Source organism: Bombina bombina, chromosome 6 (assembly GCF_027579735.1).
Source record: "Bombina bombina isolate aBomBom1 chromosome 6, aBomBom1.pri, whole genome shotgun sequence".
Taxonomy (NCBI): Eukaryota; Metazoa; Chordata; class Amphibia; order Anura; family Bombinatoridae; genus Bombina; species Bombina bombina.
This window is the reverse complement of record NC_069504.1, coordinates 495,038,314-495,110,402: the sequence shown is the minus strand read 5'-3', so window position 1 is coordinate 495,110,402 and position 72,089 is coordinate 495,038,314.

Sequence of the window (72,089 nt, the reverse complement as noted above, 5' to 3'; positions counted from 1 at the left end):
ATTAGTTTACACTGCCTACCTATTGTACTTGTGGGATTTACAGGAGTATACTACCATTCCTACCATCATATATTAAAACACTTAGAGACTTGTTACTTAACCAGTGTCCCATCTAAAACACTCTCCACAGTTTAACCCTTGCCAACACCTCATTTGGCTGATACTTCAACTTCTTCCAAGGCTATAACAGGAGCTGTCTATTACTCCTGTAACCAAGAAACAAGCTCAAACCCAAGAGTATACAACATTACACTCTCTACAGATAGTCTGCAGTTGAGATCCTTCTACTATATATTTCGGATTAAGTAGCTCCTGACATATTAATCGGCCCAAAAAAAAAACATGGATCCAGCAGACCTACCCACGGTTGTCTATAACCTGTCACAGAGGGTTGAACAACTCTCACAAGGGTTGAGAGAGCTACAGATTCAAAACGATAGCCTCAGAGCTGCAGTTAGGGAGAACACACCTGAACCACAGGTATGTCTGCCTGAAAGATTCACAGGAGACAGAAAGCTCTTCAGGCAGTTCAAAAACGCCTGTTATTTGCTGTTTCAGATGAAACCTAGGACGTACAGTACTGAAAGACTAAAGGTCATGACGGTTATCTCCTTCCTCACTGGAGAACCCAGAGTCTGGGCTGATACTTTCCTAGAGAATGAAGACCCTATACTAGGATCACTTACTGATTTCTTCACTGAAATGAGTTCTCTCTATGAGGATACACAGAAACAATTGACAGCAGAGGTAAAGATGCGCTCACTCAGACAAGGGAGACGTCCTGTTGAGGAGTATCTTTCTGAGTTTAAACTCTATACTAAAGATTCGGAGTGGAGCGAGATTGCCTTACGTAATCAATACCGGCTAGGACTCTCTGACAGTCTTAAGGACGAATTAACATGAATCGAACTTCCAAGATCCCTAGAAAATCTCATGGCATTAAGTATCCAGATAGACAGGAGACTCCGCGAAAGAAGATCCGAAAGACAGCAGACAGAGGGTAATCTAAAGTACTACCCTGCACCTCATTCCAAGGATACATCCACTCCTATAGAGATTGTCTTCACTAAAGGACCTCTCACCCTCGAAGAGAGACACAGAAGGCAACAGAAGAATCTGTGCATGTATTGTGCATCCCCTACGCATCTTGTAAAAGATTGCCCTCTGCTACAGCGCCAGAAAAAAAGTAAGCCAACACATGTATATAACTGCTTGACGAATAAGATCATGAATGCAGCTTATTGTACCATGTCTCTCTTTTTACAGTGGGATCAGCAAGTGCTGCAAACTGAAGCAATCGTAGACTCAGGAGCCTATTCGAATTTCCTTGATTTAACGATTGTAAAAAAGAATAAAATACCACTAATTCTGAAAGCAAATCCTGTCTCCATTCGTGTCATTGATGGTACATATGTTACTTCTGGTCCTGTAACTCACCACACCATTCCTATTAAGGTCACTATGGAGAAGGGTCATATCGAATACATCACTTTCGATGTCATTCCGTCTCCATTGTATCCCGTGGTCTTGGGTCTCTCCTGGTTGCAAAAACACCATCCCACTATATCCTGGAAAACACTACAGGTTGATCTTAACTCAACGTACTGCCTTAATACCTGCTACCCTCACCAACAACTCCTTCACACAACTCATGGGATCATACCCCAAGAATACCATGAATATATGGATGTTTTCGATAAGAAACAAGCTGAACACTTACCGCCCCACCGTATATACGACTGCCCAATCGATCTCTTACCTGGTTCCACTATTCCCTATGGGCACATATACCCTCTCTCGCAGCCTGAACTGGAACATCTCAAGGAATATCTTGACGAGAACTTAAAAAAGGGGTTCATCAGACCCTCCACCTCTCCAGCTGGAGCTGGCATATTTTTTGTGAGGAATAAGGATAAGTCCCTACGCCCCATAATTGACTATAGGGAATTGAACAAGAGGACCAAGAAGAATAGATATCCCCTTCCTCTCATACCCGAACTGGTAGAACGTTTGAGTAAGGCAACTGTCTATACGAAGCTGGATCTCAGGGGTGCCTACAATCTCGTCAGGATCAGGGAGGGCGATGAGTGGCTCACCGCATTTTGGAACCGCTACGGACTTTATGAGTATATGGTGATGCCGTTTGGGCTTTGCAACGCCCCTGCCACGTTCCAATTCTTCATTAATGATATTTTCAGGGACTTATTGGACGTGTGCCTTGTCATTTATCTCAATGACATCCTTATCTACTCAGATAACCTACAAGAACCCATCGATTGTACGCTAAGCCTGAAAAATGTACCTTCCATACCTATGAGATTACATTCCTTGGTTACAAAATATCCTCATCCGGAGTACAAATGGAAGAAGGAAAAATTGATGCTATACAAAACTGGCCTACGCCCACTTCCGGAAAGGATGTCCAAAGGTTTCTCGGATTCGCCAACTTTTATAGAAAGTTTATAAAAGGATTCTCCACCATTGCCAGGCCTTTGAGTAACCTCACAGGATCTACTTCACATTTCCGATGGAACTCAGAAACTCAAAAGGCTTTTGACTCCCTCAAGCAATCTTTCACAACTGCTCCCATCCTCCAATTCCCAGACACAAGTCTCCAGTTCATCCTCGAGGTGGATGCCTCAGATTATGCCCTAGGGGCCATACTGTCACAGAGAACATCACCCACAGATCCGATACATCCTGTTGCTTTTTATTCTAGACTGATGACTCCTCCTGAACGTAACTACCCCATTGGGGAGAAAGAACTTCTAGTCATAAAAGCATCATTGGAACATTGGAGATACCTACTTGAGGGTACTTCCCTTCCGATTCTCATATATACGGATCATCGAAACCTCAAATACCTTCAATCAAGCAAAGCATTGTCAGCTCGTCAAGTTCGATGGATTTTATTCTTTACTAGATTCCAATTCCATATTACATACCAACCAGGCGTGAAGAATGGTAAGGCTGACTCCCTATCCAGATATCTACCTAGTCCAACTCAATCTTCACCTGTACAACCCATCTTATCACCCCAACAATTCCTAGGGTAGTCAATGATTCCACTCAAGCTCTGAAGACACATCAAAGGAATGATATCACGCTTCCAAAACTCAACCATCAAATGGACTCCAGGGGTTTAGCTCATGCACATGGGAGGATATACATACCCCCGGCATTAAGGAATGACATCCTACGCGAACATCATGAGTCTCCTCTAGCGGGACATCTTGGGATCAATAGGACTACAGAACTTGTTAAGAGGAACTACTGGTGGCCAAACTTACAACATTCTGTAGATCAATTCGTCAAGAGTTGTCATGTGTGTGCCGTGTCAAAATCCGAAAAATCAAAACCGTATGGCACGTTAAATTCCCTTCCTATCCCAGACAGACCCTGGCATACCGTAGGAATGGACTTCATAGTCGACCTACCGTCATCTAATCAATCAACTACGATCTGGGTAGTTGTGGACATTTTAACCAAGATGGCACATTTCATACCCTACAAGAAGTTACCTACAGCTTCAGAAACCTCTAAGTTGTTCCTCTAACACGTTGTTCGACTACATGGCTTGCCTTCAGTTATCATCTCTGACAGAGGATCACAATTTACCTCAAGGTTCTGGAGACAACTGTGCAATGTTCTCAAAATTGACCATCGATACAGTACTGCGTTCCATCCCCATCTCAACACTACATCACCTGTTGTTGACGAAACCACCAACTCACTTCTAGAAGTGTTTGCCTTCCTCAAGGATAACATTCACAAAGCACAACAAAGACAAAAACATTACTTTGATGTGAAGAGACGCACGCCTCCCAATTACCAAGTTGGTGACATGGTGTGGCTGTCAACCCGACATCTGAAGCTGAAAACCCCTAGTCGGAAATTTTCTCATCTTTTTATTGGTCCTTACGAAGTCATCAGGGTGGTTAACGAAAATGCCGTGACCCTCAGATTGCCACCTGAGATCCCAGTTCATCCCACCTTCCACGTGTCCTTACTGAAGCCATACCTACCCACACATCAGCAGTCTACCTCCTCCCTCATTCCACCTGTGATACAGGACAAAACAACTTATGAGGTATCTGACATACTCGATTCCCGATTTCGCCGTGGCGTATTGCAGTATCTGGTTCGTTGGAAGGGGTACTCGCAAGATGATGACTCGTGGGAACCTTCTTCCAATATCAATGCTTCTCGCCTGATTGGTCGCTTCCACAGGCATCATCCGGATAGTCCCGCCCTTTCTGCTGCAGTGCAGCGCCTTTGATGGGGGGACCTGTCAGGGTTGACTCCTGTGCCTTTAAGGCAAGGTTATTTATTCCTGCTCCTCCCCCCTCCAGCTGCCGATTAATGGTTAGTTTACCTGAATCTCATGTGAGAAGAAGCAAACACTGAACCTCTTGGCTAAAAACTACTAGAGTGATTTCTACTAATACCGGTCTTATCATTTGGTACCGAAGACTTAAAGTAACCCCTATCTAAAGACCTTCACTCAGTTGCAAGCATCCAGACTCTGGTCTAATAAGACAGAACCGCAGTAAAACCCGCTATCTACAAACCTCCTCTCTTCAGTTGTGTTACCGGACACAGAAAGACTCACACAACAAGCTAAAGTGCTCCAAGTCCTAGCTTCACTTGTTCACGGGTGAGACCCGCTCTTAACAATCACCATACTGACTTAGGCTGCGGATTGCCTGTCAGCTTTTCCTCTGTTGCTATTGGTCCTGCCTAACACACCTCCTGGTCTGCATACACTGAAAGCAAACAGACGCGGTCGAGGCAATTCACACGCTGACTGCCTGTCAGCACTTACACACGCTGATCGGATTTCTACTCTGCTGCAAGACCCGCTCTGCAGCTGCAGCGCTGACACGTCTCCCATTAAGAGGTAAACAAGAACTAAATTAGTTTACACTGCCTACCTATTGTACTTGTGGGATTTACAGGAGTATACTACCATTCCTACCATCATATATTAAAACACTTAGAGACTTGTTACTTAACCAGTGTCCCATCTAAAACACTCTCCACAGTTTAACCCTTGCCAACACCTCATTTGGCTGATACTTCAACTTCTTCCAAGGCTATAACAGGAGCTGTCTATTACTCATGTAACCAAGAAACAAGCTCAAACCCAAGAGTATACAACATTACACTCTCTACAGATAGTCTGCAGTTGAGATCCTTCTACTATATATTTCGGATTAAGTAGCTCCTGACAGAAACATACAATGGATTCACACAGAGATGACATGAATGAACAATTTGCAGAGAACAGTAGTAATCTGTGTGTTGCTAATGGGGAGAAAAGGAGCAAGAGATAGGGAAGAAACCTAGACAAAATCACTGAGGCTGCATTATATCTTCTGTACCTAGGTTGCTACCCTGGTGACATTTTAGTGGTGTGGCACTGGCCAGTATTTTACAGAGCACGTCAGTGTAGATAATAAAGAATAAATCTAGAAATGTTTATTTTGGTAAAACTTCTAAAAGTTTGGGAATATAATTTGAAATAATGATCAGTTAAGATCAGTTTTAGCGGTATGGGAGGTTGCAATATTTGGAGCAGTGTATAAACAGTTGAGAATCTTTCATCTATCAGTTGAGTTTGTGGCCATTCTGTTTTTAAATCAACACAGCCTTGTTAACCAGATCTATCTTAAAGGGACGTGAAACCCACATTTTTTCTTTCATGATTCAGATAGAGCAATGTACTTCTATTATCTAATTTGTTTAATTGTCTTGGTATCCCTTGTTGAAAAGGATACATAGGTAGACTCAGGAGCTGCGTTATTGGCTCTCACAGGGCGCTAACTAGCTCCCAATACTGCCTGAACTGCCTGTTAGAGATATCCTCACTGCCTGTGAGTAACTACACTGCTCAAACATGCTTAACCTCTGCCTGTCTTGACTATTGGAATAACTCTTTAATTACCTGTGAGTACCAAGCTTGTCTGAACTCTATGACCTCTGCTCATCTAATTCTACCTGCTGAAGTTAAATTGTTTTGTGATTACCGTCTGGCCTAATTTACCTTTATCTGCCTGGTCAGCCTGTTGGATTTATCGCCAGCTTTTCAGCACGTGAGTTATTATCTCTTACTCATCCTGTTACCCCTGTGCCACAATTATCTCTGGAGGTTGTGTCCTGGAATATATTCAGTGTGCTAGAGTGTGATATTTACTTCGATCTACTTCAGGACCAATCTCAAAACCTGACAGTACAAATGGGTCAGTAATATGGACCCCACTGAGCTAGCCAGGGCCGTGCTCCATCAGGGGCAACTGTTAGAGGCTCACTCTGCTCATCTGCAATTGACACAAATTGCACACTTTGTTGCAGAGCCTGTCTTCTCCAGTCCCCCCTCAGCCTCCTGCTGCCAAAATTATACCTTCGCCCCTTCAATCAGGGTAGACTTAACCCCTAGGATTCTGCTTCCAGAGAAATATGACAGAAATCTTGAAGAATGTAGGGGCTTCCTAAACCAATGTCGTCTTCATTTCAAAATCACCCATTTGGGTTTGATACGTCTGCTGCTAGGGTGAACTTTCTAATCTCTTTATTAAAAGGGAAAGCTCTGGCTTTGGTATTGCCCTTGTTAGAAAAGGATGATTTACTTCTTCGAAGTATTGATTCCTTCATATCAACCTTTTCCTCTGTATTTGACAAATCTGGCAGAACAGCAGTAGCTGAGAGTAGCAAGTGGATATTTGTCAAAAAAATCAATCGGTAGCACAGTATGCTATTGAATTTCGTACGCTGGTGGCTGAGACAAATTTTGACCTGGGTGCATTGAGAGCAGCCTTCTGTAGGGGTTTGTCAGAGTGTCTTAAGGACGAATTAGTCTTCTGTGATCTTCTAGAATCTTTGAAAGGCTTAATCAACTTATGTATTCATTTGGATGTACGTTTTTCAGAACGTCTTCAGGAGAAGGAACAACCGAAGAGAGCCACTTCTAGGCCCACATAGTTGACTCCTCACTTCTCAACACCTGTAACTCATCCTGAAAGTCCTTCGGATCCAGAGGAACCCATTGAGGTGGAGAATATTAAACTTATGGATGCTGAGAAGCAAGGATGCCAAAATTTAATTCTGTGCTTATACTGCGGTCTTAAGGGTCACTTATAAAAAAAATGTCCAACACAGCCACTAAAAGCCAAGGCTTGACCCCTAAATGTGGGAAGGAGTCAGGTCACACACTACCCATGCAACTAAGCTCTTTGTTCCTGCTACAATACATATTGGGACTCTCAAGATTCTGGGGCAGCGTGAATCTTTATGAATACCTCTTTTGCGGAACAACTTAATATACCCCTTCTAGGAATAAGACAAGTTATTAAAGTCTCAACTCTAAGCGGACAACTCTTAGGTTCTAGATTAATTACGTTAGCCACCAAACCTTTACAATTCAAAGTGGGCATCTTCCATTCAAATGTTCTCTCTTTTGATGCCTTTACTTCGCCTTTGTATCCTGTAATCTTGTGACTGCCGTGGTTACAACTACATGAACCCTCATTCTCCTGATCTCTTAGTGAATTGACTTCTTTGGGATCATCATGTTTTCCCTCACTGCCTCTAAAGTCATCTTCTCTACCGCTCTTCTGTTATTACTTCAATTGAAGTACAGTACTTACAAAGTTACCTAGGCAATACTTGACATTCCAAGCTGTTTTCTCTAAGAAAGAAGCTGAAACCCTACCTCCTCACCGTACTTTTGATTGTTCTATTGACCTATTACCTGGTGTGCCTCTTCCCCATGGAATATCCTACACTTTCTCTCATCCTGAAACTGAAACTGTGGAAGAATACATCAATGATAACCTAGCCAAAAGTTTCATGCATCCTTCCTGATCTCTGCTTGGAGCAGGTCTCTTCTTTGTGCAGAAAAAGGATGAAGGCATCCACCCTTGTGTTGATTATCAGGGTTTTATTCAGATCACCATAAATAATAGTTATCCTCTTCCCCTCATCCCTGAATTATTTGACTATCTTCAATGAGCTTCTGTTTTTACAAAATTAGACCTTCGTGGAGCTTAAAATCTGGTCAGAATCTGAAAAGTCAATGAGTGGAAAACAGCCTTCAATACTCATTTTGGGCATTATGAGTACTTGGTCATGCCCTTTGGGCTGTGCAATGCCTTAGTGGTGTTTCAACATTTTGTTAATGAAATCTTTAGAGATTCCTTGAACAAATTCATAGCAATCTACCAGGATGACATCCTTATTTTTTCCAAGAATCATCATGAGCATAGCCATTATGTAGCATTAGTCTAACAACGGTTACAAGATCATTCCTTATTTGGAAAGCTAGAAAGTGCTCCTTCCACCAAGATTTTATTCCTTTTTTGGGTTATATGATTTCCAGCAAAGGATTCAAGATGGATCCTATAAAATTGTCCGCTATTAAGGATTGGCATAGATCCACATCCTTGAAGGCCCTGCAACGTTTTTTAAGGCTTTGCTTATTATTATAGAAAATTTATTAAGGGACTCTCCACTATCACTGCTCCTTTTACTGTCTTAACCAGAAAGGGAAGTAGTTGCAAGACTTGGTAAGAGAAGAATATATCTGCTTTTCATTCACTTAAAACAGTTTTTTCTTCTTCAGCACCAATCCTTAGACATCCTGACCATTCTCTTCAATTCATTTTAGAAGTTGACACATCTGATGTAGCAGTAGGGGCAGTGCTTTCCCAATGTAATCCAAACTCCAGCAAAATACACCCTGTTGCATTTTTTTCTAAAGAATTCAACACGGCAGAGTTAAATAATTATGTTGGTAACAAAGAATTGTTAGTAATTAAAATGGCAATGGACAAGTGGAGACACCTACTTGAAGGAACACTCCAACCCTTCATGATCTTAACCGATCATAATAATCTCTTGTATTTACAGACGGTCAAAAGGTTAAATGCTCAACAAGCCAGATGGTCTCTATTTTTCTCCAGATTTAATTTAGATCTTTCTTACATTCCTGGAACCAAAAACATCAAGGCAGATGCCTTGTCTAGACAATTTCTCAGAGATTCTTCGATGGACCTTGCTCCAGATGTTATTCTCAAACCTCATAAAATTGTAGCCCAACTGACTGCTTCCGTACTACAAAGATTACAGGCAGTACAATTCAGAATACCACCATCCTGTTCTCACCCTCAGAATTGTCTCTTCGTACCTAAACAACTTAATCTCAAACTCCTTTAATGGGCCCACAACAATGTTGTAGCCGGGCATCCAGGCTTCAAAGGTACCTTGAAAAGATTGACACAACATGTTTGGTGGCCATTTATAAGAAATAATACCCAGGATTTTGTAGCAGCTTGTTCAACCTGGGCTTCCAACAAAGCCTCCCATCAATTGCCTTCTGGTTTGCTTCAGCCTCTATCTATTCCTCACCAACCATGGACTTCATCACTGACTTACCCATCTCTCAAGGCCATAATACTATATGAGTAGTCTCTAAATCTGCTCATTTCATGCCTTTACAGGCTTGCCTACTGCCCGAGAACTGTTTGATCTTTGAATACTTCAGGTAGTAAGATTGCATAGCATACCCTATGACATCGTATCAGACAGAGAAACACAGTTTGCCTCTTAGTTCTGGATGTCTTTATGTAAACAGCTAGGAACTACAGTATCTTTGTCTACTTCTCATCATCCCTAGTCTAATGAGCAAACTGAATGTGTCAATCAGTCTCTGGAAACCTTCTTACGACACTACACAGATCTTCAACAGTCAAACTTCTCCCAATTGTTTCCTCTTGGAGAACTAGCCCATAACTCTCGACTAAATTCTTGATTTCAATCTTCCCCATTTTAAGCTGCCTATGGCCTTACGCCTAGGATCTTTTCCATGATTCCCTCAGACACAGGTATACCTGTGGCAGATTGTGCCAATGACCTACATCATCATTGGTATCAGATTCGTTGAGTGTTGCAACAATCTACTCAATGGTATATATTATTTGCAGACCTCAAACGCATATTGTCACCTAAATATCATAGTGGAGATCAAGACTGGATATCTACTAAAGATCTTCACCTCAGTCAGCCTTCAGCCAAACTTGGTCCTTGCTATTTTGGCCCGTTTAAATTCTATACCAAGTATGCTTGTGAGCCTACCGGGTAGCTCTTCCTAAAACCCTGGAAGCACACCTAGTGTTTCATGTGTGGTTACAAAAGCAGATAGAGAAATATCAATCCTAAAAAATCTTAAAAAATGCTACTCCTAAAGTAAATACAGATCCTCCTCAAGTCTGTATAGAGAAAATTTAAAAAACAGAAACTGTATAGGAGAGTGCTAAGATAACCAAAAACAGGTAATCTAGCTGATTTGAGAGGTGTGTATAAAGATACAAAATAACTGTGTTATATTATAACAAATTTACTAAAAGGCATAGAAATAGAATACAGCATTAATGTAAGATAAAATAATTGCAACTAATACATATATAAATAGAATGCTCTGATCAAAGCTAAAGAATGATCAGAGTAAATTAATAACGGTACCGCTAAAAAGATTAAAAAAGCAAAATGAACACTGCAGTGTGTGAGTCAATTACTCTAATTGAGTAAAAAATAGCAGATTATTATCAAGATACTTGCACATGAAGGTCCTCTGAATGAACTGACAAATACGGTCAGTGGTAAGAGCGGTCTGAACACGTCCTGATTTGTAGTGGTCATGTGACTCAGATACCATCAGCTGAATGGCTAAGGATCTTCTTTGGGTATCAGAGATGCCAAAAAAATGTTGAACAGAGTTCCGTATATACAAAAAAAGATGTGCCGTACAACGTCAGATGGCAAAGTATGATGAGAACTTCTCTTTATATTAGAGAGGTAATATTCACTCTGCTGATCTTCTATGTGGCTTAAAACAAAGTGTGGAGATCCACAGCGATGATGATCCCCCTGGATTCCCACTATGTAGGTACCTTGGCGGGTCACTCTGCTGGTCACTCCGTTAAAAGTATGGGTTGTGGATCGAATGATCACTTAACAGCAGCGGAATTCATAGCGGTATTCACCCCAAATGGTTACTTGTAAGGGGGAGAGCCATTCAGTTTTCAATTTGGCAGGTCTGTGAGTTATCTACACATTTCAGCCAGTGAGGTCTTTATTAAGTGTTTCATGTGTCCCTTTTGAAACCTCTGGTCCATAATAGGTTCTCACAGAAAAGCAAACCTCCTCTTGTTGTCTCTGATCAGTCACAGTATGAGGTCAGTCAGATTCTGGACTCCAAGCTTCGTGGCAACAAGCTGTACTATTTGATTAATTCGAAAGGATGTCCTATATCGGAACGTTAAAGGGAGTCTGCTCATCAAGTCCATGCCCCTGCACTGATCAAGGCATTTCATACTGCTTATCCCTCCAAGCCTTATATGGTCCCCAGAGGGGGCATTGTGAGGGGGCCACTGTCAGGCGCTGCTCCGTGGGGCTGTCAGTAGCATCACGTTTCTAGGCAAAATAACTTAGGTATACGCGCTGGCCACTCAGTGATGTCACGCGGCCTATTTACTCTCTGGCTTTTGGATCCTCTGCACCCGTTTGTTGTTTATTCAACCGCTGTGGCTCCCTTTAACCTCTGCCTGCCTGAACTGCCTAAACCTGTGCTTAAATCTCTGCCTGTCTGGACTGCCTAAAACTGTAAGTAGTCTCTGCCTGTCTGAACTGCCTGTTAGAGATATCCTTGCTGCCTGTGAGTAACTACACTGCTCAAACCTGCCTAACCTCTGCCTACCTGTCTTGACTATTGGAATAACTCTTTAATTACCTCCCAGTACCTAGCCTGCCTGAACTCTGTGACCTCTGCCCATCTAATCCTACATGCTGAAGTTAGATTATCTTGTGATTACCGTTTGACCAAACTGAACTTTATCGGCTTGATCGGCCTGTTAGATTTATCTCAAGCTTCTCAGCACGTGAGTTTTTATCTGTAACCCACCCTATTACTCCTGTGCCACAGTTGTCTCTGGGAGTCACATCCTGGAATATATTCAGTGTGCTAGAGTGTGATATTTACTTCACTCTATCCTCTGGGTCAACTTCAGGACCGATATCAAAACCTGGCAGTGCCTCACTATGAAAACCTTGATTTTTAAAATTTTGGTAAATTCTTATATAAATTATTAAGTCTTAATTAACAATTATAAAGCTAGGCATAGGCAGTAAAAAAACAACTGTGTAAAACTATAATTACAGATGCTTGGGTACTAACAATATGCAGGTTCTAATGCTGTGGATTGCAGAATTTAAAAAAAAATCTAGCTGGGTCATAAAGAGGAATCATGTGCAGCAATTATGCTATTAGGTGTCCATAATGAGTAATTAACATTAACTTAAATTTAAATTAAGAAGGGCTTACTTAAACATTATTCACAACATACCCACAATACTAAAGCAGTCAAACCATGCTGTCTCGGCCGCAGACAGCATGCTATACTGAATTTTTTTTTGTATTAACAATCTAAGGGAAATTATTGCTGTAGTACATTAAAGGGACATTAAACACCTGATAAAAATAGCTGAAACCTACTTTTTCTTATTAAACAAAATAAAGTAATCACTGCTGCCTATTTTTTCTGTTCCTCTTAGCCCAAACTTTTGAAGGAGATTGTTTTAAAATACAGTGTTGGGGCAGTGCTTGATTTCCTATGTAAGCTGCCATATTGTAGCGTGCGTTACAGGGCTCAGTAGTCACATGAAACACACACCATATTATCTATGCATACACAGTACTCAGAGGAAGGAATCACATCTCTCTCTCCCTGCAGCGTGTGAGCTGCAGTGTCTGAAAAGTTATTTCTCAGTCAGGGTATAAATATATTTCATTTCCCTGTTAATGTATATGAAACATGTTATGCAGAAATTTAAATAAAATACTTATAACTACTGTGTTTATGTTTTTAACTCCCCCCACACACACAGGTTTTTTTCTCTCCTCAAACTCTGTCCGTAAAGTTTTATGCTCATTAAGCACTTACCAGAGCCGGTTCCTGTGTTATTATTGTAAAACTACTGACTGCTCTGGGGGAGGGAGGGGGAAGCTCCCACGGACGGACGGCATGCTGCATATCATTAGTTCAAAAGACTTCATCTTTTCATGACCTCTCCTCCTGAATGTAAATCACTAAGGACTGACACCCAGCATAAGACGTTTAGCAAGGATCGTATGCATTATCACACTGCTAGATAATGCATACGATCCTTGCTAAACGTCTTATGCTGGGTGTCAGTCCTTAGTGATTTACATTCAGGAGGAGAGGTCATGAAAAGATGAAGTCTTTTGAACTAATGATATGCAGCATGCCGTCCGTCCGTGGGAGCTGAGGCAGCAAACAGTCTTGCAACCTATCATGGTCACTGGCTTACTGTCAAATTTCCTCTGTGCACCAGACTCCTAATCCTACAACCAGTCCTAAGGACCTACTGTAGCATACACCAAACTTTTAGGGCTCGATGTATCAAGCTGGGGTCGACAGGGGCACGGGCAGCCAATCACGCGCGGGCAGGAGCTGACGATCTCCCCGGTCAGACAAGACCAGGGAGATTGAAATTATGCACCTAAGAAATGGAGAAGAGTCTAGGGAGCAATGGTCTGATGACAGCTACTTGATAAATACTGACTGCAGGTTCTCTTGTGAGAACATGCAGTTGTAGACAGGTGAAGGGCTTGATAAATTGAGCCCTTAGTGTCAAAGGTATGTAAATGTTTAAAGAGATAGTCTACTTGAGAATTTATTTTGTTTAAAAAGAAAGATAATCCCTTTATTACCCATTCCCCGGTTTTGCATATGTTAATACACTTTTTACTTCTGTAATTACCTTGTATCTAAGCCTCTGCTGGCTGCCCCCTTATCTCAGTTCTTTTGAAAGACTTGCATTTTAGCCAATCAGTGCTGACTAATTGATTGGGGTGTATTTGTAAGTATCAGTCAGGATTCACAATTCTGTAATGAATCAGACAATTCTAAATAATATGTTATTGATATGAGTCTTGCTAGATGTGCTTATATGGATTAATAAAGAATTTGTTTTTGTTTTATTATCCATGGAAACGATCCTGGTGGTTTTGTGTGAATTTGGCATTCGTCTAGAACAGGGTTCTTCAAACCAAGGGTCTGGACCCATTACTGGGCCGCAACAGCATATTTATTGAGTGGCAACTTGTGTGTGTGTGTTGTAGGAGAGTGTGTGTGTGTTATATGAATGAGTGTTGTGTCTGTGGTGTGTGTATATTTAATATGCAAGTGTGTGTGTGGTGTATGAGAGTATGTGTGGTGTGTGTGTGTGTGTGTTGTGTGTGTTGTATGAGAGTGTGTTGTGTGTGTGTATGTGTGTTGTATGAGAGTATGTGTGGTGTGTGTGGTTGGTGTGTGTTGTATGAGAGTGTGTGTGTTGTGTGTGTGTTGTAGGAGAGTATGTGTGGTGTGTGTGGTTGGTGTGTGTTGTATGAGAGTGTGTTGTGTGTGTGTGTTGTATGAGAGTATGTGTGGTGTGTGTGGTTGGTGTGTGTTGTATGAGTGTGTGTGTGTGTTGTATGAGAGTATGTGTGGTGTGTGTGGTTGGTGTGTGTTGTATGAGAGTGTGTGTGTTGTGTGTGTTGTATGAGAGTGTGTGTGGTTGGTGTGTGTTGTATGAAAGTGTGTGGTGTGTGTGTGTTGTATGAGAGTGTGTGTGGTTGGTGTGTGTTGTATGAAAGTGTGTGGTGTGTGTGTGTTGTATGAGAGTGTGTGTGGTTGGTGTGTGTTGTATGAAAGTGTGTGGTTGGTGTGTGTTGTATGAAAGTGTGGTGTGTGTGTGTGTATTGTAAGAGTGTGTGTTTTTACTTTTTACACTTTCAAGTTTGACTACAATCAGGAATAAAATATGCACGAATGTTACTCACTTTGCCAAAGAATTGCAACTATACAGTTGAATATTACTTCAAAAATGTTCAGACCAAGCATAAAAATAGGGTTGCGTTGCAAAGGTATGTGGTGGCACTGGGTCTTGAGGAAAAAAGTTTAAAGAACCCTGGTCTAGAAGAAACCTGATTTGGTTGTGTGAATAGAGCATGAATCTGTTTTTGTTTTTTTTTAAATATCTTTATTTTTGTGTGCCGCATACAGGAAGAACATAACATCTCATACTCAACATGAGCACATCAACACAAAATTACAACATAGCTTATAGTTCTTAATAATACTGCGTCTTCATCTGTAGTGAGGTCAAAGAGAATGTCCTTGAGAAATACAGTTCCTTCAAAACATAGTATAAAAGCCTATGAACCTTAGTTCAGTCCTCCTGTAGGACACAGTTTTTTAACATAAACATAATACCAACAATATTACCCTAAACAACATTCGCCAACTCGGATTGCTTCACCTCTCCTCCCATCTCTCACAATTACTTTTGTAGTCTAGTTCCACTCCCCTCTCAAATTAGCCTCAAGTATGTAGTCTGTATGTTTGAACGGTGCTATAATCATGTTACTTAGAGTCGCTGGGAGTGTGTGAATGAAGGGTTCCCACTTCGTGATAAAAGATTTCACTCTCTTAGTCATGTCTCCCAACCCATCTGACTGCTCAATAAACAATTGGTTAAGGAGTGCCTGTTTCAACTGTGCTACAGTAGGTGGGTTTTGGAAGATTAAGCGTCTAGCTACCAGAACTATGTTGGCCATAAATAGCTTAGAATCTCTCGGAACTTCTCCAAAGTCTAGCAGTATGATATTTTTAAACGTTAGGTCATGAGTGCGTGTATGCATACTAAGGTTTGCCCAATACGTCATCATTTTCCAGAATTTAACTATCTTAGGGCATCTCCACATTATGTATCTAATGCCTGCTTCTCTCTTACCACACTTTGGGCATTTATCCTCCCTGTCAGTTTTCCACTTCTGATATTTCCTGGGAGTTATATAGCTGTCGTGTATGAGTTTGAAATGTGATTCTCTCATCTCAGATGAAAGAGTAGCTCGTTTAACCTTAAGAATGCTTTCCTCTATCTCCTTACTAGAAATCTGCTCACCCAATAAGGAGCTCCAGACCTCGGCAATTTTTTTCGTGCATGATGAGTTCACCCCCCTGTTCAAGCTCTTGTAGAGCGGAGAAATGGACGTATTACCTTGTTCTACTAAATGCACAATTTGCAGAATCTGCGCCTGTTCCACTCCCCTTCCCTCCCTGAGCAGTGCCTCATAATAATGCCTAGCCTGAAGGTACGCGTAGTGATGTGTTCTAGGCAACCCAAATGTCTGCCTCAGGGCTTCAAATGTTTGCATGTGATTCCCTCCTGGAACTAAGGCTTGCCCCACAGTACGCAGTCCCCTTTCCCTCCAATGCTTAAAAGCCTCAGATGTAAATCCCGCAGGAAATTCAGGGTTCCCCCCCCCCATGGCAAGAAGGTTAGTAGTCTATTATTACCTCCTAACTGTTTACATGTTAGCCTCCACGCTCTCGCGGGTTGGCTGAGTAGATCAATGTCCGTCAGATACTTAGTTGCCTGTGAATGGGTCATGTGAGGTAACATATTTAATGTCCAAGGTTTTATTAATGTGTTCTCTAAGTTAGTGTTTGTAAATTTTTCCTGCCCCGTCAACCAGTCAATGGCGAACTTGCACTGAGCTGCCCAATTATAGAATTCAAAGTTAGGTAACGCCAGACCCCCCATCTCACGGGAAGCTGTAAGCTTTAGGTAGCTAACTCTGTGCTTTTTGTTAGACCATATGAATTTAAGGACCGTCTGTTTTACTTCCTTTAGGTCTGATTTTTTAAGTAGGAATGGGAGTGTCTGAAAGAAGTAGAGAATCTTTGGAAAGTACACCATTTTTATAAGTCCAACTCTGCCCGAGAGGGACAACGGGAGCGGGGACCATGTTTTGAGCATGTTCTTCAATTGACCAAGCAGGGGGCCATAGTTTATCGAGTACCACTTCCGGGGATCTAAATTAAGGGTTATTCCCAAATATTTAAAGTTCCCTTCTACTACCTTGAAATCAAAGTTTGGTATCTGCTTGTCGCCTTTGGCTAACAGCCATATTAGCTCAGTTTTATCTGTGTTGATCACATATCCAGAGATCTTGCTAAAGTCCCTAATTAGTTCCATCAATCTAGGAATGTTCCTACAGGGGTCTTGAACAAATAATACCATGTCATCAGCAAAAAGCGAGATATGTGAGACTGTTTCCCCTATCTGCATTCCCTCCAAGTGATTCCTAATTCTCCACGCCAGGGGCTCTATTGCTATGTCAAACAGAAGCGGAGACAGGGGGCACCCCTGTCTCGTGCCCCTGTGAAGCATGAAAGGGGGTGAAGCCGCTCCATTCACCAGAATGGAGGCTTGTGGGGTCTTATATAGATTGGATAACGCCTGTACAAATGAGCCTTCTATCCCCATCTTCCCCAGAGTGTAGAAAAGATGCTCCCACAAGACCTTATCGAAGGCCTTTTCAGCATCAATTAGTAGTAAAGCTGCTTCTGTGTGGCGTTCCCTCTTTTACTGTCTCGTGACACCTTCCAATAATACTGTATGACTGTTTGGATTTTTCTGATGTTTGTCACAGAGGATCTCCCCTTAACAAAACCGGTCTGGTCACTATGAATGAGGGATGGGAAGACTCCCGCCAGCCTATTCGCCAGGATTTTTGTCAGGATTTTATAATCCTGGTTTAGCAGGGATATAGGCCGGTAAGACTGGGTCAGGAGGGGATCACGCCCTTCCTTTGGTATAATACTAATGTGGGCCTCTGCGAGTCTAGCCGAGGGTGTCACAGTATCTTCTAGCAATCCATTAAATAGCTTCGCCAGGGACTCAGCAATATCTGACCCCATGATTTTGTAGAATTCCGCCGGTAGTCCATCAGGGCCCGGGGTCTTCTCCAGTTTTAAATCTTTGATTGTGGCTACTATTTCTTCTGGGGTAATGGGGGAGTTGATTCCCCAGAGTTGGGTCTGATCTACTTTGGGTAACTGAATATCATTCCAAAATCTGTCTCTGTCCGAGTCGTGTATGTGTTGCTTAGAGTATAGCTCTTTATAAAAATTAGTGAAAGCTGCTTGGATGTCTGTGTCTTTATTATAAGTAATCTCTCCTTGTTTTATAGCTAGGATAGAATTTCTCTTTCTAATCAGCTTGGTCACTCTAGCTAGAAGTTTCCCGGTTTTGCTCCCAAACCTGTAATACCTAGCTTGCAATTTAGCATAAGCTTTGTTAGATTGTTAAAAGATATAGTTATCTCTCAGCGTTTTGGCTTCCTTATATTTTTGTCTGTTTACTGCATTGGGATTTCTGAGGTACCTATTTCTTGCATTAATGAGGCGTGTTAGATACTGATCTGAAGTTAGTTTGCTTTGTTTCTTAATTGATGTAGCATAGGCTGATATGACTCCTCTTAAAACAGCCTTGGCCGTTTCCCAGAACAGAAGGGGATTCTCTATGTGTGTCTTGTTAAGGTCTACGTAAGAGCGCCATTCCCCCAGAATATGCCTGTAGAAATTGGGATCTTTATAAAGGTATGCTGGAAAAACCCACCTATTAGGTGTACGGGTAGCACAGCCTGTTTGAATTTTCACTATTACGGGAGCGTGATCCGAAATTGTTATGGGGTCTATTATTACCTCTACTACCTTCGGGCAAAGACTTGCAGAGATCAAAAAGTAGTCTAGTCTCGAAAGTGTGTCCTTTGCTACTGACATGCACGTAAACTCCCTGCTTTCCGGATATTTGGCTCTCCACACATCCTGCAAGTTCAAGGATCTCGCCAGTGTGTGAATCACCAAAGATTCCTTCCTAGAATTCTGCACTCTCAAGGCTGAGGGGGCTTTCCTATCTGGGTTGGAAAATCTATCTGCGGGGACCTGTGGGGCAATATTGAAATCTCCTCCAATGAGGATAGGTGAGGTAGTGAACTTTATTACTTCAGAGTGTAGTGTCCTCCAAAACAATGATTTTTGGGTTTGTGGGCCATATACCCCTACCAACGCGAAGGACAACCTTTCCACCTCCAGCTGTAACATGACATATCTTCCCTCCCGGTCAATCTGTGTTTTAATAATGGTGTATTGTAAGTTTTTCTTAAATAAGATCGCCACGCCCCTAGCCCTCCGCTGTTCGTACGTCGTGTAGATCACTTCCCCTACCCAATTCTGTTTCAATTTCTGGTGCTCTAGTTGTGATAGGTGCGTCTCTTCTAAAATAGCGATATCAGTCCCTCTAGAATGTAAGTACCGCAATATTGATCTACGCTTTTGCGGTGAGGTAATGCCCCCTACGTTCCAGCATGTTATGGATAGGTTACTAGGCAACATAACTTAATCTCTTATGTATGTTATGTGCTAGTATGTATGATCTTATAGTATGGTGTGATGAAGCAGTCGTGAAATACCTTGAGAGTATCATCCTTTTAATGATTATGATCTGTCGGTTAAGACTTATCCCCCCCTTCACTGGGCCCCCAGAAGAGAGGTGAGCATCCTGTTGGCTAAATAAAAAAACAGTGATTAAGCAACAAAAATAACATGTTTGAACACTCATAAGATTTTTTGACAGTGTACACCAGTTTTCCTTCAACCCTCGACTAGTGTTCATGAGACTTTAACGGAACAATGTAATATAATACAGTACATCTCCCCCTTAAGACTAGGTTCAAAAGCAAATGGCTAAACAACACTGAATTGAACTAATGGTAACTCTTCCCCTTGAGAATAAGTTTCATATTAAGTGATTAAACACTTTAGGTTTTACCTTCCCTACTCCCTCCTAGGTGTTCACTGAATTAGGAAAGTGGGTTAACTTGATGATGGTGTCTAAGGAGCTTACTTACTTATTTAAAGACATACAAGTTTTATTTCCCTATCTGCCTGAGCTCCTAGAGATCGGTGAAATCCCTCTCCCCTTCCACCAATCTGGGCCCAGAGGTAATTCACATCGGGTTATCTAAGTGTTTGTCACTACACACTTGTAAGTATCTTCTAAGATCTTTGAAGGAAGATTTTAAAATTAGGGATCAATAACTCTCCTTAATGAACAGTAGCTATGTCTAATTTGAAACATATTGCCCCTTTTCCCTTGGCATCTTGGCTAGAGTATGCTAATGTATTCTTGATAGTTATTCAACTTATGAACACAGGAAAAATGGAAAGAGGAGTGAGAGAGAAGGAGAAAACAAGAAAAAAAACAATAATCAACCCCTTCTATTCTAAGAGGTATCGTTTAACAAATGATCTTTCTAGAGTCCAGCAACTTCCTCCCCTCCCAACCTACAAGATAAATGTCCAGAACCCTTTTACCATCTCCTGGGGTGAATCTTCTCTCTCTCAGGTATCTTCTGCTGCAGGGTTTTGCTCCTGCCTCAAGAACTTCTGAAGTTGTTTAGGATCTTCGAAAAACTTTACCCCCTGCTGGGTCTGGAGCCTGAGCCGTGCTGGGAACATCAGGGAAAAGGGACGGCCTTCCTCTGTTAGCGATTTACAATAGGACGAGAACTCCCTTCTTCTCCTAGATATCTCAGCAGAGTAATCCTGAAAAATCAGTATTTTTTTCCCCTCAAAACTCAGGGGAGAATTCTGGCGGTAGGCTCTTAGGAGCAAGATCTTGTCCTTAAAGTTTAGATATCGGATCATCACTTGACGGGGCCCCCTCATGTTTTTCTGGTCTTGACTGGTGTTACCCACTCTGTGGGCTCTCTCGACAGTACATGGTATGTCCTCAGGTCTCAGTTTTAGCAAAGAGGCACAGTTTCCGGCAGTCCAACAATGCGCAGATTGTTGCGCCTCGAACGGTTTTCTAGGTCATCAACCTTGTCAAGCAATATTTTGTTTTGGGCCTCAAGTGCTGTAATCCTTGTAGAACTCTCTCTCTGCAAGACTTCTCCATCCCCCACTCTCTGCTCAACATGACGGAGTCTAGAGGAAAAGGACTTGAAATCTGATGACAAAGAGTCCATCCCTGTCTGTAACTGTTCTATTTTAGGCAGGAATAGGGCCGAGATCTGGGAGACGATGGGGTGGGTGTCTGTCACGCTCTCCTCCGCAGTTTCTATGGCCATATTTTCTGCTGTATGTACCTCAGCCACAGCTTTAGATTTCCGTTCTTGATGTTTTTGCCTGCCGGACATGGCGTCGTTGGTTTTGACAAAACTAGTATAGTATTTCTGCATGCACCTGTTAGAAAGAGTGCCTTCCCTTCCAGTATATGATGTAAAAGGTAGATAAAGTGTAGGGAGAAGAGTTAAGTCCTGCAGCCAGAATAAAACTTGCAGGCAGCTAGATCCTAATTAATTAAACTTCACATTGATGTGTTCCTGCAGATTGCGGGGGTTTAGTGTACTGCATAACTTTTACTTCATAGGTAATCCCTGTGCATCATCTTTCCTCTCCGGATAGCTTACAGGAGACATCTGTATATTCAGCAAGAGTAAGAGGGTGAAGACCTCAGGGAGTATAAACACAGATGCTCTGCCCTTTCCAGATAACAAGGGGAATAAGTTAGCAAAAAGTCCCTCAAAGTCTCAATATATCCCCTTATTGAAGGTGATCTCTGCACTGTTGCTATCAAGGCCACAAAAAGACCCATTCACATGAATCAGCAGCTGGGGCGGCCCTTGACTTGTGGTGTTCTTTCCTTTGTGCCGAGTGCCCCCTATAAATTACCCCCTCTGCCTTCCTTGAGTCAATGCTAGGGATCCCTGTAATGATAAAGGTCTCCCCTCACTGCCTCTGTAATAACTTCTCTCTAGGCCTCAGACAGAGCAGCAGGCAAGATGGCGGCCGTGGCGTCGTTACCCTCTGCACCAGCCGTAACTTTGTCAATGTGGTGCTCTCACTCACCCCTCATTCACCGGACTTCACAGTACCGGCTTTCCTTAATCTGGGCACTTTTTCTCCTTCCTCGACAGGGGAGTAGATACTGTGATTCTGACCGCGGTCGCAGTCTCCCGCCTTCTACTTCAGCTCTCTTTTTTGCTTGCCGGTGGGGGAGCGGGTCTCATTCGCTCCTCGTTATACTGGTCCGGCAGTGGTTAGGTTTGCCCTGCCAAGGAATCTAACTTTTTGCCTGTAATTTGCTGGCAGGACCCCAGATTGCGAGTTAAGGCACCCGGAGCTCTGCAATCCTGTGTCTCACAGCAGCGGCCGCCCACCGGAAGTCCATGAATCTGTTTTTACTGTTTTAGAAAGGAGGATCTGGATTTTGCCTCTGGTGTATGATTAGTTGGCAAGGCACAGTGTTCTGTGAGTTACTTGGCTTTGGGAGGTTAGGCAGCATTGTTAGGAAGTTTTGCAGCCATGCTGAAGAAAAAGAAAAGTAAAAAAGCTAAGAATTTGATAGATTTGGGCTGCAATGTGTTCTCAAGCACAGGTTTAATTCAGATGAGAATGAGCAATCAATGAGAAAACCTCCTACAACTTCAGATTCTGAAACCTTCCACATTGATCTGAAAGTTGGTGGTTCTAAAAAATATAAATAATGAGAGGCATTCAAATGTGTAGAGAAGCCATTTAAAAACTTACAAACACAGCAGTCTTTTTTGGCAGTCTTCCAAGGATAGTCTAGACAAAAACAACTCTTTACTCCATCTTCGGTTTCAGAACAGGAAGAAAATGGGAGTGTAAGGTAGCAAAGTCTCCTAAAACGTAAAAGGGACACTTAACCCAAATTTTTTCTTTCGTGATTTAGATAGAGCATGCAATTTTAAGCAACTTTCTAATTTACTTCTATTATTAATTTTTCTTTGTTCTCTTGCTTTCTTTATTTGAAAAAGAAGTCATCTAAGCTTTTTTTTTTGTTTAGAACTATGGACAGCATTTTTTTATTGGTGGAGGAATTTATCCACCAATCAGCAAGGACAACCCAGGTTGTTTACCAAAAACGGGCCAGCATCTAAACTTACATTCTTGCATTTCAAATAAAGATACCAAAAGAATAAAGAAAAGTTGATAATAGGCGTAAATTAGAAAGTTGCTTAAAATGTCATGCTCTATCTGAATCACCAAAGAAAAAATTTGGGTTCAGTGCCCCTTTAAGGGCCTGTGCAATCTATAGGTAGTGAAAATCCCTGGTTATGTGTGTGATGGCAACATTGTTGCAAAATGAGGGGAGGACTCTGACTTACCAGTTATAAGGCTAGGTCTAGAATAATCCTCTTCTTCCTGGGATTTATAGCAGCTAAAGTTTTACTTGAAGGTTTTAAAGCTCACCATACTTCTCAACAGTGATGGATCGAGTCAAGATTACTAAAGCCTTGCCCAAACTTTACAGGGACAAGGCTGCAGCTCCTCATCGCAGTGCTGTACCTAAGGGGTGACAGGAGGAAGAGGATGAGGATTTCGTGCCACAAACTCCCACGAAAGACAGGCCTGTATCCTCGGTTATCCCCCTACATCTAATCCAACTCCCAATCCCACTCCCGCTTCCACTGTGGTACCAGGCCCGAGCATACAACTAATAGTGGGGGCTGGGGGACATAGGGAAGAAGAGCCGGGCATCCCGAGCTTAGAGAGGGCACTAGAGGCAGGAGTTAGGGCCTTAACATCCTCCGGGCTTTTCCAGGAGGTGGCGGCTGCGGTTGTGGGCCTATTCAGGGCCCTGTCTGCGGCCGTGATTCCCCAGGCCCCGGTTTCGCTTGGGCCTATTGGCCCGGCTTCTGAGCAGGGTCGGGAGGTTCCTGGGGCCCCATTGGCACCATCGCTCCCATTAGAAGGCCGGAGTCTATTACCACCAGTAGGCATCAATTGCGGCCGGCCGCTCCCACTTCCGGTCACGCTGTCTCGAAGCCCACTGCACATGATGTCACTTCCGGAAGTGAGCGTGAGGAAAAGGACCAGCGGTGCTCTGTCCACAAGTGAGTGGGGAGTATCCGGGTATGCCGGCTCCGCTGCGCACTACTCTGCAAAAACCATAAGAGGCGCCAAAGCTACATTAATAAAAAAGGGGCGAGGTGTAGGTACAGGCCCAGATGTTAACAGGGGACCTAGTCGGGGAACTGGTGTGCGCATGTCCTGAGCCCTTAAACCCGGCCCATACCAAAGGGGAATGAGAGCGGAACTATCCAGTGTGGGTACTAGGGGCCGTGGGGCATCACAAAAGACCTGTGTGGGATATGGAGCTCACAATAAGCCATTAGCCATTGCACATCAGGCACTAACTAAAGGTGTTAGGCAAAAAAGGCAGCAATGCATGGATGTGGGAATGAGTAATGTCGGTTTGGATGCCGATGCATTTGATATGAATGAGCTGGTTGGGATTAATGAATAGATTATGTCTACCCCCTCCCGTGGATGCGGCAGGGATTTATTGGTGGCCGGCCTGGATACTCCCCTCTCCTTTATCTCTCCCTTGCAGGAAGCAATGGGTGCCACGTACGGTGCAGAGACTTCAGGACACGGGCAAGCCGCTATGCCACCTAGCAGCACAAACGTCAGAGCTGGGTCGACCGGGGCCGCAGAGCCTGTGGAGGGGACATCGAGACCACCCTCAGCAAGTGGAGGACCATTCACCTCCACAGCTGGTGAGATATCTACATTGCACCTCACATAGACATTTAGCGGGGACTCTAGCACAGACTCTGACTCAGATGGGGGAAAGAAGCTAGGGCTCAATAGCAAAGGGCAAAGGCTCATGTTCAGAATTCTGAAACTACTCATAGAGGATCGCAACCAGAATAGGGGTCTAGCGCCAGCAAGTCGCCCGCACCTCGGAGCATTGCCTGTCACTGCTCAAATGACATCAGAGGCCGGGGCCATGAACACAGCTAGCAATCCGGCACAAGAGAGTGTAGTCAATGCTAGGAGAGTAGCAGTGCAAGGGGACTCCTACCCTTGTAAGATACATTCCCTTCATGTGCACTTAAAAGTGAAGACAGTCCAAAAGATCAGGGACCATAGATACGTTAATATGTTTGAGCTATCTCTAGAGGCCCATAGAGAAAAGGAACGCAGTGAGGACAGGACAGGGCCTAAAAAGATCCAGCGCCCTGACACCATTGAGGAGTGGCGGCGATGTTTCAGGGGTTTCTCCTCCTGTTATCTGGAACAAAAACCTGAGTCTGCAGTTGATATCATTAAATACACTGATATCATCGAATATATCTATATGCAGGTTTGGGGAGGGGATGTGAAGATCTTATGACAGTGAGTTTAGGTGTAAGATGGTTGGCAACCCCATTCTCAATTTCGGGGTAAAGGACCTGGACCTATGGTCTCAGCTGGGCCCAGAAAAAGGGGATTAGGTTGGCCTCCCCACGCGCGCAGGGTTTCTAAAGCAACAGGGTCCCATTAATCGCAGAGGCAGGGAATATTGGCGGTGCAACGAAAAGCAGTGTGACAAGGGAGCATCCTGCTCCTTTCGTCATGCCTGCATGTACTGTGGTGGGCAGCACCCGGAGAGGAAAGAAGGCGGTACAAATAGAGGATCACAAAAAGGGTGAGCTATGTAAACCACGCTGAAGCTGGCCGCAATTAGGCCATGGTTGGCTGCTCTGATCTTTAGACTGCTAAACACGGGCCCACAAGCTCCATTCAGAGCTTGATAAATGGGCCCCATAGAGTCCACCTTCAGATTGCTTTCCATACACCCATCAACCCTCACTGATGGGATGCAAATTTGAGGGGTACTACTACATTGATAAATGTCTCCCGGTGCTCAATATCCTGTGCATACTTTGAGGCCTTTAGCACATTCTTGCACTGGGCGGTGGCCACGGCAGCGGGAGGGGGCACTGTAGCTCATTACCTTGATGACTTCCTGCTGGTGGGTAGCGTCAATTTGCGGGAATGTGCTAGGCTGATGTCGGTAATGAGGGAACTGATGGCAGAATTTGGAGTACCCCTATCAGAAGATAAGATGCAGGGACCATGCACCAAGTTAACATTCTTGGGCATAGAAAAAGACACTGCTGCAAGGCTCTGTCGCCTCCCAGCGGAGAAAGTCAATAAGATGCTTGAAGCAGTCACGGAAGCGGCTGCAGCGCACACTATAAGTGTAAAGGAATTGCAGTCAATCTAGGGTCTACTCAATTTTGCAAGCAAAGTAATACCCATGGGTCGGGCGTTCAATAGGAGGATGGAAGCTAAGCTTATTGCCCAACCGCACGCACAACTGATAAGGTTGTCAGAGGACATGCAAGCAGATCTAATTGTATGGGAACAATTTCAGAGACATTTTATGAAACACTGCTCACCTCAAGCTTCTAGTCAGGCCATTCACCTCTTCATTGATGCAGCAGGCGTGTTCGGCTATGGTGCATACCTCAAAGGAAAATGGAGCGCTGGACCATGGCCCACGTCATGGATTCAGGTGGAATCGACTAAGAACTTAACATTGTTAGTGCTTTTTCCAATCATGGTAGCGGTGGAATTATGGGGTCCTTCCCTGAGGAACTGATACATAGTTTTTTGGACTAACAATGTCAGCGTTGTTTTTTCAATTAACAGACTGTCGGCATCCTCCCCAGTCGTGGTTACATACATACATCACCTAGTTTTGAGATGCCTGCAATACATCGACTTTTACAGTGAAACACATCCCGGGGGTAAATAACACCCTGGCAGACATGTTATCGTGATTTCAGTGGGATCTATTCCAAAGGTTAGCCCCAAACGCCATGGTAAATGGCTTACATCATCCCTCTTCTATTTGGCAGTTGGCGGGGTATGGAACTCCATCAAGCATCTAGTCCAGGCATCACTAGCACCAGCCACCTGGCAAGCCTACTCTCAGCATTGGAAGGAATGGGAGGGCTGCTGCGTAGCTCACAGGGTCTCCGTAGCAGAAGGTCCACAGGCTTTGTTCCTCAAATGGCTGGCTGGTCTAAATGAGCGAAAGGTAAAAAAGGGGGCAGTGGCAGGTAAGCTAGCGGCCATATCCTTTTTTAGCAGCCTTTTAGAATATCACAATGTCACCAAAGGTTTCCTAGTGAGGCAAATCATCAAGGGATGGGGCAGGTTAGAACGCAGGGTCAATGACATGTGAGAATCTGTCACTCTTCAGTGGCTGGGCAGATTGTAGGGTGCACTGGAAATGGTGTGCTCAGATGCGTACGAAAGGGCCCTATTGTTTTGTGTGTTTGTGCCAGCCTTCTTTGGTGTGCTGCGTCCGGGTAAATTGGTAGCAGCATCTAAGCTGGGGTGGGAACAGGGATTCAAACATCACAAATCAGGCGCAAACGGGTGAACCGGGCGAACCGCCATTGACTTCAATAGGCAGACGAATTTTAAAACCCACAGGGACTCTTTCTGGCCACAATAGTGATGGAAAAGTTGTTTCAAGGGGATTAACACCTGGACTGTGGCATACCGGAGGGGGATCCATGGCAAAACTCCCACGTAAAATTACATAGTTGATGCAGAGTCTGGTTTTAATCCATAAAGGGCATAAATCACCTAACATTCCTAAATTGTTTGGAATAACGTGCTTTAAAACATCAGGTATGATGTTGTATCGATCAGGTAGTGTAAGGGTTACGCCCGCTTCACAGTGACAGACCAAACGCCCCGTTTAACGCACCACAAACAACCGCAAACAGTCCATTTGCACAACCACGAGATAGATAGATTTGATAGATACATAGATACATAGATTAGATAGATAGATCAATAGATCCAATATACATTTGATAGATACGATAGATAGATAGATTTGATAGATAAATAGATAGATTTGATATATAGATAATTTCCCAGACAGAGAATTACAAGACGTGCGGTCTGGGACCCATGGTAAGGTTCCCAGAGGCAGTTGCTGCGCCAGGGGACGTGTATATGGCATGGATTTTAGGAACCGGGAGATGGAAAAAGATGCTTGGTCGGTCCTCCTACTTCAAATTAGGGGCACTGCGCGTGCAATTTACTGTGCCACCAGATATGAGTGGTGTGTTAAGTAGTACTATTCTGATCAGTTTAATACCTGTTACTCCCCCTATCGGGGGACGTGTATATGGCATGGATTTTAGGAACTGGGAGATGGAAAAAGATGCTTGGTCGGTCCTCCTACTTCAAATTTGGGGCACTGCGCGTGCAATCGTGGCCGGACTTTTAGCTGACGGACATTTGTCCGACGGACATTTGGCCGAAACACAAGTGGCTGTCACAAAACAGTCCGGCCACGAGATAGATAGATTTGATAGATAGATAAATAGATTAGATAGATAGATCAATAGATGCAATATACATTTGATAGATACGATAGATAGATAGATAGATAGATAGATAGATAGATTTGATAGATAAATAGATAGATTTGATAGATAGATAATTTCCCAGACAGAGAATTACAAGACGTGCGGTCTGGGACCCATGGTAAGGTTCCCAGAGGCAGTTGCGGCACCAGGGGATGTGTATATGGCATGGATTTTAGGAACCGGGAGATGGAAAAAGATGCTTGGTCGGTCCTCCTACTTCAAATTTGGGGCACTGCGCATGCAATCTACTATGCCACCAGATATGAGTGGTGTGTTAAGTAGTACTATTCTGATCAGTTTAATACCTGTTACTCCCCCTATCAGGGGACGTGTATATTGCATGGATTTTAGGAACCGGGAGATGGAAAAAGATGCTTGGTCGGTCCTCCTACTTCAAATTTGGGGCACTGCGCGTGCAATCGTGGCCGGACTTTTAGCCGACGGACATTTGGCCGACGGACATTTGGCCGAAACACAAGTGGCTGTCACAAAACAGTCCGGCCATGAGATAGATAGATTTGATAGATAGATACATAGATTAGATAGATAGATCAATAGATGCAATATACATTTGATAGATACGATAGATAGATTTGATAGATAAATAGATAGATTTGATAGATAGATAATTTCCCAGACAGAGAATTACAAGACGTGCGGTCTGGGACCCATGGTAAGGTTCCCAGAGGCAGTTGCGGCACCAGGGGACGTGTATATGGCATGGATTTTAGGAACCGGGAGATGGAAAAAGATGCTTGGTCGGTCCTCCTACTTCAAATTTGGGGCACTGCACGTGCAATCTACTGTGCCACCAGATATGAGTGGTGTGTTAAGTAGTACTATTCTGATCAGTTTAATACCTGTTACTCCCCCTATCGGGGGACGTGTATATGGCATTGATTTTAGGAACCGGGAGATGGAAAAAGATGCTTGGTCGGTCCTCCTACTTCAAATTTGGGGACTTTTAGCCGACGGACATTTGTCCGACGGACATTTGTCCAAAACACAAGTGGCTGTCACAAAACAGGCAGGCAGGCAACTGCAATTAGATTACACTAGGAGACTGATGTTTAACAGTCAAAAAAGTTTTTTTTTTTTAAATTTACACTACTTTTACAACAGATATGAGTGGTGGCACTGTGGGCAAGTGGGCCTGGCACACACGCTGGCAGGCAGGCAACTGAAATTAGATTACACTAGCAGACTGATGTTTAACAGTCAAAAAAGTTTATTTTTTTTAAATTTACACAACTGTTACAACAGATATGAGTGGTGGCACTGTGGGCAAGTGGGCCTGGCACACACGCTGGCAGGCAGGCAACTGCAAATAGATTACACTAGCAGACTGATGTTTCACAGTCAAAAAAGTTTTTTTTAAATTTACACTGCTGTTACAACAGATATGAGTGGTGGCACTGTGGGCAAGTGGGCCTGGCACACACGCTGGCAGGCAGGCAACTTCAATTAGATTACACTAGCAGACTGATGTTTAACAGTCAAAAAAGTTTTTTTTTTTAACTTTACACTACTATTACAACAGATATGAGTGGTGGCACTGTGGGCAAGTGGGCCTGGCACACACGCTGGCAGGCAGGCAACTGCTATTAGATTACACAAGCAGACTGATGTTTCACAGTCAAATTTTTTTTTTTTTTTTAAATTTACACTAATGTTACACCAGATATGAGTGGTGGCACTGGGCAAGTGGGCACAGTATACGCTGTGAGCCTGGCACACACGCTGGCAGGCAGGCAACTGCAATTAGATTACACTAGCAGACTGATGTTTAACAGTCAATTTTTTTTTTTTTAAATTTACACTACTGTTGCAACAGATATGAGTGGTGGCACTGTGGGCAAGTGGGCCTGGCACACACTCTGGCAGGCAGGCAACTGCAATTAGATTACACTAGCAGACTGATGTTTAACAGTCAAAAAAGTTTTTTTTTTAAATTTACACTACTGTTACAACAGATATGAGTGATGGCACTGTGGGCAAGTGGGCCTGGCACACACGCTGGCAGGCAGGCAACTGCAATTAGATTACACTAGCAGACTGATGTTTAACAGTCAAAAAGTTTTTTTTTTTAAAATTTACACTACTGTTACAACAGATATGAGTGGTGGCACTGTGGGCAAGTGGGCCTGGCACACACGCTGGCAGGCAGGCAACTGCAATTAGATTACACAAGCAGACTGATGTTTAACATAACAGTCAAAAAAGTTTTTTTTTTTAAATTTACACTGCTGTTACAACAGATATGAGTGGTGGCACTGTGGGCAAGTGGGCCTGGCACACACGCTGGCAGGCAACTGCAATTAGATTACACTAGCAGACTGATGTTTAACAGTCAAAAAAGTTTTTTTTTTAAATTTACACTACTGTTACAACAGATATGAGTGGTGGCACTGTGGGCAAGTGGGCCTGGCACACACGCTGGCAGGCAGGCAACTGCAATTAGATTGTAACGGTACCAACCGGATACCAAGGGTTAACACCAGGGAACAATGTCCTGCATAGGGAATCAGCAATTCACAACCCAGCCAGTTTTCAGGTTTTTAAACAGAATGACACTTTATTTGAAGGCAGCATACAGATTTATACAGGTTTTTGACCCCCCCCCCCCCAGATGGGGGTTGAAAGAATGTTGTACATTAGATAAAAGGGAGAAGCGCCCTTGACATGATACAATAGGATTATATTACTTAAACACTTCAACCACAGGACACTCTTGACTCTCCTTATCACTTAGGCGTTTCTCTCTGGGGGTGATCAAACAATAGAATGCTAAGCATTAATTAGATTGTAGCTGGAGCCAGCCACTTGTGGTTAGAAAATAAAGTTAACACTTTCAGTCCTGACCGAAGGGTCTGTCACAGACAACCTTTCTTACGTTATAGTCCAGAAGTGGCTAGGTTTGCCACAATGCTCCCCCAGAACCAAGCCGGCATACACAGTCTGATCCCAACGGATCGGCTTGGGGATGTCCGGGGCAACAACTTTCGGCTCAAGTAAGCTACGGGGTGTTCTCCGCCATCTGCTCCAACTTGGCTCAGTACTGCCCCCACCCCAAACATGGAAGCGTCTCTTCCCGGAGGGACTGGGCTTGGGTAGTCACAGGGTTAACATTAGCGGGATCCATGGGAGCATAGGCAGAAACAAGGGGGGCCAAGTCATTTCCAAGGAGAACATCAGCAGGTAAGTCCTTCTTGACCCCCACATTCACAAGTCTAGCGCCCACTCCCCAATCCAAATGTACCCTGGCAACAGGTAGGCGGAACACAGTGCCCCCTGCTACCCTCACAGCCACAGTGTCTCCAGTGTGCTGTTTCTCAGGCACCAAGTTCTCTTGAAGCAAGGTCATGGTAGCACCAGTATCCCGTAGACAACTGACCTCCTTCCCATTCACTTTAACCCGTTGCCGGTTATTCCGGTGGGCAGCTTGCACGGGGTCTGCTTCATGTAGGCTGCCCCAGCATTCTGGCGCCTCTACGTAGCGGGCCACAGGCTGAGGATTATGTGGGATTCCGCCAGCGGGTCTTCTCCAGGACTGTGCTTGATTCGCTGCATTTAGGGGACACTCTGGTCTTTTGTGCCCTAGTTGCTTACATCCAAAGCACCGAATAGGTTGTGAGTAGCCCCGCGAATTGAACCGGGCTCTCTGAGGGTAGTTCGTGGCCGGAGGCCGTGTGGTATAGCGGTGCGCTGGGGGTTGGTAACTGGCAGCTGCTGGGGTGACTGGGGGTCTGTACTCCACTCTAGCAGTGGGCAATCGGTATACTGCTCCCCCTGCCCCTCGTACTGCCACGGATCCGCCAGTGGGTGCTGTATCCGGCACCAAATGGGGAGCTATCAGGGTTAAAGTAGCTCCCGAATCCCGAAGTCCCTGGACCGACATCACCTCATGCAGAATTCCCAGGGGTTCCTCGGCTTGGGTGCTCAACACCTCATGAGCGGCTGGCTCCGTTTGGTAATGGTGAGCAGCCGCCCTTGGGGCCAGGTTCTGTCTGACCTGGTTCCAAGCTTGTCTGCTCCGATTTTGGGTGCACTCACGTGCCATATGTCCCCACTGCTTGCAGGTGTGGCATTGTATATTAGCCCGTCCGTTGTTAGGCTGTAGTCCATGGTGCCTCCTGGCATCAAAATGCTGGTCTGCTAATCTGGCTGCTTCGGTTAAGGTGAGGGGTTTTCGATCTCTCACCCATTCTTGGGCTTCTGGGGACAAGCCGTTAAAGAATTGCTCCAACAGCATCAGTTGTCGCAATTCTTCCATGGTGGTAGCTTGGCTGGCCTGTATCCACCCCTGAGATGCTTGATCCAGCTTGTGGGCCCACTCTGCATGGGAATCTCTTTCTGGCTTGCGCAGGCCTCTAAACTTGCGCCGGTATGCCTCTGAGGTAATGGCATATCTTTCCAAGATCGCTCTCTTCACTTTAGCGTAATCCTTGCTGTCCTCCCTGGGTACAGCGCGATACGCTTCCGCTGCCCTACCGGCTAGCTTGCCTGCTAGCACCGGCACCCATACGGACTGCTCCAAATCATGTAACTCGCACAGTCTCTCAAAATCCTGTAAATACCCATCAATCTCATCCTTCTCCTCACAAAACATTTTAAATGCATGGTATGGGATTTTGGGTCTTACTGGGTTGCTGAGTGCGTCCAAAATGGATTCTGCTCGGGAGGATGCATTCCGCGGACTGTGTGCCATCACGTACTCCTGCACATCTGCCATTACCACGGATAGCATATCCCGTGGTACAGGTTGGGGTAAAAATTCCAGCCTGGTCCTCATTTCCCTCTGGTATAGGGTCTCCTCCATGGCTGCTGGAGGCGTAGCGCTGCGAGCTCTGTCTCCCTCCATCAGCTCAGCAATTAATATAGCCTTGGGTTTGCTGCTGCCTATCTTTCCCCTGGCTTCTAGCAGTTCCTTTTACGTTTGTCTCTTTAGCTTAGAAGAATCCATCTCCATTCACTTCGGTCCCTGGTACTCCTTCCATCTTAGTCAGTATTGTAGTAATCCCCCTCTTCCTGAGGTTACTGGCTTGTGTAGTTGCTCTTCTGGGCGATAAGGTTCATTCCGTCGCTTGCCACCAATTGTAACGGTACCAACCGGATACCAAGGGTTAACACCAGGGAACAATGTCCTGCATAGGGAATCAGCAATTCACAACCCAGCCAGTTTTCAGGTTTTTAAACAGAATGACACTTTATTTGAAGGCAGCATACAGATTTATACAGGTTTTTGACCCCCCCCCCCCCCCAGATGGGGGTTGAAAGAATGTTGTACATTAGATAAAAGGGAGAAGCGCCCTTGACATGATACAATAGGATTATATTACTTAAACACTTCAACCACAGGACACTCTTGACTCTCCTTATCACTTAGGCGTTTCTCTCTGGGGGTGATCAAACAATAGAATGCTAAGCATTAATTAGATTGTAGCTGGAGCCAGCCACTTGTGGTTAGAAAATAAAGTTAACACTTTCAGTCCTGACCGAAGGGTCTGTCACAGACAACCTTTCTTACGTTATAGTCCAGAAGTGGCTAGGTTTGCCACAGATTACACTAGCAGACTTATGTTTCACAGTCAAAAAAGTAGTTTTTTTTAAAATTTACACTACTGTTTGTTACACGAGATATGAGTGGTGGCAACGGGCAAGTCGGCCTGGCACATACGCTGGCAGGCAGGCAACTGCAATTGGATTACACTAGCAGACTGATGTTTCACAGTCAAAAAGTTTTTTTTTTTTTAAATTTACACTACTGTTACAACAGATATGAGTGGTGGCACTGTGGGCAAGTGGGCCTGGCACACACGCTGGCAGGCAGGCAACTGCAAATAGATTACACTAGCAGACTGATGTTTCACAGTCAAAAAAGTTTTTTTAAATTTACACTACTGTTACAACAGATATGAGTGGTGGCACTGTGGGCAAGTGGGCCTGGCACACACGCTGGCTGGCAGGCAGGCAGGCAACTGCAATTAGATTACACTAGCAGACTGATGTTTAACAGTCAAAAAAGGTTTTTTTAAAAAATTTACACTACTGTTACAACAGATATGAGTGGTGGCACTGTGGGCAAGTGGGCCTGGCACACATGCTGGCAGGCAGGCAACTGCAATTAGATTACACTAGCAAACTGATGTTGAACAGTCAAAAAAGTTTTTTTTTTAAATTTACACTAGTGTTACAACAGATATGAGTGGTGGCACTGTGGGCAAGTGGGCCTGGCACACACGCTGGCAGGCAGGCAACTGCAATTAGATTATACTAGCAGACTGTTTCACAGTCAAAAAAGTTTTTTTTTTTTAAATTTATACTATTGTTACAACAGATATGAGTGGTGGCACTGTGGGCAAGTGGGCCTGGCACACACGCTGGCAGGCAGGCAACTGCAATTAGATTACACAATAAGACTGATGTTTCACAGTCAAAAAAGTTTTTTTTTTAAATTTACACTAATGTTACACCAGATATGAGTGGTGGCAAAGGGCAAGTGGGCACAGTATATGCTGTGAGCCTGGCACACACGCTGGCAGGCATCTGCAATTAGATTACACAGGAAAAAAAAGGGCTTTTTGGGGTGCTGTCCTTACAGCAGAGATCAGATGAGTCCTTCAGGACTGTAGTGGACACTGAATACACTAGCCTAGCTATCAATTTCCCTATTAAATCACCAGCAGCTACACTGTCCCTCCTCTCACTAAGAAAGCAGCTTCCGAATGATTCTAAAATGGCTGCTGTCCAGGAGCTGGGAGGGTCTGGGAGGGAGTGTCTGCTGCTGATTGGCTGGAATGTGTCTGCAGACTGTGAGATACAGGGTCAAAGTCTACTCAATGATGACGAATAGGGGGCGGATCGAACATCGCATATGTTCGCCCGCCGTTGCGAACGCGAACAAGCTATGTTCACCGGGAACTATTCGCTGGTGAACTATTCGGGACATCACTAGTTGCAGTTCATCCCGCGTTCAAAGATCGACCAGGAAGGGAAAGGTTCATGGTTGACCCTTACCCCCTCATCGGCTGATACTTGCCTGGTAGGCCTGCCTCAGCTGGCATTCATGACAATGCGCCCACGTGCGGCACCGCAGTTTCTAGTGCATGTGGACGGGGTAAACCTGTCTAGATATCAGTTTTCTGCGGTCTTGAAGAAAGCAGTAACAGTGGCGGGCATGGGAGTGTAAAATCACTCCTCACTCATTCCACATAGGAGTTGCTACCAGCGCAGCAGCATTGGGTTGGCAATCGGACTCTATCAAAAAGCTAGGGAGGAGGAGGTCCCATCGGTACAAACAATATGTGATCACCCTATCAGAAGATTAGGTGAAAGACTAAGGGGGGGTGATTCATGTTGTTCGAGGCAGCCTGATAATTGCTGTTAATTTTTGTCTATAACCGTTCTAATCTGTTTAAGATAATATCAGGGGCCCTACACGCGTATGGATCGTATGGCACTCCTACATGCACTGGGCAGCATTGCGGGCAATTTCCCTCCCTGACGGGCAGCAGCTGGGGCTTCTAATGTCAAGGGCCTTGGTTAGATAGTTGGGTCCAAGAGGCTTACTGTGGAATGGTTTGCCTGTCCTACTACAAGATACTAAACGCAGATTGTGCCAGCCCAATATTATCCTCCTTTACATGGGGGGCAATGACCTAGGGTTTGCATCGGCGTTAGACCTCATTAACATAATGAGGTCTGACATGATATGGATTTGTGCCACTTTTCCAGGCGTAAGGTTTGCTGGTCTAGCATTATTCCCCGGCTACAGTGGAGATACATTCCCATGCCCAAGACAGCTTAGGGTTAGGGAAAAAGTGAATAGAGAGCTGGGTAGAGCAGTCATGGCTACAGGTGGTTTTGTGGTCAGCCACGAAAGGATTTCAGCCAGCAGGAAGGAACTTTATCATCCAGACGGAGTGCACTGGTCCGAAGAAGGGCTGATAATCTTCCTGGCTGACCTCAAAAGGGCCTTAGCTATCCATATTTAGTATTTCCATAGTAAAGCCTGTCTCTTGTAGCAGGAGGTCATGGCCATAAATATCTGAAGGCAGAGTCTGTAGGGGTGACAGTTGGGCTAATAGCCGGGGGGACGTTCCCAGGTCGTCCCTTGGGGGTACCCTGCCCCGCGGGACTGCTGGCTGAAGATCCTTTAGGACATCTGCACCTCCTATATGGAATGGGCAGAGCCTTGTTTTGGGGCTCCCCCTTTCAACCTTTCAATTCCAACAACATCTGGCCCGACCTCTAGTCATATGGAGCCAATATTTTGCTAGGACTCGAATGCTGCCACCAGTTAATGCTTAAAGTTATGACTTCAATTGAAGTTGGGTTTATTTAAAATTAAAGGGACAGTTTACTCAAATGAAGAATATTTTTTTTTTTTTTAAATAATTTTTCTTTTATTTTATCAGCCAATCAGATTGAGCTCGCATTCTATTGGCTGTTCCGATCAGCCAATAGAATGCAAGCTCAATCTGATTGGCTGATCGGATCAGCCAATCGGATTGAACTTGATTCTGATTGGCTGATTCCATCAGCCAATCAGAATATTCCTACCTTAATTCCGATTGGCTGATAGAATCCTATCAGCCAATCGGAATTCGAGGGACGCCATCTTGGATGACGTCCCTTAAAGGAACCTTCATTCGGCTAGTAGGCGTCGGGAGAAGAGGATGTTCTGCGTCGGATGGAAGATGATGGCTCCCGAAGAAAGAAGATTGAAGATGCCATTGATAGAAGACTTCATCCGGATCATGGACCTCTTCAGCTCCCGCTTGGATGAAGACTTCAGCCGGATCATGGACCTCTTCAGCTCCCGCTTGGATGATGACTTCAGCCGGATCATGGACCTCTTCAGCCCCCCGCTTGGGCTTGGATCAGGACATCGGAGGAGCTCTTCTGGACCGATCGGTGAACCTGGTATGGTGAAGATAAGGTAGGAAGATCTTCAGGGGCTTAGTGTTAGGTTTATTTAAGGGGGGTTTGGGTTAGATTAGGGGTATGTGGGTGGTGGGTTGTAATGTTGGGGGGGGGTATTGTATGTCTTTTTTTACAGGCAAAAGAGCTGAACTTCTTGGGGCATGCCCCGCAAAGGGCCCTGTTCAGGGCTGGTAAGGTAAAAGAGCTTTGAACTTTAGTAATTTAGAAAAGGGTAGGGCATTTTTTTTATTTTGGGGGGCTTTGTTATTTTATTAGAGGGCTTAGAGTAGGTGTAATTAGTTTAAAATTGTTGTAATATTTTTCTTATGTTTGTAAAAAAAATTTTATTTTTTGTAACTTGTTCTTTTTTATTTTTTGTACTTTAGTTAGTTTATTTCATTGTAGTTATTTGTACATATTGTATTTAATTAATTTATTGATAGTGTAGTGTTAGGTTTAATTGTAGGTAATTGTAGCTATTTTATTTAATTAATTTAATGATAGTATAGTGTTAAGTTTAATTGTAACTTAGGTTAGGATTTATTTTACAGGTAATTTTGTAATTATTTTAACTAGGTAGCTATTAAATAGTTCTTAACTATTTAATAGCTATTGTACCTGGTTAAAATAATTACAAAGTTGCCTGTAAAATAAATATTAATCCTAAAATAGCTACAATGTAATTATAATTTATATTGTAGCTATATTAGGATTTATTTTACAGGTAAGTATTTAGCTTTAAATAGGAATAATTTATTTAATAAGAGTTAATTAATTTCGTTAGATTTAAATTATATTTAATTTAGGGGGGTGTTAGTGTTAGGGTTAGACTTAGCTTTAGGGGTTAATACATTTATTAGAATAGTGGTGAGCTCCGGTCGGCAGATGAGGGGTTAATGTTTGAAGTTAGGTGTCGGCGATGTTAGGGAGGGCAGATTAGGGGTTAATACTATTTATTATAGGGTTAGTGAGGCGGATTAGGGGTTAATAACTTTATTATAATAGCGGTGCGGTCCGCTCGGCAGATTAGGGGTTAATAAGTGTAGGCAGGTGGAGGCGACATTGTGGGGGGCATATTAGGGGTTAATAAATATAATATAGGGGTCGGCGGTGTTAGGGGCAGCAGATTAGGGGTACATAGCTATAATGTAGGTGGCGGCGCTTTGCGGTCGGCAGATTAGGGGTTAATTATTGTAGGTAGCTGGCGGCGACGTTGTGGGGGGCAGATTAGGGGTTAATAAATACAATACAGGGGTCGGCGGTGTTAGGGGCAGCAGATTAGGGGTACATAAGTATAACGTAGGTGGCGGTCGGCAGATTAGGGGTTAAAAAAATTTAATCGAGTGGCGGCGATGTGGGGGGACCTTGGTTTAGGGGTACATAGGTAGTTTATGGGTGTTAGTGTACTTTAGAGTACAGTAGTTAAGAGCTTTATGAACTGGCGTTAGCCCAGAAAGCTCTTAACTACTGACTTTTTTCTGCGGCTGGAGTTTTCTCGTTAGATTTCTAACGCTCACTTCAGACACGACTCTAAATACCGGAGTTAGAAAGATCCCATTGAAAAGATAGGATACGCAAATGACGTAAGGGGATCTGCGGTATGGAAAAGTCGCGGCTGAAAAGTGAGCGTTAGACCCTTTTTTGAGTGACTCCAAATACCGGAGTTAGCCTAAAACCAGCGTTAGGAGCCTCTAACGCTGGTTTTCACGGCTAACGCCAAACTCCAAATCTAGGCCATAGTTAAATATACTAGTGCTGAGCATACAATAAACCTAATTTTCTTTCTCTGCAAATATTTTTTTTGAAATCTCAGATTTTATATCAGTTTGCCTGTACCCCTTTAAATAATTTTGGCAGTGCGGCCACTCTGGATTCCCTGCCTTCAGTGCATAGAGCATGCGCCACCCCCTGGCTCCGTGTTAAACAGTGATAATTTTTTTTTCTTAGAGCTTGAATACATACAGGTCAGTGACATCTCTAAGTTTGCAACTTATTTTAAGAAGAAAAAAACGTTTGCAACATGCAATTCCACTCCTGTATTAGAACAGACTTTTACACAGACCTGTATGTATTCAACTCAGAAGTCAAATCCACATTGGCATGAAGCCTCAATCAGCAGGAAAACAAATGTAACTTTTTCCCCACTGTTAGTCTCACAGATCAGTGCAAATTACAACATTGTATACCATCTTGAAGCTCCAGCACAAAGACTGCAGGCAGCTGTAATCAGTTCAGTTTGCATTACAGGGAGGATTTACTGCCTAAATGTCTGCTATCTAAATGGCAGGTTTTATATTATATATACAAGGAAAGGTCACTGCGCAAAGTGGTTATGTAACCAAACTATTGTAAAACAAACTAAAAAAAATATAGAAAATCATCCAGGTCTTATGCAATTATTATGCTTCCAGAGACAGTTAAATGTAAAGTGTGGGGAGTGATGTTTTAATTTAGATTATGAGTTGTGCGTTTGGGTTTTAACGTTGAAAAAATGGTCATTTCAGCGTTAAAACAGCACCGCAGCCATTACGAGTCTTGTCAGTATAGCTGTACCACAAGCATTTTAGCCTGTAACGCAACGTTTTTTCATGGGACTTCCATAGCGCTAAACTGCTACAAAGTACACTAACACCCATAAACTACCTATTAACCCCTAAACCGAGGCCCTCCTGCATCACAAACACTAAAATAAACTTATTAACCCCTAATCTGCCACTCCCGATATCACCGTCACTAATAAAAATTATTAACTCCTATTCCGCCGCTCCCCGACATCGTTGCCACTATACTAAAGTTATTAACCCCTAAACCACCGACCTCCCGTATCGCAAACACTATTTAAATATTATTAACCCCTAATCTGTCGTCTGCCCACATCGTCCCCACTATACTTAGGTTATTAAGACCTACACCGCCGCCACTATAATAAACCTATTAACCCCTAAAACGCAAGCCCCCCACAACAAAATATACTAAAGTAAACTGTTAACCCCTAAACCGAAAGCCCCCCGCATCGCAATAAACTACATTAAACTAGTAACCCCAAAAACCTATAGCCCCCCTAACTTTATATTAAAATTTCAATTTCCCTAGCTTAAATTAAAGGGACACTGAACCCAATTTTTTTTCTTTCATGATTCAGATAGAGCATGCAATTTTAAGCAACTTTCTAATTTACTCCTATTATCACATTTTCTTCGTTCTCTTGCCATCTTTATTTGAAAAAGAAGGCATCTAAGCTTTTTTTTAGGTTCAGAACTCTGGACAGCACTATTTCATTGGTGGATGAATTTATCCACCAATCAGCAAGGACAACCCAGGTTGTTCACCAAAAATGGGCCGGCATCTAAACTTACATTCTTGCATTTCAAATAAAGATACCAAGAGAATGAGGAAAATTTGATAATAGGAGTAAATTAGAAAGATGCTTAAAATGTCATGCTCTATCTGAATCACGAAAGAAAAATGTTGGGTTCAGTGTCCCTTTTAATTAAAACTTACCTGTCAAATTAAAAGAACTAAGTTTAAACTAACAATTAAACTAATATAATTATTTAACTAAAATTAAACTAACTACCAATTAAAAAAAAAACTAAACTACACATAAAAATAATCCTAACACTACTATAAAAATTACAAAGTATATAATTACAAAAATAAAAAAGACTAAAATACAAAAAATAACAAACACTAAACTACGAAAAATAACAAACTAAGGCCTAGATTTGGAGTTTGGCGTTAGCCGTGAAAACCAGCGTTAGAGGCTCCTAACGCTGGTTTTAGGCTAACTCCGGTATTTGGAGTCACTCAAAAAAGGGTCTAACGCTCACTTTTCAGCCGCGACTTTTCCATACCACAGATCCCCTTACGTCATTTGCGTATCCTATCTTTTCAATGGGATCTTTCTAACTCCGGTATTTAGAGTCGTGTCTGAAGTGAGCGTTAGAAATCTAACGAGAAAACTCCAGCCGCAGAAAAAAGTCAGTAGTTAAGAGCTTTCTGGGCTAACGCCAGTTCATAAAGCTCTTAACTACTGTACTCTAAAGTACACTAACACCCATAAACTACCTATGTACCCCTAAACCGAGGTCCTCCCACATCGCCGCCACTCGATTAAATTTTTTTAACCCCTAATCTGCCGACCGCCACCTACGTTATACTTATGTACCCCTAATCTGCTGCCCCTAACACTGCCGACCCCTGTATTATATTTATTAACCCCTAATCTGCCCCCCACAACGTCGCCGCCAACTACCTACAATAATTAACCCCTAATCTGCCGACCGCAAAGCGCCGCCACCTACATTATAGCTATGTACCCCTAATCTGCTGCCCCTAACACCGCCGACCCCTCTATTATATTTATTAACCCCTAATCTGCCCCCCACAACGTCGCCTCCACCTGCCTACACTTATTAACCCCTAATCTGCCGACCGGACCGCACCGCTACTATAATAAAGTTATTAACCCCTAATCTGCATCACTAACCCTATAATAAATAGTATTAACCCCTAATCTGCCCTCCCTAACATCGCCGACACCTAACTTCAAACATTAACCCCTAATCTGCCGACCGGAGCTCACCGCTATTCTAATAAATGTATTAACCCCTAAAGCTAAGTCTAACCCTAACACTAACACCCCCCTAAATTAAATATAATTTTAATCTAACGAAATTAATTAACTCTTATTAAATAAATTATTCCTATTTAAAACTAAATACTTACCTGTAAAATAAATCCTAATATAGCTACAATATAAATTATAATTACATTGTAGCTATTTTAGGATTAATATTTATTTTACAGGCAACTTTGTAATTATTTTAACCATGTACAATAGCTATTAAATAGTTAAGAACTATTTAATAGTTACCTAGTTAAAATAATTACAAAATTACCTGTAAAATAAATCCTAACCTAAGTTACAATTAAACCTAACACCATACTATCATTAAATTAATTAAATAAAATACCTACAATTACCTACAATTAAACCTAACACTACACTATCAATAAATTAATTAAATACAATATGTACAAATAACTACAATGAAATAAACTAACTAAAGTACAAAAAATAAAAAAGAACTAAGTTACAAAAAATAAAAAAATATTTACAAACATAAGAAAAATATTACAACAATTTTAAATTAATTACACCTACTCTAAGCCCCCTAATAAAATAACAAAGACCCCCAAAATAAAAAATGCCCTACCCTATTCTAAATTACTAAAGTTCAAAGCTCTTTTACCTTACCAGCCCTGAACAGGGCCCTTTGCGGGGCATGCCCCAAGAAGTTCAGCTCTTTTTCCTGTAAAAAAAAACATGCAATACCCCCCCCCAACATTACAACCCACCACCCACATACCCCTAATCTAACCCAAACCCCCCTTAAATAAACCTAACACTAAGCCCCTGAAGATTATCCTACCTTGTCTTCACCTCACCAGGTATCACCGATCCGTCCTGGCTCCAAAATCTTTATCCAACCCAAGCGGGGGCTGGCGATCCATCATCCGGTGGCTGAAGAGGTCCAGAAGAGGCTCCAAAGTCTTCATCCTATCCGGGAAGAAGAGTAGATCCGGACCAGCAACCATCATCTTCCAAGCGGCATCTTCTATCTTCATCCGATGAGGACCGGCTCCATCCTGAAGACCTCCGACGCGGACCCATCTTCATCCGGCGACGTCCAACTGAAGAATGGCGGTTCCTTTAAGGGACGTCATCCAAGATGGCGTCCCTCGAATTCCGATTAGCTGATAGGATTCTATCAGCCAATCGGAATTAAGGTAGGAATATTCTGATTGGCTGATGGAATCAGCCAATCAGAATCAAGTTCAATCAGATTGGCTGATCCGATCAGCCAATCAGATTGAGCTCGCATTCTATTGTATTTAATTAATTTATTGATAGTGTAGTGTTAGGTTTAATTGTAGGTAATTGTAGGTATTTTATTTAATTAATTTAATGATAGTATAGTGTTAGGTTTAATTGTAACTTAGGTTAGGATTTATTTTACAGGTAATTTTGTAATTATTTTAACTAGGTAACTATTAAATAGTTCTTAACTATTTAATAGCTATTGTACCTGGTTAAAATAAATACAAAGTTACCTGTAAAATAAATATTAATCCTAAAATAGCTACAATGTAATTATAATTTATATTGTAGCTATATTAGGATTTATTTTACAGGTAAGTATTTAGCTTTAAATAGGAATAATTTATTTAATAAGAGTTAATTAATTTCGTTAGATTAAAATTATATTTAATTTAGGGGGGTGTTAGTGTTAGGGTTAGACTTAGCTTTAGGGGTTAATACATTTATTAGAATAGCGGTGAGCTCCGGTCGGCAGATTAGGGGTTAATAATTGAAGTTAGGTGTCAGCGATGTTAGGGAGGGCAGATTAGGGGTTAATACTATTTATTATAGGGTTAGTGAGGCGGATTAGGGGTTAATAACTTTATTATAGTAGCGCTCAGGTCCGGTCGGCAGATTAGGGGTTAATAAGTGTAGGCAGGTGGAGGCGACGTTGTGGGGAGCAGATTAGGGGTTAATAAATATAATATAGGGGTCGGCGGTGTTAGGGGCAGCAGATTAGGGGTACATAGGGATAATGTAAGTAGCGGCGGTTTACGGAGCGGCAGATTAGGGGTTAAAAAAAATATGCAGGGGTCAGCGATAGCGGGGGAGGCAGAATAGGGGTTAATAAGTGTAAGGTTAGGGGTGACTCGGGGTACATGTTAGGGTGTTAGGTGCAGACGTAGGAAGTGTTTACGCATAGCAAACAATGGGGCTGCGTTAAGAGCTGAACGCGGCTTTTTTGCAGGTGTTAGGTTTTTTTTCAGCTCAAACAGCCCCATTGTTTCCTATGGGGGAATCATGCACGAGCACGTTTTTGAGGCTGGCCGCGTCCGTAAGCAACTCTGGTATCGAGAGTTGAAGTTGCGTTAAAAATGCTCTACGCTCCTTTTTTGGAGCCTAACGCAGCCTTTATGTGGACTCTCAATACCAGAGTTATTTTTATGGTGCGGCCAGAAAAAAGCCGGCGTTAGCTACGCGGGTCTTTACCGACAAAACTCTAAATCTAGCCGTAAATTATCCAAAATAAAAAAGAATTACACCTAATCTAATAGCCCTATCAAAATATAAAAGACCACAAAAAAAAAAAAAAAACCTAGCCTACAATAAACTACCAATAGCCCTTAAAAGGGCCTTTTGTGGGGCATTGCCCAAAGATATCAGCTCTTTTCCATGAAAAAAATACAAAGACCCCCCCAACAGTAAAACCCACCACCCAACCAACCCCCTAAAAAAACCTAATTCTAAAAAAAACTAATCTACCCATTGCCCTGAAAAGGGCATTTGTGTGGGCATTGCCCTTAAAATGTCATATAGTTTTTTTGCTGCCCAAACCCTAATCATCCAATAGAATGAGAGCTGCTTAAATCCGATTGGCTGATTTGAACAGCCAAAAGTATTTTAGCAGATCTAATTCTTATTGGCTGATTCAAATTTTTCAGCCAATAGGAATGCAAGGGACCCCATTTTGAAATGGCTACCTTGCATTGAAAATTCAGTGTACAGCAGCGATGTCTTCAGGATGGACCCGCTCCGCCAGGATCAAGATAGAAGATGCCGCCTGGATGAAGATAGAAGAGGCCGCCTGGATGAGGACTTCACCGCCTGGATGAAGATAGAAGAGGCCGCCTGGATGAAGACTTCTCACCGCCTGGATGAGGACTTCGCCGCCTGGATGAAGATCGTTCAAGCGGGGCTTCAAAAACTGTAAGTGGTTCGTCGGGGGTTAGTGTTAGGTTTTTTTAAGCGTTTTTTGGGTGGTTTTCTTAGATTAGGGTTTGGGCAGAAAAAGAGCTAAATGCCCTTTTATGGGCAATGCCCATACAATTGCCCTTTTCAGGGCATTTTTTTATTTTGGGTGTTTTTTTTTTTTTTAAGGGTATTAGAATAGGAATAATTTTTATTGTTTTGCATAATTTCGTTTGTTATTTTTTGTAATTTTAGCGTTTTTTTTATTTTTTGTAATTTTAGTGTTTTTATTTTTTGTAATGTTAGGTTTTAGTGTAAGGCAGGTTAGGTTTTATTTCACAGGTAAGTTTGTATTTATTTTAGCTAGGTAGTTAGTAAATAGTTATTAACGATTTACTAACTAGTCTACCTAGTTAAAATGGTCCACTAGTTAAAATACTACCTGCGGCGGCAGTGCGTCCACCTGTGATGCTGGGAAAGGACACACAGTTTCACATGCAAGGGAAATGGTGAATAGCAGTGCAAATCAGGCAGATCGCAGCCAGGGGGGCAGCAGGATGGAACGCATATCAATTCCCAGAGACCTAAGTAAGTATAATGAAATATTTGTTAATTCATCTGATAGGGAGTCCAGTTCGTATTCAGAGTCAAACAGTTCTGAGTCTGAATCGAATGAGGGTGAGGGGAGTCAGTATAAATGCAATAGAATCCTGAAACTGTTACAGAAAATGAGCAAGAAAGCGAAAAGAGACCGTATGCATAGAACAAGGAGGGGGGGGTGCGCCAAGTTTTGCGAAGGAAATTTCAAAGGAGTTTAACAATAAATTGGATTTGAGACCCTCAATAGCTAGCACGGTTAACAGTCTGGGTATCCATTGCGAACTAGACCCATTATGGGAACATTTGAAGCAAAAAACAATCAATAAAGCCAGACTTGGTCGGTATATTGATGTGTTTCATTTAACCAAGGAGGCCATAAAAGCCAAGGAGCAAGGGGGGACAAGAGGCAAAAGAGAGGTGAAACACCTAGGAAGGATATATTACAATGGATGAAGTGATTTCTAGTGTATGCAGTATGTTACTTAAAGGATAGGCCCACACATGTGGAGAGTCTTATTAGATATATGCATACCATATTGGAGGTGTACACGACCTTAGGGGGACAGGCTTGGAGAGACTATGACACAGAGTTCAGAAAAAAACTAGGAAAGGCAAGTGTTAAATACTTCGGTCAGAAAGAGTTAGACATGTGGACAAGACTTGTTAAACCTGACAACAATCAAAGATACAGAACGGTGTTTTACACTTTGGGTTTCACCAACAACACTACTGAGGAAGGCAACAAAAAGATATGTTGGGCATACAATGACAAAAATGTGATCAACAGATTTGCAATTTTAAACATGTTTGCAGATACTGCAAAGGGGGCCACCCAGGGGCAGAATGCATCAGGCACAACAAGCGGCCCTTTTGGCCCATGCAGGGTAAGGGAACCAATACTCCCCAAACAAACTGAATTCATACACCACTCTACTCCACTGCATATCCCAGTAATCCTAGAAATGCTACAGACATATGACAATAGAGCACGAGCAGCCTTTCTTACCAAATGATTCACATATGGATTCCTCATACCTAAATTAAAACAACTAAACAGCGGAACTAAATTTTAGCCTATCAGTATCCTGAAGAAATAAGAAGAAAAATAGAGAAAAAAGTACAATTAGGGAGGATGGCAGGACCCTTTAAAGCACCACCCCTAGAAAATTTGATTGTTTTACCAATAGGGGTAGTGCCAAAGAAAGAACAAGGAAAGTTCAGGCTAATTCAACATTTATCTGCACCTAGGGGGGCATCAGTTAATGATGCTATAGATGATCAGCTATGCTCAGTGAAATACCAATCTTTTGATCAGGCTTTGGAGATGACCTTTGGAGGTCAGGTGCAGAGTTGGCAAAAATAGATATAGAATCTGCATTCAGATTACTTCCACCACATCCAGAGAGCTATAGATTGATGGGAATAAAATTTAAAGGGGAGTACTTCTATGACTGATAATTACCAATGGGATGTTTGCTATCTTGTGCGTACTTTGAAGAGTTCAGCACATTTATACATGATACGTTGGTTGCAAGGACAGAGCTTGCTACCGTAGCTCACCACTTGGACGATTTTATAATTGCGGGAAAAGGAAGGACAGAACAGTGCAGATATTTAATGGGGCAGCTGCAAACTTTATTGAGCCAACTGGGGGTTCCCATAGCTCATGAAAACTCGGAGGGGCTGGCGATAGCGTTATCATTTCTAGGAATTCAAATAGACACATTAGAGCAAACATTTTCCCTTCCTCAGGACAAGCTAGAAAAGCAAAGAGATCAGCTAAACAGAGCACAGAAAGCACAGTACATAACACTTAAGGAGACACAGTCCATGATAGGTTTACTCAACTTCACTTGCAAGGTCATACCTATGGGGAGAGTTTTTGATAGGCGTCTAGAACAATCCACAGCAGGAGTTGCCAATCCGAGGAGTAGGATAAAACTAACAAAGGAACTGAGGGAGGACATACATACTGTATGTTGGCAGAATTTATCAAATACTTTAACGGAGTTAGAATCTGGCAGGATGGTTCCCATTCCAACCAAGTGCTTCACTTATTTTCAGATGCGGCAGGGTCACACAGGTTCGGGCATATTTGAATGGGAAATGGTGTGTTGAACAATGGCCAAAGCAGTGGGTGGAAGCAGGGGTGACAAAAAATCTCACGCTTCTGGAACTTTTCCCAATAGTGGTTGTTGTGGAAATTTGGCAGTTAAGTAACAAAAGCGTCAGATTTTGGACAGACAATATGAGTGTCGTGCATGCCATCAAAATCAACACCAGTTATTAAATTGCTGAGGATATTGGTGCTGATATGTATGCAGAATAATATTATCTTCATAGCAAAGCATGTGCCTGGTGTTAAAAATATCTTAGCAGATGCATTATCACGGGGCAGGTGGGAGGTGTTCTAGAATATAGCGCCTATGGCAGATAAGATTGGAATGGATTGCTCATACTATCTTTGGCAGGTGGTGAATCCAAAAGCATCCTCTGGGATTTGGTAAAGCAATCTCTGGCCCCCCAGAACATGCAACTACTCAAGGTACTGGGTAGAATGGAATTCATTTTTACAGCAGGAACAAGGCCAGGCGAATACACTAAATGCGCTTTGTGAATACCTGGCAAAAGCATAAGAAAAAAGGGACTAAAAAAGGTCTCATGACTTCAAAATTGGCCGCGATATCCTTCTTGAATCAATGGTGGGAAAAAGAGGACCACACAAAGCATTTTATTATTAGAAAATCCCTTAAAGGATGGGATAAGGGAGCTAGAAGGTTAGATCAGAGGGAACCCATTACAAGGGAGAGACTGACGTTAACATTAAAAAAATTGAAGCGCGTATGTAGGGATAAATTCAAAAACAAATTGTTCAAAGCTCTATATGCGTTAGCATTTGCAGGGGGCATTCAGGGTGAATGAGGTCGTAGTCAAAAACAAATGTGACAGGAAGGGAGGACTGCAATTGCAGCAAGTAAGGTTATACCTGGATTTAATTATGGTGTATGTTAATAGGTCAAAAACAGACCAGGAAGGGAAAGGTTTTTGGACAGCTATTCAGAAAGACAAAAAATAAGGACGTTTGTCCAGTCCAAAACTTAAAAAAACTATCTTGGTATTAGATCAGCTGGAGGGAAGCAGCTATTCAGGCATATGGGGGGCAAACCGCTATCCATCTTTCAATTCAGGAAAGTCCTGAAGTTAACGGTAAAAGAGTTGGGTTGGGAGGCGGACAGGTTTAACACACATTCATTGAGAATAGGAGCAACAACATTGAGTGGCACAATAGATGAGCAGATTAAGAAATTAGGCAGATGGAGGTCTGAATGTTTCAAAACATATATAAGGCCAACAAAAAATAAAAAAAATAACATATATATACTTATACAGAGTGATGTTACTAACCCAGGTGTTACTAACCCAGGTATCCCTAACTCCCATTTAGACCCCCTCCCCTAGACCTAAACCTATCCTCCCCTATCCCTGCCTACTTCTTTTGTCTGCAGCTTCCCCCTCCCTGCCCCTACACACATTGGCAGAGAGTGGAGAGCTGCAGGCTTCTTGTGCTTCCCCCATTGCCCCACACCAATATTGTGCTCCCTGCCTATCTGGGCACTACACACCCATAAGTGTTGTAGGGTCAACTGGTCCCAGCAATGAACTGTTGTCTGCTTAGGACTATCCCTTCCTTCCCCATTTTCAATTCACCCTTTTATTCTCCCCAAATAAAGACGCAACACAGAATGTAGTGGCAAATTTTAAAGAGGTCACTTTATTAAATTTAATCTCTATGTGTAACGGCAATGAGTCCCCTAACTAAACCCCTCGTAATTGCAGCTGACCTTAACATAACAGGAAACAAAAGGTGAACCAGAGGTTAGGGAACCCATGCTCCCCCAGCCAGCCTACCAGGTGCTTAATTTACACCTCCCCAAACGCTGCATTGCGCATGTGGAAACATTACTGGCTCACCCATCCGGGTCGTATTTCCACTTATGCCCCAGTCAAACCGTGCACCCACAAAACACTGGTGTTCTTGGTGTGTTTTGGTTGTTTAGGAATTTAACATTTTATATGCAATTTGTGTTCTACACTTTAATATAGTAGGTTACTAACCTTAGGGTCATTGTGGGTTGTTTTTATTCACATTTTTTATAAGTTTTTTGCAGATTTTTTATTCACATTTTCATAAGTTTGGACACTTTTTTATACGTTTTGACACATTGTATCCCATTTTGTTTTCCCACGCTGGCAAGAGGGAGAGGACGCAGAGAATCTGGATAGTCGGGCACTCCTACATACATTGGGGGGCAGTCAAGGCCACATTAGATAGAATTCAGCATTTCGGTTTCCACAATAGTAAAAGCTTTGATATGGTGGTTAGGGAAAAGAGGCATGAAATGGGAGCATCTACCTCAGGCCATTAACCAAGCAGCAGCAAGGTGGGGGGCCCCAGATATCATAGTTATTCACCTGGGGGGAAATGACATAGGATACTTGCATAACCTAGAGCTGATTGCTGCAACCAAGTCAGATATTCAATGGATTTCCACCAGATGGAAAAATGTCAGGCTGGTGGGGTCTTCCATAATCTCGAGGCAGAACCTGTGGGGTGTTTGTTCCCAGAGAGGGGGTTTCAGGGCTAGGAAATGCATTAATAGTGCCATCACGCAATTTCTCATGACCGATCATGAGCCAGGAAAGCATGCAGTGGCTAAACACGCAGAACTGAGGGTGGATCGGGCAGAGTTGTATAGGCCGGACAGAGTTCACTTATCGGATATCGGGTTAAATATTTTCATCCAGGACATAAGAACCACCCTGGAACCTATGGTAAGTGGCGGTCACGAGCTAGGAAGAGTAAGCAAAATAGAGTAGTGAGGTAGCGGCAAAAGAGTCGCCGTGGCGGTAATTGACAGCCAGTGTTTTGTGGGTGCACGGTTTGACTTGGGCATAAGTGGAAATACGACCCGGATGGGTGAGCCAGTAATGTTTCCACATGCGCAATGCAGCGTTTGGGGAGGTGTAAATTAAGCACCTGGTAGGCTGGCTGGGGGAGCATGGGTTCCCTAACCTCTGGTTCACCTTTTGTTTCCTGTTATGTTAAGGTCAGCTGCAATTACGAGGGGTTTAGTTAGGGGACTCATTGCCGTTACACATAGAGATTAAATTTAATAAAGTGACCTCTTTAAAATTTGCCACTACATTCTGTGTTGCGTCTTTATTTGGGGAGAATAAAAGGGTGAATTGAAAATGGGGAAGGAAGGGATAGTCCTAAGCAGACAACAGTTCATTGCTGGGACCAGTTGACCCTACAACACTTATGGGTGTGTAGTGCCCAGATAGGCAGGGAGCACAATATTGGTGTGGGGCAATGGGGGAAGCACAAGAAGCCTGCAGCTCTCCACTCTCTGCCAATGTGTGTAGGGGCAGGGAGGGGGAAGCTGCAGACAAAAGAAGTATCCAGGGATAGGGGAGGATAGGTTTAGGTCTAGGGGAGGGGGTCTAAATGGGAGTTAGGGATATTAGGACTTACAAAGGCAGCCAGCAGCAGTTCACAACTTCTCTTCTTTGCCACCCTCCCATCCCCAATGTCAATTAACCTATATTGTTGGGTTACTTCTTTTTTTCTTATTTTTATTTCAGATTACAAATCATAAATGAGGTCACAGAAGGCAATGAGTCAAGACGGAAGTAAAGGAATGTCGTGCTAGTCGGTCGACATTAAATTAAAGTTAAGAGCTTGGTATAAATCAGGGCTATCCCCATTTAACAGTAAATGTACCGAACAGCGCAGCTATTATATGGTGGAATGGCAAACCCCTCGTTGGCGGTAATTGGCAGCCAGTGTTTTGTGGGTGCACGGTTTGACTGAGTAACGCACAGGGCGTAAGTGGAAATAGAGGTCTACGACCCAGACTGGCGAGCCAGTATTGTTTCCACATGCGCAATGCACCTCTGGTTCACCTTTTGTTTCCTGTTATGTCAAGGTCAGCCACAATTACGAGGGGTTTATTTAGGGGACTCATTGCCGTTACACATAGAGATTAATTTTAATAAAGTGACCTATTTTAAATTTTCAAATACATTCTGTGTTGCTTCTTTATTTGGGGAGAATAAAAGGGTGAATTGAAAAGGGGAAAGGAAGGGATAGTTCTAAGCAGACAACAGTTCATTGCTGGGACCAGTTGGCCCTACAACATTTAAAGAATTAAAGGAAAAAGCAGGGGGCATGAATAACCAACAAATAACATTCCTACCACTACTTACATTAGAACATTGTGGAGTCCAAGGAAACTTTAGTGGCTGGAATTCAGAAATAACAACCGATGGTTCCCTACACTAGGGGGCAGAGTAAACCCATACTGTTTTTCAGTTTATAAGGACCTACAGTCAAAGCTACTATAACTAACCTGTTGAATGAAAGGTATAGATCTGGAAAAAACATTGATGTTAAAAATGTAAATGTCTGAATAAAAACAAACGACTAGATTACGAGTTTTGCGGTAAGCTGAAAAAGCAGCGTTAACAGGTCCTAACACTGCTTTTTCACTATTGCTGCTATTACGAGTCTTGCAGGTTTAGGGCCCCGCACACTTTTTTGGCCTTACCGCAAACCGACATACGTAAACTTCGTAAACCCTTTTTTCTATGGGACTTCCATAGTGGCGGTATTACAAGTCTGTCCTGGGAGACTAAAAAGTGAGCGGTACACCCTCTACCTCCAAGATTCCTTACGTATTCTAAAGTCAGTAGTTAAGAGTTTTATGGTACAACGCCGTAGCATAAAACTCATAACTAAAGTGCTAAAAAGTACACTAACACCCATAAAATACCTATTAACCCCTAAACTGAGGCCCTCCCGCATCGCAAACACTATAATACAATTTTTAACCCCTAATCTGTCGCTCCAGACATCGCCGCCACTAGAATAAACATATTAACCCCTAAACCGCCGCACTCCTGCCTCGCAAACACTAGTTAAATATTATTAACCCCTAATCTGCCACCCCTAACATCGCCGCCACCTACATTATACTTTTCAACCCTTAATCTGCCGTCCCCAACGTCGCTGCCACTATATTAAATGTATTAACCCCTAAATCTAAGTCTAACCCTAACCCTAACACCCCGTAACTTAAATATAATTTAAATAAATCTAAAGAAAATTACTTTAATTAACTAAATTATTCCTATTTAAAACTAAGTACTTACCTATAAAATAAACCCTAAGCTAGCTACTATATAACTAATAGTTACATTGTAGTTAGCTTAGGGTTTATTTTTATTTTACAGGCAACTTTGTATTTATTTTAACTAGATAGAATAGTTATTAACTATTTAATAACTACCTAGTTAAAATAAATACAAATTTACCTGTAAAATAAAACCTAACCTAAGTTACACTAACACCTAACACTACACTATAATTAAATAAATTCCCTACATTAAATACAATTAAATAAATTAAATTAGCTAAATTACAAAAAAAAAACACTAAATTACAGAAACTAAAAACTAATTACACCTAATCTAATAGCCCTATCAAAATAAAAAAGCTCCCCCAAAATAAAAAAAACCCTAGCCTAAACTAAACTATCAATAGCCCTTAAAAGGGCCTCTTGCAGGGCATTGCCCCAAAGTAATCAGCTCTTTTACCTGTAAAAAAAAACCACAAACACCCCCCAACAGTAAAACCCACCACCCACACAACCAAACCCCCCAAATAAAATACTAACTAAAAAAACCTAAGCTCCCCTTTGCCCTGAAAAGGGCATTTGGATGGGCATTGCCCTTAAACGGGCATTTAGCTCTTTTGCAGGCCCAAAGCCCTAACCTAAAAAGTAAACCCACCCAATATACCATTAAAAAAATCCTAACACTAACCCCCGAAGATTCCCTTACCGGGAGAAGTCTTCATCCAAGCAGCAAGATGTCCTCAACGAAGCGGGCAGAAGTGGTCCTCCAGACGGGCAGAAGTGGTCCTCCAGACGGGCAGAAGTCTTCATCCAGACGGCATCTTCTATCTTCATCCTTCCGGCGTGGAGCGGGTCCATCTTCAAGACATCCGATGCGGAGCATCCTCTTCAAACGACGGCTTCTTTGTAATGAATATCTTTTTAAGTGAAGTCATCCAAGATGGCGTCCCTTAGATTCCGATTGGCTGATAGAATTCTATCAGCCAATCAGAATTAAGGTAGAAAAAATCCTATTGGCTGATGCAATCAGCCAATAGGATTGAGCTGGCATTCTATTGGCTGTTCCAATCAGCCAATAGGATGCAAGCTCAATCCTATTGGCTTATTGGATCAGCCAATAGGATTGAAGTTCAATCCTATTGGCTGATACAATCAGTGAATAGGATTTTTTCTACCTTAATTCCCTATTGCCCTTTTCAGGGCAATGGGGAGCTTAGGTTTTTTTAGTTAGTATTTTATTTGGGGGGTTGGTTGTGTGGGTGGTGGGTTTTACTGTTGGGGGGGTTGTTTGTATTTTTTTTTACAGGTAAAAGAGCTGATTACTTTGGGGCAATGCCCCGCAAGAGGCCCTTTTAAGGGCTATTGATAGTTTAGTTTAGGCTAGGGTTTTTTTTATTTTGGGGGAGCTTTTTTATTTTGATAGGGCTATTAGATTAGGTGTAATTAGTTTAAAGATCTGTAATTTGTTTTTTATTTTTTGTAATTTAGTGTTTGTTTTTTGTGATTTAGCTAATTTATTTAATTGTATTTAATTTAGTTAATTTATTTAATAGTAGTGTAGTGTTAGGTGTTATTGTAACTTCAGGTTTTATTTTACAGGTCAATTTGTATTTATTTTAGCTAGGTAGTTATTAAATAGTTTATAACTATTTACTAACTATTCTACCTAGTTAAAATAAATACAAACTTGCCTGAAAAATAAAAATAAACCCTAAGCTAGCTACAATGTAACTATTAGTTATATTGTAGCTAGCTTAGGGTTTATTTTATAGGTAAGTATTTAGTTTTAAATAGGAATAATTTAGTTAATTATAGTAATTTTATTTAGATTTATTTAAATTATATTTAAGTTAGGGGGTGTTAGGGTTAGACTTAGATTTAGGGGTTAATACATTTAAAATAGTGGCGGCATCGTTGGGGGCGGCAGATTAGGGGTTAATAAGTGTAGGTAGGTTGCGGTGACATTGGGGACGGCAGATTAGGGGTTAATAAATATAATGTAGGTGGCGGCGATGTTGGGGGCAGCAGATTAGGGGTTAATAAGTATAATGTAGGTGTCAGCGATGTCGGGGGCGGAAGATTAGGGGTTAATAAGTGTAATATTAGGGGTGTTTAGACTTGGGGTTCATGTTAGGGTGTCAACATAAAATGTGTTTCCCCATAGGAATCAATGGGGCTGGGTTACTGTCAGGGTTTTTTCCCTGTTTTGTTTGCCATGTGCTATTGGAAGCCATTACTCACCTCTCTTGCTGACTATTGTGCATTGTGGGGGATGCTTCTCATTTCCTGCACTTCCTTTTATGGCCAGACTGGTGCACATCTTCCGTGTGAGACAGGATGCAGTCTCAGAATTGTGATGTCATCATTTATTTTATTTTTATTTTTTTTTAAAGTTTTTTATTTGAGAATGAAGGCATACATGAAATGTAAAGCAATATGACACACCATTACTGAAATACAAATACTACATTGTATGAAGTTACTATATATTAATATATTTTTAAAAGAAAAAGTCACAGGTATGGTGTATTCATCAAATGCCTGATGTTCATGTACCCTCTTGCCGGTCACAAGAGGCCACTTTTGGACCTCATCCATATATAGTCAAAGTACAGAAGTTCTTTTTCCCAGCAAGAGAGATCACCTTTAAACTTTAAAAAACAATCTCATTGTTTTATTTTAACATGAACTGTAATAGATCCCCTTTCTAGCTATTGACAAAGTATAAAATGTACTCTCTCCTAGTTATAAGTATTGGCCACTCTTGGACCACCAGGAATAAAAAAACAACAATCGTGGGGAGAGTTTGGGGGAGGGACTGAAAGATCACTCTTGGACCCTTACTGGTATCCTGTATTATGAGCAGTTGAAGAACCTGGACCCAATATATGACATGTGAAGGTGGTCCCTATAAGGATATAAATATATATAGCCCTTTTTATCTCTGTTGTGAGGAATATAGGTACATGTACTTGAATCTCAATTAGAAAGAAAAGTGAATACCACTCTAGGAGGCTAATAAAAATCTTCATTCCTATTAAGATGTTTTATGATAAGCTAAAAATATAAGATCTGGGATTGTTCATACTATTAAGTTAGCTTTATTGCTGAGCATCTGCTAGTCTCGCGTCCCTAGGGGTGAGCTAATCCATATTTATATATGAACCTGCAAGAATTAATAGTTAGTAGTTTCTGTAGCTAACTGGGGGTTACCTAGTGTTATATGGGAGCAGTTAAGTTAGGGCTCCACAACCTGAACTTTAGCCATCTACGGTAATTCTGGATCCTGAGGAGTGTTGTGATGGAGCTGACACTAAGGACCTCATTACATATAACTCAAACCAGAGTGTGTAGTTATCCTCATGGCTTTTTCTAGAGTATAAAGGAGAGTCCATTGTTTACTAGGGGGGTAAGGTAAAATATTGTATCGGGAGCCAAGGCATATAAGCAGCCACAGTATGATTATATATTCAGGGTAAAAATATTACTAGGTTAGGATTGACAACCTTAATATTTAAAAGTCTGTAACCCTTGAACCCCCTCCTTTCTCAAGAGCTTAGTGACATAAAAATACAAGGGATATAGATAATACGTTACACTAAGTTCCAGGCATGAAACTAGCAGTGGGCATTTGCGGTTTCCAGCAAGACTACCAAATCTTGTGAGCCATATACATGTGAGACAAGGTTGGAGCATTTAAGCAGAAAATAAAAACATATGGACCAAAAAAAAGTAAACAAATAAACGGCTACAGAGTTAACAATAACAAACTTTGCCCTGTGACTATATGTATATTAAAGCAGGGCACCTTCACACAGGGTTAAACATTAAGTAATAACTGTTCTGAATAAGCCGAGGCCTAAACAGTCCTGAGAAGATGAATCTAGCCGATTCCTTGAGTACATACTCTCCCATATGGGAAACAGTCTAGAGCGATGCCTGGAATGGGCCAAAACAGACCCTCTCTCTTCCCAAGCATATTACCTTTACCGACTAGCAAGTCATGGAGAGCTCCCGATCTATTATGTCCGCCACTCATAGCCTTCTGCGTGTGTAGGGAAACAGAAGTGGGCTTCCGTTGGTGGGGGATGCGGTAGACCTCTTTGAGAATTTTGAGCTCCGGATCCGCTTTATCTGAATCTGACTTCTTGAGAAGCAAGCTGATCTCACCCTGGAGGCGCCTTCCCGTGGCTTGACCAGACTTTTCAGCCGGATCTTCTGGCAGTAGCGTAGTTAGGAATCCCAAGGGCCTCTGCCTCCATACTCCCTTCCCGTAGCGTCAATCTCTCAATATCCCGGATTCAGGGCTCTCAATTGCCACGACAATCTCACGATCTCCCTCTGGCTTCTCATTACGAGGTTGCAGTGCGAGGCATGTCGGTGGGTTTCTGTAGGCATGTGGGACCTCTGCAGAGGGCTCCAGGCTTTTGCAGGTAATTTCCATCTGATCTCGAAGTGGGTCCGCTGTAGGGGGGCAATTGTAGGGAGCCAATATTATAGAATCTAGCTCGGTCTACTAACTACATGTTCTAGATTTACTCCATTACCTAGCCTGTACTCTGAGCAGCAGTATCCACCTCAAAACAAATATTTAGCATCTAGATTAAGATAGCTAAGAGGATTCATACTATATCATATAAGGATATAGAACGTACCGAATAGCAACCCAATTCTTTTATTATAGTTATTCTGGAATATCAGAATAAACAATATGGATTCACTAGTGACATTAAGAAAAGATATCACATTCAACATTTCAACATCAGCATCTGACACTCAGACTGATCCAGATAGACTAGATATCACCTCTATTTTTAAAAATCTAGAAAAACTTCTTACATCGGAAGTAAGATATAAAGCTGAAATATCCTACTTAACTAAATGTCTGGATCTAGAGATCATACCTAAAGGCTTATGTGTTAAGAAAGACTGTGCATTCCAGATAGCTGACCCACTATTTGCAGATAAATGGGCTGAGATACTTCTGGAAACATCTAAACAATTGATTAGATTAATCATTGAATACAGAACGTCTCTAATTAAGAAATTAGATAACGAAATTAAGGATGACAAAGTCATACTAAACAATATAGATCTAACAGACTCAGAGTCAAAAGAACTTACAGAAAAGAAAGATAGTCTGGTAAAAAGAATTAAGAAAATTAGGGATGACATAATCACCAAGAAAACCAAAAAACTAAATAGAGAACTCAATACGAAAAAACAGAACGAGTCAAACCTCATAGAGATGGAGGAAATACAGACTAAAGAGAGTAGAAACACAACAGATCAAGGCACTGATCAAGAACAAAAACATCCCAATATAGAAAATAGAGACACTTGGTCAGAGACAAAGAGAAGTTCAAGAGGAAACAGATACCCTTATGATGGACCTAACAATCTACACAGAGGGAATAGAGAAGATCACTACCCGCAAAGGAGGACATGGGGATACCAAGGCTCAAGAAGGGATGAGAGACCATTCAAAACAAGATACTGGTATAACCCATATCAGAGAAGGTATCATGCCCGCAGAGATGACTACGATTTGAGGGGATGCGAACGGGAACCAAGATGGGAAGGGGAAAGATATAATAAATACCCCAACCAGGAAAGAAGGGCTTACCCGCCAAACTACAATATGAGAAGGCATAATACAAACTATCGACACAATCACCATAAAAGAGATGGAGGAGCCTCCCCAATAAGGAATGGCTTCGAAAGAAGGATTTCATTTAATGATCACATACAGGATAACTACAATTATGGTAGAAGAAACAATTACTTCCAACACAGACCCAACTATGATCAGTACACGCCTATGAATCATAGGAACACATATCGGAGACCAAGTTGGAGAGAAGATCCCCCCATGTATCATGGAAATCCAAGCAATATAAGACAAAGAAATAATTCTAAGGGAGGACAACGTCATGGTACCCAAACATCCCAACCTCATAAGGGCAATCAAAATTCGGATAATCCCGCAAACCTGAACATAGTGTCTACTTCTGACCAAGTTTTTTTAGGGGGAAGTCCCCAACCCCCCAGAGAAAAGGAGAAGGAGAGAGCAACAACGAAGAGGAAAAACACAGAGTTAGATGAATCAAGAAGCCCGAGTCAGAAAAGAAGACCCATCGAGGCAAGAGAGGAGGTGCGAAACTAAGAAAGATCAAAGAGAGAAAAGAAAGACAACAGATTACATCATGTCACAGTAGTACCAGCAAAGAACAGATCAGCCCAAAAAATAAAGGAATATATAATCTCAGTTCCAAACCACTGTCAGATGAAGAAGTATCAGTACTATCCTACGGTCTAAATTTTGCTCCAGCAAAAGGAATGGACAAATTCCAAGGAATAAAGGAATTTGTAAGAAAGCTGACATTAAAGAGACATTTTTCAAGAACTCCACTTGAAAGAAACATCATACAGCAAAGGCAACTACCAGAGGATCAATACATACATACAGACCTCAAACCCAGATCCACGTTCTATCCAACAAGCAGTAAAGGCACCGCAATAGAAACTTTTGAGGCAAATGTATGTCGAGATATTAAAAATCTTAATTCAAGAAAGACAAAACAAATCAAACATAACCTAACAAGATCTCAAATGGGAACCATAAGAAAACCTGAAAGAAATCATGAGTTGATAATTAAGCCGGCAGACAAAGGCGGTGGAATAGTCGTAATGGACAAAGAAAGGTATGAGGATGAATGTAAGAGAATCCTAGATGATGAGAAAACGTACGTAAAACTCCGTAATAACCCTGTGGAAAGATATAAAACAGAATTGGAAGTTCTATTAACAAAAGCCAAAACACAGGGGATACTAAATGATAAAGAATTTAATTATATCAAAGTATCACATCCGATTACTCCAGTCTTTTATCAACTACCCAAAATTCACAAGTCCCTAGAAAACCCGCCAGGAAGACCTATAATTTCGGGTATAGGGTCCCTGTCTAGCAATCTCTCTGAGTATGTTGACAGGAACCTGCAGAAATATGTCACAAGGCTTCCATCATACCTGAGGGATTCTACTCAAGTACTATCCATATTGGACAAGATAGTATGGGATAAGAACTACATACTAGCAACATGCGATGTGACATCGCTCTATACGAGCATTCCACATGAGGCAGGCTTAGAAGCCGTGAATTCTTTTTTAACAAAGGACCCTGAAGTACTCGATGGACAACGTCTTTTTATATTAGAAAGTATAAAATATATTCTGAGTCACCATTACTTTTGTAACAATAACAATTTCTTCAGACAAATTTGTGGACCAGGTTCGCGCCTAGCTACGCCAATTTATACATGGGTCAATGGGAACAAATATTCTTGGACTCATGTCCAGCGGGCGCGGACCTGGTCCTCTATATATATATATATATATAGATGATATTCTAATCGTCTGGAAGGGGTCAATCGAAGACCTGAAATACACTATTGACGTGATGAATCAAAATCTGAGAAATCTTAAGTTTACATTTGAATTTAGTCAGAAGAAAATACATTTTCTTGACCTTACAATAGAGGATAGAAACGGGAAAATTGAAACGTCTACTTATTTTAAGAAAGTAGACTGTAACAATTACATTCATAGTATGAGCTGCCACCACCCTACGTGGAAGGCTAACATTCCAAAAGGACAACTTTTAAGGGTAAGAAAAAACTGTTCTAATCCCGAACAAGCAGACATACTAAAAGAAAGATTTCTGGAAAGGGGGTACAACAAAGAAAATCTGGTGGAAAAGATAGAGGAAGTTGGCAAAATCAACAGAAACAGCCTGATAAAGTATAAGACCAAAATGACGATAGAAGAAGAAGACAGCAGAATAAACGTACCGATGATAACCGAATATAGTTCTAATAGACATATTCTGGAAAGAATCATCAGAAAACACTGGGCTATTCTAAAAGAAGATGATGTGATCGGTGAAAAACTGATACCACAACCGAGATTCATTTATAGAAAGACCAATAATTTAAAAGGTATATTGGCCCCAACTGTCCTGAAGAATAAGAAAAGGACCATCACAAACTATCAGGGAAAAACGATCAAAGGCTTCTTCCCGTGACCGAACTGCAAGGCCTGTAAAAGTGGAGTCAAAACGAACAACTTCTTTGGACATGATAAGAGGGATGAATACAAGATACAAGACCTCATCAGGTGCCAAGATAAGGGAGTCATCTATGTAATATTCTGCCCATGTGGCCTACAATATGTAGGACAGACTTCAAGAACATTAAAGGACAGAATAAGAGAACATATATTATGTACTGAAAAATTAGACAAAGATACCCCACTGTACAGACACTTTTCCATAACTCATAGGGGCAATATTAAAGACTTTAAGTTCTTTGGAATCCAAAAGATAGAGAAAAACTGGCGAGGAGGAGACCACAAGAAAAAATTGCTATTCAATGAATCCAAATGGATCTTCACATTGGATTGCCTCTTCCCTAAGGGACTAAATCATAAAGAGGATCTGTCACACTTGCTGTCCTTGAGAAAAAATTAGACAGTAAATGCTACCTTTTATAGATGGTGAACAAAACAAATATATCACCAAACAGCTTTATCAAACAAAAGCACATCAATGAATGCATGTGTCTTCACACTAGCTAGATTGTACGCTCTAGATTGATAGATCAGAAGACAGAACCCTCCATATATGCTAATAGGTCCCTTGATACACTCACTAATAGACCAGACAAACCGAGAACTGAGAGAATAAGAATAGAAATCTCCCTCATTTGAAGACTATATGAAAACGACCTAACCCTCATTCTAAAACATCACATACCAGATAAGTTTCTGGAATATGAGATATACTGGAAAGTTCCTCTTCTTCTAGTACACCAGCAAAATTTACCCCTACCCCCCAAATACAGCTATTTCTAAATAAGATGTTTCAGCTAGTCTAGCAATAGCGGCTCTGACTACCAGTACTCGTAATATCTAACTTATCTAAAATTCTCAGACACAATCATATTGAAGAAATTTTTATACAGGTCTAATTGTCTTGTATACGGCATATACGTTTTCATACTTCTTTTATCCTTATCATATGTACTTTTTTACACCACGATTTCCTACTGTGACTTACGATACGAATTTTAAGTAAGTTTTAAAATTTTATTGCAAAGTGTGACTCATTGTTAAACATTTTTATATTTTTATTTTAATTATATTTTTATAATTTTATTCTAAATGTATTAAATGTATTAAATGGTATTAAATGCTTTTAAAATACTTATATCGTTAATACATATAGAGCCAAAATTGTTTTATATGTAAATATAAATTTTCGTTCGTCCAAAGTGAAATACTAGTCCATATACACACAATAAGGACACTGATGGACCATTACCCCAATACATAGTCATGTAGGCTAATCTCTCAAGTTAAACTGAAGCCCCAAAATAGACCCACTTCCAGGAATATCGTAACCGGATGAGAGAATATCTAGACTTCCGGTAATAGCGAAACCGGAAGTAATATGGGCGAAACCGGATGCCAGACTATTGATTAAGGAACCGGAAGAGCCAGTAAGTTTAACAATCCGGAAGTGGGGCAAATACGAAAAAGAAAAATTGTCTGAAATATCCCAAATCAGACCAATAAGAGACGCAAACAAATATAAATATATACAAAAAAGAATTAGATATAAACTACGCTAAAAGAACACAACAATTACAGTTAATAAAGCAATATACGAAAAGACAAATCCCATGTAACACTGGGCCAAACAGGAAAGGGCAGACCCTCAGTTTTGGCTCAAAATTAGAGCCAATCACCTAAATCATTAGGATATAAAGCTCCCAGAGACAAACAGACCAGTATTGTCTTGATAAAGGCCTAGGAGGGCCGAAACGCGTTGACATACTGGTGAGCACATTTCTGATTATCTTATATTGCATTTAGACGTTATTGCACTATTGTATTTTATTCTACCCACAGGTCTAGGAGGAAGATTCTGGACCTAAGTCGCCACATTATTCTATTTTGTTTTTTCTTTTTTTATCTCACGTTTACCACCTTCAACACGGTTATTGGAGTTATTTTTGGAAGTTTTTTGAAAGTTTTTTTGATCAGATTGGATTTAATCATCTAGGATTCACCACACATATTGACTCACTAATTGTTGGAACACTGTGTATTTCTAAGAGACATTTGTTTTTTACTAAGTCACACCGGACTCATCCGGTCATCACATTTTTATATTTTTATATTTTCTATATTTTTCATATCTTTCATAATTCTATATTGTATATTTTGTACATTTTCAACGTTTACCTAGGACACTACACTTAAGATTTGCCGTTTAAATAATTGTTTTATCTGTGCTCAAATTGTACCTGTATAACCATTATATTTATCTCAACCCCAGAAGGATATATGTAATACACTGTAATTTTTTATATATTTTTTATCTCATGGATCCATGGAGCTTTTAGGAAGGTTTTAATTATATTTCCATTTTATATTGTAATAAATATGTTTTAATTCTAACACACCTATACTCTATACATGCCTTTTTAGCACTCACTCTATCACACACTAACATTAACAATAACAAACTTTGCCCTGTGACTATATGTATATTAACGCAGGGCACCTCCACACAGGGTTAAACATTAAGTAATAACCGTTCTGAATAAGCCGAGGCCTAAACAGTCCTGAGAAGATGAATCTAGCCGATTCCTTGAGTACATACTCTGCCATACGGGAACAGTCTAGAGCGATGCCTGGAATGGGCCCAAACAGACCCTCTCTCTTCCCAAGCATATTACCTTTACCGATTAGCAAGTCATGGAGAGCTCCCGATCAATTATGTCCGCCACTCATAGCCTTCTGCGTGTGTAGGGAAACAGAAGTGGGCTTCCGTTGGTGGGGTATGCGGTAGACCTCTTTGAGAATTTTGAGCTCCGGATCCGATTTATCTGAATCTGACTTCTTGAGAAGCAAGCTGATCTCACCCCGGAGGCGCCTTCCCGTGGCTCGACCAGACTTTTCAGCCGGATCTTCTGGCAGTAGCGTAGTTAGGAATCCCAAGGGCCTCTGCCTCCATACTCCCTTCCCGCAGCGTCGATCTCTCAATATCCCGGATTCAGGGCTCTCAATTGCCACGACAATCTCACGGTCCCCCTCTAGCTTCTCATTACGAGGTTGCAGTGCGAGGCATGTCGGTGGGTTTCTGTAGGCATGTGGGACCTCTGCAGAGGGCTCCAGGCTTTTGCATGTAATTTCCATCTGATCTCGAAGTGGGTCCGCTGTAGGGGGGCAATTGTAGGGAGCCAATATTATAGAATCTAGCTTCCACTCCAGTTCCATGAAATGGCTGCTTATTAGCTGCAAGATGGCATTTTCCCATTTGGTAACTGCATCCATAGTGAAAACAGGGTGTTGCCAGGCCTGTATTAGTTCTTCCGTTTCTAAGACCCCTATGTTTCTAGAAAGCAATTAACAGATTATGCTCTAGTGCGTGGCTTAGGAAATTTTTCGGTTTGTGCACTTTAGAGCAAGGACTGCGCACACAAGGCACAGCTCAGTATGGGGACGGGTAGATGCTTCAATTATAGGGAGAAGGCCTCAAATGAATAGTCCGGTACTGAGGGCTGTAATGCCGCGTCAAAGTCCTAGACCCTATTTCTTGAACTAGGTCACCGTCAGACAAGTCTCTCCCCTATTTTAAGTTGGATATTTCTAGCACTGCTTTGCCAGAATGAGAAATAGAGTAGAAAGCCGGAGGAGCTGACGCATCACTTATTATTTAAAGGGCCTCTGTTCAGTATGCTTTCCCTTTGCGTTGTCTCAGACCTGTTTGTGAGAGTTCCTGTGTATTACCTGGCTGCCTGACGTCCTTCCTAGTTCCTGATCCCTGGCTTGTTCCTGACTCTGCTGTTTTCCTTGTTCCTGATTCCAGCTCGTCTAACTATTTGCTTTGGCTCCTGACTCGGCTCACCTGACTACCAGTTCTGGTTTTGACTCCTGGCTTGTTATTTGACTTGTGGACTATTATTTTTTGCTATTAATAAAGGTGTGATTATTTTTGCACTTCTTGTCTCAGTCTGATTCCCGGCACCCTGACATTAGGCAAAGGCCATGAATCCTGATGGTGCTAATAATCCACCTTTACCTGCCATCATTTCCAGGATGGATGTACAGGATCACCGCTTGGATCAATTTGCACTAGCCCTGCAAACCCTGCTGACTTGCACTGCACATTTGGACCAAAGTGTCTCGCAAGTTATGGCTGCTCCTGTTTCCGCTGCTGCACCTATGCTTACCAGGAGCATGTCTGGTTCTGCACCTCTACCTTAGCGATATGGAGGCGATCCTATTTAGTGCAGAGGGTTTTTGAACCAGGTGGGCATTTACTTTGAGATGTTACCTCAGGTGTTTCCCTCTGAAAGAGCAAAGGTGGGATTTCTCATCTCGTTACTCTCTGACACACTTTCTTGCCTGGGCTAATCCCTTGTGGGAGACTAATAAACCTGTGATTTCAAATTACCCTGAATTTGTGGCCTCCTTTCCAAAGGGTATTTGATGTTCTGGCTCGCTCCTCCTCTGCTGCTAAACGACTCCTGTCCATTCAGCAAGGTACAAGATCTGTTGCTCAGTAAGCTATTGAGTTTCGTATACTTGCCGCAGAGTTAGGTTGGAACAATGAAGACGTTGTTGCCGCCTTCTTTCATGGCTCTCTGATGCGATTAAAGACGAAGTTGCTGCCAGAGATTTACCAGAGGATCTCGAGGAATTGGTGTCTTTTTTTATCCTAATTGACATCAGACTCAGAGAGAGGCCCTCTTTCAAGGAGCGCTTACCGAAGCCTCCTGTTCCGTTGTCTCCTACGTGTTCGTTCCCACCCATGCCTCCCTATCCTCCCATGCCTCCTGGTCCAGAGTCACCAGGTACTGCTGAACCGATGCAGTTGGGATTCACACGTCTCTCCGCAGCGGAGAGGGCCTTTAGGAGGAGGGAGGGGCTCTGCCTCTATTGTGGATTACAGGGCCACCTTTTGAAGTCTTGTCCTACACGGCCGGGAAACGCTCACACCTAAGGTCCTGTCGGGGGCAGACCTTGGGTGGTTTATCCTTGTCCCCGGAACCACTTAAGGAGAAACCTTCGGTCACGATTGTCCTTTCCTGGGTGGACTCCTCCATAGTCACTCAGGCTCTTGTTGACTTCCGCACTGCTGGCTATTTCATTGACAGTGCTTTTGTATCAAAGCACTCCATTCCTGTTTTGCCTCAGTCCGTTCTGCTTGCTATTGAGGCCATTGAAGGAAGGCCCCTTCAGCCCGCCATCGTTTCTCACAAAACTGCTCCTTTGTCCATGGCTGTTGGGGCTCTCCATTTTGAAACCCTCAAGTTCCAGGTGATAAACTCTCCGCATTTTCCTGTTGTTCTGGGTTATCCCTGGCTCCAAAAGCACAATCCCAGTCTCGATTGGCACAGGTCTGAAATTTTGTTGTGGTCCCCGCAATGTATTTCCACTTGTCTTCGAAAACTAGTTAAAGTCTTGTGCACTTCTTCGGTATCTCAATTGCCAGAGGAGTACCGAGAGTTCCTAGATGTTTTTGACAAGGTGCGTGTCGGTACGTTGCCTCCTCACCGGTCTTACAATTGTGCCATAGACCTACAACCAGGAGCCATTCCTCCTCTGGGCCGGGTTGTACCCTCTGTCTGTTGCAGAGAATTGTGCTATGGAGGAGTATGTTGCTGATGCTCTGTCGCGGGGGATCATCCGCAAATCCTGCTCTCCTGCAGGGGCTGGCTTCTTCTTTGTGAAGAAAAAGGGTGGGGAGTTAAGACCATGCATCGATTATAGGGGTCTTAATCATCTTACCATTAAGAATGCTTACCCTATTCCTCTCATTACGCAACTCTTTGACTGCCTCAAGGGAGCTACGGTCTTTACTAAACTTGATTTGAGAGGAGCGTACAATCTCGTTAGGATTAAGGAGGGCCATGAATGGAAAACAGCATTTAACACCAGGAGCGGGCATTATGAGTATCTTGTAATGCCCTTTGGCCTTTGTAATGCTCCTGCTGTTTTTCAGGAATTTATTAATGATGTCCTATGAGATATGTTGCAACAGTGTGTTGTGGTGTACTTAGACGACATCCTCATACACTCACCCACACTTGAGGCTCATCGTTCTGATGTTACACGGGTTCTTCAGAGACTACGTGAGAACGGCCTGTTTTATAAACTCAAGAAATGTGAGTTCCATCAGACTCAAGTAACCTTCCTAGGTTATGTTATCTCCGTTGCAGGGTTCTCCATGGATCCTGACAAGTTATCTGCAGTTCTGCAGTGGCCGTGCCCAGTTGGTCTTCGGTCTATTCAATGTTTTTTGGGGTTTGCCAATTACTATAGAAAGTTTATTAAAAACTTTTCTTCCTTGGTCAAACCTATCACAGACATGACCCGTAAAGAGAATGATCCACTCCATTGGTCACCTACTGCCATTAAGGCCTTTGATAGTCTTAAGACTGCCTTTTGCTGCCCCTCCAGTTCTGGCTTATCCTAACCCTGTCCTGCCGTTCGTTCTTGAGGTCGATGCATCTGAGACTGGAGTAGGTGCCCTCTTGTTTCAACGTCCTACGTCTGACAGTTCCTTGCATTCGTGTGGTTTCTACTCTAAGAAATTGTCTCCAGCGGAGTGCAATTATGAAATTGGCGACAGGGAATTACTGGCCATAATTTTGGCACTCAAGGAATGGAGGCATCTTCTCGAGGGTACTAGCATGCCAGTGCTCATTCTTACTGACCACAAGAATTTAACTTATCTATTTGAAGCAAAACGTTTGTCACTTCGACAGGCCAGATGGGCACTGCACATTTTTATACATTTTTTCGTGTGATATCACATTTATTGATTGTATTTTGTGTTTGCACATCATTCAAATAACACAATTTTATTACTCTATTAGTGTGTTTTTTTCAATATAAAAACATTTTTTTCACAATAATTTTTTCACTATTTTAAGCTTTATAGCGCCTATGATATTGAATTTTTTGGTTTCATCCAGACACCATTTTTTTCTTTTTTCACTTCACTCATTTGGAGGTTGTGAGATTCCTCCTGTCTTCATAGGCTTAATAGGGTTTCACAGAGCAGTAACCAATCACCTTTCTTTTTACCTACTCCAGTTATACCTCCTGACCATATTTTGGCTACCATACATACTAATTTGACTTCTCCCTTGGGGGAGGAGATCCTGGCTGCACAAACCAATGCACCTCCTGAGAAACCTAGTGGTAAGTGTTTTGTTCCTGAGAATCTTCGAACTAAACTTTTGCACACTTACCACTATCCTAAAGCCGCAGGTCACCCAGGCAAGAACCAAATGATTTGGTCTGTCACTCGAAAATTTTGGTGGCCAGGTCTTCGTTCTGATGTTGCTGCGTATGTTGCCTCCTGCTCAGTTTGTGCACAGAATAAGACTCCTCGATGTCTTCCTGTGGGTCTTCTTCAACCTATTGCTAATGGTGAGCGTCCTTGGACACATCTTTCCATGGACTTCATTGTTGAGCTCCCTGTTTCCAATGGCAATACTGTTATCCTTATGGTAGTTGACCATTTTTCTAAAATGTCACATTGCATTCCCTTGATAAAGCTGCCTACCGCTCAGGAGCTTGCTTCAATTTTTGCCCGGGAGGTCTTCCGTTTACATGGGTTACCCAAGGAGATAGTGTTGGACCGGGGTAGCTAGTTTGTCTCCAGATTTTGGCATTCCTTTTGTGCTCAAATGGGGATCCAGCTTTCCTTCTCCTCGGCATATCACCCTCAATCCAATGGGGCTGCAGAATGGTCTAATCAAGCTTTGGAACAGTTCCTCCATTGCTATGTCTCAGATCACCACAATAATTGGTCTGAACTGTTATCTTGGGCAGAGTATGCTCATAATAGTGCTATTAATGCTTCCTCCAAGTTATCCCCATTCATGGTGAATTATGGGTTTCAACCATCCTTGTTGCCCGATTCATTCATGTCTCAGGGTATTCCGGCTTTGGAGGAGCATCTCCGGCAACTCCGTTCCACATGGGTGCAGATTCAGGATTGCATTCATCGTTCTATGCAGCGCCAAAAGTTCCAGGCTGATCGTAGGCGTCTGCCCACACTTTCCTACCAGGTTGGTGAGAGAGTTTGGCTGCCCTCCCGCAACTTGAACCTTCGTGTGCCTTCCAATAAATTTGCTCCCCGTTATGTTGGTCCTTTTCAAATACTCCGACAGGTTAATCCTGTGGCCTACTCTCTTGACCTTCTTCCTGCTATGCGCATCTCCAATGTTTTTCATGTCTCCCTCTTGAAACCATTGGTTTGTAATCGGTTTACCACTGTGTTGCCTCCTCCCTGTTCTATCTTTGTTGACAACCATGAGGAGTATGAGGTCAGCAGCATTATTGGCTCTCATATGTCCAGGGGCCGTGTACAGTATTTGGTTCACTGGAGGGGCTACGGTCCGGAGGAGCGTTCTTGGGTTCCCTCCTCTGATGTTCATGCTCCCGCCCTCCTCTGTGCCTTCCATGCCAGTTTCCCCAATAAGCCTTTTGTCCTCCCGCGGGGGAGGGGTTGTTGAGGGGAGGGTACTGTCAGGGATTTTTCCCTGTTTTGTTTGCCATGTGCTGCTGGCAGCCATTTTACTCACCTATCTTGCTGACTATGGTGCATTGTGGGGGATGCTGCTCATTTCCTGCACTTTCTTTTATGGCCAGACTGGTGTGCATCATCCGTGTGAGACAGGATACAGTCTCAGAATTGTGATGTCATCACTTATTATTTAAAGGGCCTCTGTTCAGTATGCTTTGCCTTTGCGTTGTCTTAGACCTGTTTGTGAGAGTTCCTGTGTATTACATGGCTGCCTGACGTCCTTCCTGGTTCCTGATCCCTGGCTTGTTCCTGACTCTGCTGTTTTCCTTGTTCCTGATTCTGGCTAGTCTGACTATTCGCTTTGGCTCCTGACTCGGCTCATCTGACTACCAGCTCTGGTTTTGACTCCTGGCTTGTTATTTGACTTGTGGACTTTTTATTATTTTTTGCTATTAATAAAGGTGTGATTATTTTTGCACTTCTCGTCTCAGTCTTATTCCTGGCACCCTGACAGTTACTGAGTTTTACGCTGCTATTTGGCAGGTGTTAGACTTTTTCTCAGTCGGCTCTCCCCATTGATGTCTATGGGGAAATCGTGCACAAGCACGTACAACCAGCTCACCGCTGACTTAAGCAGCGCTGGTATTGGAGTGCGGTATGGAGCAAAATTTTGCTCTACGCTCACTTCTTGCCTTTTAATGCCGGGTTTGTAAAAACCCATAATACCAGAGCTGCAGGTAAGTGAGCGGTGAGAAAAAAACAGCTCGTTAGCACTGCATAGCTCCTAACGCAAAACTCGTAATATACCAAAACATAGTAACGTCATATCAACCAGATGCCTCTTAGAAGACCTATTTAAAATGCACAATTTTGAATTTAAATATTATGGGTCAGATTGCAAGTGGAGCGGTATTTTACGCTTCCGCAAGAGCTTTAATTGCTCTACAATTTTGTTTTTGCGCTATATGGGTTGCGCTCGTATTATAAGTTGAAAGTAAACTGTTTTCGATCTAGTGGTAACCTGGCTAGCAAAAAAATCCAAAGTTAGAATATCTTGTGCGCGTTACGTATTCCCCCATAGAAATCAATGGTGGAAAAAAGTGGGAGAACACCCCACTCTCACGCAAACCTAACATGAAAATATGAATATTTCAAATTCCAATGTTCTTTACATATCTGAACATGCTCTATTTATTCGGAAATAAATATTTCTACATAAATCTGATGGTATTTTGGTACAATATATATTTAAACCTATACATATAGATGATTATGTATAGGTATAGCTATATACAGATATATATATATATATATATATATATAAATATCTATTTGCAAATACTTAGAACATATTCTGCTATGTGTAGAACATTGGAATGTGAAATATTTACAGTAAATACATACTGTAGTTAAAACCTTTAATAAATATGAATAATTAACCATAGCTCTGAGATTGCAGTAATGATTCTAGCGTAAATCTCGATTGCGGTCATGCGATTGCGTTTACGCTCAACTTGTATGCCCAATGAGTGCAAACCCTCACAATATACCCCTTATCACTCTGGCGCAAACTATTGTGCTCCACTTGTAATCTATCTCTATATCAGCATATTTCTGGCTCTTGTTATTTGCTCTAAAGCTCACAATAAAAGGATGAATCTTCCTGAAGATCTTTGACCTTGGAGGACTAACCTGAGCCCAGCCCGGCTACTGCTGCTAACTCGTTTCGAATTTTGAATGTTTGCACAACATTCTTACATTCGTTTTATCTAATAGTATTTCTAATCCTTTCTTCAAATGTAAAATTTGATTAAAGTTTTTATAATAATTCAATTTGAATATTTATAATTGATTCAAATTATGCAATATTCGAATTCGAAAATTTGAATCTATATATGTGTAAAAGTATTTCTAATGCTCTCTTTAAATGTAATATTTGAATTATGCAATATTCGAAAAATATGATTTTATATATTTGTAGTAGTATTTCTAATGCTTTCTTTAAAGTGAAGGTCAATTTTGATGAATAAGTGCCCGATTTTTTAATAATTTATCAAAATTGACATTTCTTCAAAAACATACCTTTTAATCCTGAAAGCTGCTCCATCGATTCCCCCGGCCGTCGGAAGCCTCTGCTTACATCAGAAATTACGAATCCGGCTTCCTCCAATTACGGCATTCCCCCCGGTGGATCATGGCCTGAGGGTACGCTGTGATTGGATGAAGCCAGATTCGTCATTTTAGACCCGCGAAGAGGGCTTGAGACGGGCGAAGGAAGCACTGCAGCGGCTCTCAGGATTAAAAGGTAAGTTTTTGAAGAAACAATTTCCTAAATACACAGCGCCATATTACGAGTGGAGTGCAAACGTTTGCATGGGAGCAATAAGGGGTTTATTGCGGGTGTTTGCGCACGTCGGGTTTTATCGCTCGTATTACAAGTTGAAAGTAAACGTGATCGCTTGAGCACAATTCAAGTTAAAGCTCACTGGGTTAGTGCGTCCTCAGAGCTCTGGTTAAATGATTTGCGAAACAAAAAGGTGTCACCAAACACATCAAAAATACATTACAAAGTGCAGTTATACTATCTTATAAAAATTATTTTAAAAAGTATTGCACAAAAAACAGAATTTATGCTTACCTGATAAATTACTTTCTCCAACGGTGTGTCCGGTCCACAGCGTCATCCATTACTTGTGGGAAATATTCTCCCCCACAGGGAAAGGCAAGGAGAGCACACAGCAAGAGCTGTCCATATAGCTCCCCCTCTGGCTCCGCCCCCCAGTCATTCGACCGATGGTTAGGAGAAAAAGG